Below are 72,089 nucleotides of genomic sequence, written 5' to 3' on the forward strand. Positions count from 1 at the left end.
TGGTGCTTTCTTCTTCCGGTATAATCAGGGAACTAATAAACACTTAGTGCAGGAGAAAACTTCCATTTTGTTTATGTCAACATAGTTACTTCCTAGGTTCTGGCATCATCAATGTAGAATAAGCACTTTTTCTTGAGGCAACATCAAATTAACAACACTGATATGAAATATGGCAAATTTGGTGGTTGTCAGCATTCATTGCCTTAGGAAATTTGAAATATTTAGGTGAATCAAGCTATAACCATAAATAAAAGAAAGAGGTGGGCGGTGCCTGTGGCTCAGTGAGTAGGGCGCTGGCCCCATATACTGAGGGTGGCAGGTTCGAACCAGGCCCCAGCCAAACTGCAACAACAACAACAACAAATAGCCAGGCATTGTGGCGGGTGCCCGTGGTCCCAGCTACTTGGGAGGCTGAGGTAAGAGAATCGCCTAAGCCCAAGAGCTGGAGGTTGCTGTGAGCCACGATGCTACAGCACTCTACAGAGGGCGACAAAGTGAGACTCTGTCTCTAAAAAAAAAAAGGATACTATTTAATGCCTTCTTTTCAAGAGACTGACACATTCTTAAGGTTTCTTATTATTTGATAGAACAGCGAAGACTTCAAACTGTCTTCAAATGGCTTGAGGCTGAAAATTAGTTATATATAATCTTCAGATTTTAGCCTTATTAATGAAATTCCAAAGTATTATAAAATGCTGTAAAATTTGCCTGGGAATTATACATTTTTAAGAGATAAAATATTTCAAAATACATAAATTCAAACAAGTTAAATGTAAAATTCATTTTTATTTATCTTTCTTGATAATAACTGGCAGGTCATGCCTTCCTTCCCCAAAGTACTCATACAAATACGTGAATTAAGAAATAGAAGTTTGTCTGTTCACAGCATGGGTCTTCTTCCCTTTTTAAAACTCATTAGGCTTTCATGTGCCGAAATGTTGAAATCTGCACAAATATGAACACAGTCATCTCCCAAAGGAATACAGACTCCTACATTTTCACACCTTTGAAGACACAGGAGACAGGCAATAAAAATGTTCCCTTCTCTCCATGTGATGTTGACAATTTGTCTATAAGTCAGATTCACTTTGTGAGATTATCAGGATAAAAATAAAAGGCTAGCTTTTCATTTTCATTAACTAGTAAAATCGGAGTGAAAGTAGGTGGAATACTACCAAAGAATTACACAGTGATTGGTAAATGGGCCTAAAATAATTAGGCTTTGATTTATAATTCCCTTTTTAAAGTTGTCATTTGACAATAGTTTCAATCATTAACAGCAGGTATAAGAAAATGAGGTGTTGTGCTGTTAATTAAAATGTTCCAAGATGAAAGAAAGTACAAAACCTGAAAGTAACTTCAGTGCTACTGACATTTAGAAAGTTACAGTTGTTAAAACACTGAAGAAAAAGTTCTTGAGAACAGGTACATTTCAAAACAATATTTTATACACTTTGGAAAAATAGGCATATTTCAAATAATTTGATATATGATTTACAGATTTTATATAGTCTCTTAAGTTTTTTCTTCTGCAAAAACACTGTTTTGCTTTAAAGTCTCTCATATTCAATTTACCAATGATTGTTACTTTATGATGAAATAAAACTTTGTTTGTTCATTAGTTTTCTGTACATCCCATCTGGTTTTGAAAGTAGTTCTTCATGTTTTCCATACTCAGTAATTTTTCCTTGGTCCAGAACAGCAACCATATTAGCATTCTTAATGGTGGACAGACGATGGGCGATAATGAGCACGGTTCTTCCTTCCATCAGGCGATCCAGAGCTTCCTGCACTAGGTGCTCATTTTCAGCATCCAGAGCGCTGACAGAGGGACACAGGAGCAAGAGCAAAAGATGTCAGGGCCATGTACATCCTACACCCACATGCTTCCCAAAGCATGCACAAGGCCCCTCATGAGTGGTGAATTTTTACTGTGACCAAAATTTTGACTGCTTGGGCTAAAGATACTATTAAGAATGAAGCTTGAAGAGGTCAAACTTTCACTCTTTGCAAATGATATGATCGCAAATCTGGAAAACACTTGGGATTCTACTACAAAACTTTTAGAAATGATCAAGGAATACAGCAATGTCTCAGGCTACAAAATCAATACCCATAAATCTGTAGCCTTTACATATACCAACAATAACTAAGCCCAAAAAACAGTCAAGGACTCTATTCCATTCACAGTAGTGCCAAAGAAGATGAAATATTTGGGAGTATACCTAACAAGGGATGTGAAAGATCTCTACAAAGAGAACTATGAAACTTTAAGAAAAGAAATAGCTGAAGATGTTAACAAATGGAAAAACATACCATGCTCATGGCTGGGAAGAATCAGCATTGTTAAAATGTCTATACTACTCAAAGCAATATATAATTTTAATGCAATTCCTATCAAAGCTCCATTGTCATATTTTAAAGATGTTGAAAAAATAATACTTTGTTTTATATGGAATCAGAAAAAAAACTCAAATAGCCAAAACATTACTCAGCAATAAAAACAAAGCAGGAGGAATCACGCTACCAGAGCTGAGACTGTACTATAAAACAATAGTGATCAAAACGGCATGGTATTGGCACAAAAACAGAGAAGTAGATGTCTGGAACAGAATAGAGAACCAAGAGATGAATCCAGCTACTTACCATTATTTGATCTTTGACAAGCCAATTAAAAACATCCAGTGGGAAAAGATTCCCTATTTAACAAATGGTGCTGGGTGAACTGGCTGGCGATCTGTAAAAGACTGAAACTGGACCCACACCTTTCACCATTAACTAAGATAGACTCTCACTGGATTAAAGATTTAAACTTAAGACATAAAACTATAAAAATACTTGAAGAAAGTGCAGGGAAACTCTTGAAGAAATCAGCCTGGGTGAATATTTTATGAGGAGGACTCCCCAGGCCATTGAAGCAGTATCAAAAATACACTACTGGGACCTGATCAAACTAAAAAGCTTCTGCACAGCCAAGAAAATAGTAAGTAAAGCAAGCAGACAGCCCTCAGAATGGGAGAAAATATTTGCAGGTTATACCTCCAATAAAGGTTTAATAACCAGAATCCACAGAGAACTCTAACATATTAGCAAGAAAAGAACACGTGATCCCATCTCAGGGTGGGAAAGGGACTTGAAGAGAAACTTCTCTAAAGAAGACAGACGCACGATCTACAAACACATGAAAACAGCTCATCATCCTTAATCATCAGAGAAATGCAAATCAAAACTAGTTTGAGATATCACCTAACCCCAGTAAGAGTAGCCCACATAACAAAATCCCAAAACCAGAGATGTTGGCATGGATGTGGAGAAAAGGGCACACTTCTACACTGGTGGGAATGCACACGAATACGTTCCTTCTGGAACGATGTTTAAAGAATACTTAGAGACCTAAAAATGACCTGCCATTCGATCCTGTAATTCCTTTACTAGGTTTATACCCAGAAGAACAAAAATCACAATATAACAAAGACATCTGTACCAGAATGTTTATTGCAGCCCAATTCACAATTGCTAAGTCATGGAAGAAGCCCAAGTGCCCATTGATCCTCTAATGGATTAATAAATTGTGGTATATGTACAGCATGGAATATTATGCAGCCTTAAAGAAAGATGGAGACTTTACCTCTTTCATGTTTACATGGATGGAGCTGGAACATATTCTTCTTAGCAAAGTATCTCAGGAATGGAAGAAAAAGTATCCAATGTACTCAGCCCTACTATGAAGCTAAATTATAGCTTTCACATGAAGGCTATAACCCAACTGTAGCACAAGACTATGAGGAAAGGTCTATGAGGTTAGAGTGGAGGAAGGGCAATGGGTGGGGCCACACCTATGGTGCATCTTAGAATGGGTACAGGCGAAACTTACTAAAGGCAGAATACAAATGTCTACATATAATAACTAAGAAAAAGCCATGAAGGCTGCGTTGAACAGTTTGATGAGAATATTTCAGATTGCATATGAAACCAGCACATTGTACCCCTTGATTGCACTAATGTACACAGCTATGATTTAACAATAAAAAAATTAATAGCCTGTAGCTCAGTCGGAAGGGCGCCGGCCCCATATACCAAAGGTGGCGGGTTCAAACCCAGCCCCGGCCAAACTGCAACCAAAAAAAAAAAAAATAGCCGGGCGTTGTGGCGGGCGCCTGTAGTCCCAGCTACTCGGGAGGCTGAGGCAAGAGAATCGCTTGGGCCCAGGAGTTGGAGGTTGCTGTGAGCTGGGTGAGGCCACGGCACTCTACGGAGGGCCATAAAGTGAGACTCTGTCTCTACAAAAAAAAAAAAAAAATTAATAAATAAATAGGGGAAGAAAAAAAGAGAATGAAGCTTAGGGCTCCTGGGTCGCCATAAAACTACAGGGCATTCCAAAAATCTTCATACATAGGAAAAGTATAACAACAGATGTCTTGGACCTTGTCTGCCACGAGTGGGAGAGAAGTCTTTGTGAGTGTGTGTGTGGAGAAAGAGGTGGCTGACACGTAGAGAATATTTTGTAAATGTTTTGTACAATTTTGTAATGAATATTTTCTAAAAAGGTACATGTTGCTATGATTTCCCATTTCCCGTACACATGGCAACTTCTGGGACACCCCATTGACTGTGACCTGAGTAGTAAAGCACCCTGTACAGTCAGTGGTCAGGAATGAGAAGCGATTCATCACACACGTCTGCATCAGAACCAGAACCTTGACTCCAGGTTCATTCTCCTCACTGCCTCTCGCCTGCCATTATTAATTCAGATGCCATCACTTTAAAGTAATGGGAGGAAAAAGTGTTTTCATTTGTACCACTTGGAAGTACAGAACTAAGGTTTTTGGTTAAGGAAGAATTTGGTTTAATACAATTATATATATTATTAAGATTATTAAGATATCCTCACCTGGTGGCTTCATCTAGGAGAAGAATTTTGGGATTCTAAAGAAGGAAAAAAAGAAAAGAAAAGAAAAGAAAAAAGGGTATTATTAGAAAAACACAAACTCTGAGCAATAAAAAGGAATGAAATTCTGACATGTGCCCCAATGTGGATGGACCTTGGAAACACTATGGTAAGTGAACAAGCCCAACACAAAGGATGGTACATTGTATGATTTAGCTTCTGTGAAGCGTCCAGAAACAGCGGGCAGGTCTGCGGTCACGTGGGGGCTAGGGCCAATGAAGGAAGTGAGATGGGGGGATGCTGCTAAAGGGGAGCAGGTCTCTGGCTGATGGTGATGAAAATGTTCCAAAAATGATCGTTAGGAGAGATGCACAACTCTGAATGTACGAAAAACTACTGAATTGAAAATAGGGCTTGATGCCAGTAGCTCAGTGAGTAGGGTGCCAGCCACATACACTGAAGCTGGTGGGTTTGAGCCCGGCCCAGGCCTGCTAAACAACGACAACTGCAACCAAAAAATAGCCGGGCGTTGTGGTGGGCACCTGTAGCCCTAGTTACTTGGGAGTCTGACGCAAGAGAATCACTTAAACCAAGAGTTTGAGGTTGCTGTGAGCTGTGACGCCATAGCACTCTACTGAGGTTGACATAGGTTGACATGTCTCAAAAAAAAAAAAAGAAGAAAAGAAAATGGTTAAATTATATAGTAAGTGAATTATATCTCAGTAAAGCTGTTATTAAAAAAAGAAAAACACAAACTTCTGTCTTGGTTAAGTACATAAATGGAAGTGCTAAAGCCAATTTTATTATTTATTTTTTGCAGTTTTGGCCAGGGCCTGGTTTGAACCTGCCACCCTCGGTATATGGGGCCAGTGCCCTACTCCTTGAGCCACAGGTGCTGCCCTAAAGCCAATTTTAAACTTTTATCATGGTGATCACCTGAGTGGATGTTGTTCACAGCACAGTGTTATCCTGCTGGTCAACCAGCTAACAGTGTGAGAAGGGAATCTGCAATGAGTAAGATGGGATCTCTAACTCTCAGGGCTTGCTTTTCATTCATGTAGAAAGATCAAACTAACATGTAAAATGGAAAAACGTAAGAGCAAGCTGACATACATAACACACTAAATTCTGGCTTTGCCTAGGATTTCGCTCTTACAGATACCATTCATTCATATATTATTCACAATCGCCCCAAACTAGAAATGGCCCAAATGTTCATCCACTGTTGAAGGGATCAAGCAACAGAGGCACATCCACTATTTGGTAGCAGGAAGGAAGCAGTGCTGATGGACATCACGGAGTGCAGAGGCCTCAGAAACCATATGCCTGTACTATGTAAAAGAGGCGAGAGGCCTAAGAGCATGTGCCAAAATGTTCAAAAGAGCAAATCCAGACAGACGGACAGTGGATGTGTGGTGGCCTGGGCCTGGGGGTGGGAAGGGGGAAGATTGCAAATGGGCATGAAGGATCTTGTGGGGTGATATGAATGTCTAACACTGGATTGTGTGTATAACCGACTCTGCAAATTTACTAAAAATCGCTGAAAAGTACATTCAAAATTCAATAAAGCTGCTTTTAAAAAAATCACTTATAAACCTGAGAACAGTTGCATGACAAAGGGGAAGGATAGCCTTTCCTCAAAAATAAATACCTGGCCTTCCGCTAAAATGGCTTTTCCCTCTTCTCCGAAGGAGGCTTGTCTAAGCCCCGCCAGTCTGCACTGCTCAGCGCAGCAGATGACTACAGAGCACACAGTGTGGATCCTGTTCTATTTCGATATTTGAGTCAATACTCACTGTTTCACTCGTTACATGTCATGGTTCTAGACATAAGGACCACATGTTAAAAGCTTCTTCCTCTGACAACCTTAGCTCAGTACTGGGCTCCCAGTACCCAAGAGGTACTTATTAAATTTGGACACTGGGCACTCAGTGAACTCCCAATTAATCTTTTACCACAAATGTCTCTCAGATACCTACTCTCCCCCTTCCAAAAAACAAAAAGGAAGAAGATAAATAGTAAATACAAATTACAAAGTCCCTAATAAAAACAATACAAAAAAACTCAGCCAAGCAGCTTCAGTCTTACCTTAAGCAGAGCGCGGGCAATTGCAATCCGTTGTTTCTGCCCACCTAACAAAGACAATATTAAGGGGGGGGGGAGGAAGCCTTAACAACAATTCTTGGTAAGAGGCTTTTTGGTAAGCCATATAGTAATTTGATAGTAATTTCTTCCACACAAGCTGAGGGACAAAGAATAGAAACTTACTTTAAATATATTGTTCTCAAATTTCATCCCTATTGATCTCAAAAAAATTTTTTTTTTTTTTTTTTGTAGAGACAGAGTCTCACTTTATTGCCTTCAGCAGGGTGCCATGATGTCACAGGACTCACAGCAACCTCTAGCTCTTGGGCTTCAGCGATTCTCCTGCCTCAGCCTCCCGAGCAGCTGGGACTATAGGCACCCGCCACAACGCCCGGCTATTTTTTGGTTGCAGTTCAGCTGGGGCTGGGTTTGAACCCACCACCCTCGGTATTTGGGGCCGGCGCCCTACTCACTGAGCCACAGGCGCCACCCTGATCTCAAAATTAATAACAAAAGTTATCATTGCTAACAATAATTGAGAATTTCCCATATGCCAGGCATTCTTTTTTTTTTTTTTTGGAGACAGAGCCTCAAGCCATCACCCTGGGTAGGGTGCTGTAGCGTCACAGCTCACAGCAACCTCAAACTCTTAGGCTTAAGCAATTCTCTTGCCTCAGCCTCCTGAGCAGTTGGGACTACAGGCACCCACCACAATTTCCAGCTATTTTTTGGTTGCAGTTGTCATGGTTGTTTGGCAGGCCTGGGCTGGATTTGAACCTGCCAGCTCTGGTGTATGTGGCTGGCGCTTCAGCCGCTTGAGCTACAGGCGCCACCCATTATACTCTATAACTGCCCATGTTACAGATAATAAGCTGAGAAACCAAGTAACGTGCCCAAGGTCCACAGCTGGTAAGCAGCAGAGCCACAATCTGAACCTACAAAGTGTGAAGGACTGTGCTTTTGTTTTTCCCCCCTAGGTAGATGCTGTGGTATCATAGTTCATAGCATCAAACACCTGGGCTCCAGTGAGCCCCCCTGCCTCAACCTCCTAAGTAGCTGGGATTATAGGGACCCAGCACAACCCTAGCTAGTATTTCTATTTTTAGTAGAGATGGGAGTCTCACTCTTGCTTATTCCTGAGCTCAAGGGATCCTCCTGCCTCGCTCTCCCTAAGTGTTGGGGTCCCAGCCATGAGCCACCACATAGAATATCCAGCATAGTAAGGAAACCAGAAACTCCAAGATATTTGGAGGATTCCAAAGAGTGCTTGAAATGTCTGGGAGCACAGAGCATCAGTGACGGTGGGTCTAGTGACTCACCTTACGGTCCCACTCCACACCTGCCATTCTCACAATGTTCTCTTCTTCTCCTGCCCCAGAGACCATGGCAGCATGTGCGTGTGGACCTGGAGGTTACAGGCAGAGGAAGCTGCTCTTTTCTTAAACTCAAGTTCTACTAGAAGCAAGCAAACCAACTGAGGATAGGTGTGGAGACAGGTGAGGACAGAGGTCAGCGGAAGTCGTGGTGATTCCCCTCACTCTGTCCTCACTCCCTCCCTTCCTCTAGGGACACTACTCCAAAGTCATATTTGGAAAGTCCCAGAGAGCACACTCTTTCCAGTTTACGTTGTTTGTGCCAATTCCATTTTTAAACTGCCTACATTTTATAAAAATCATAGACGATATGTATAAAACCTTTTTGTTTTAAATTTTCTGTGAACCAGGCACAGCGGCTCACACCCGAACTCTCAGCTTCCCAGGAGGCTGAGGCAAGAGGATGCTTGAGCCAGGAGACCGAGGCCACAGTGAGCTGTGATTACAGTACTGCACTCCAGCCTGGGCGACAGACTTTGTCTCTAAAAATAAAATAAAATAACAAAGAAAAACACTGCAATATGTAAATGTTTGCAGAGTTCTTTGGAGCACCTGACTAGAGGATTTTGCTATAAAGCAGTAACAAAAACGCACCTGAGAGAAGAATCCCCTTTTCTCCGACCACAGTGTTGAACCCTTGGGGGAAGTTCCGAATGAAAGCAGCCGCATTGGCCACCTCAGCCACTCTCCCCACCTGCTCAGCAGTCACTGAAGAAGGGTCGTCGGCACCATAAGCAATGTTCTCAGCGATAGAGCAAGAGAACAAAATGGGTTCCTGAAAATTGGAAATAAAACTTATTTATCACAAATTTCAAAACAGACTTCTACCATGTCTAGTAAATAGGACAGAGGTTAGTGCTGTCTTCCATCTAAGAAATGATCAATGTGCTATTTTCTTGGTTCTCCTTCTTGGTTCTCCTTCATCACTCTCAATAAATTTACCCAGCAGACTTTTTTTTTTTAATTGTTCTTTTTCTTTTTAATTTCAGTTTGCTTGTTCATTCTTCTTTGTTTGAAGTACTCCTTTTTTGTTCATTTTCTTTTTCCTCTGGTGGTGCTGGCTGTTTTTGATGTTGTTAGTAGAGACGGGGTCTTACTCTGGCTCACTGCTGCTTATACTGTTCTTGAACCTCTGAGCTCAGACAATCCACCCGCCTCAGCCTCCCACAGCGCTGGGACTATAGGCGTGAGCCACCACGCCCGGCCTACCCAGCAGACTTTTAAGAAATCCATGTTTTACCACAAATAGGACTGATCATCTATAATCCTCCCCATACTAAAGGCTGTGCGAGCCCACAACAGGTGCTCATAAGGTGCCTGACTTAGGGCAAGAACTTCATAAATGTGAGTCCTCTCCTTTAGGAATTATGAGGCCCTCGGTGACCCTGACTCCATCTGCCTACCTTCCACTAGGGACAAAGGGGGAATCCATCTCTATTCATTACTTTCTGAAATATACAGAAAGTAGGAAGATGAAATTTTGACAGAACCCCATGAAGTGGTTCTAAAAAACAAGCCAACTTCCAGCCTCTTTTCTCTATTCTTAATAGTACACACTGATAATACCCCTACACCACTGGGTTCCCCCATCACTGCCCACCTGCCCTTACCTAGTTAAGTGAGGCAAAGGTGAGCTCAATGTAGAGAGGCTCAGAAATGCCAGGAGGCTCAGGTTCGTCTACCTGGGCACAGATAGGCAATAAAAATAAAAAATAAAAGCTGTGGCAACACTTCCCTGCCCCAGATGGCCTTGTGAAATCAGTCTCATCAAAGAGACCACATTCTGTTAACATTCTGCTTTGAAATCTGTAATTTCTTTGCAAGGGGACTCTGGCTCTTGCCCTAGTTTTTGGTTGCTTCTTTCTGAAACTCATGCAGAACTGTAGACTGGCTGGGATGAAAATGGGAACTGGGTAAGAATCAGTAAAAGCTAAAAAAGTCAGTAAAAGTTTTTGTCATTTCCGCGGTCCCTCCCCCCATCCTCTATGGACAGGACCAAGTAATATCAGCCTCCAGCTTTTGATTAACAAGCCAATGCTTTGATGGGTTCAACTACTTAGGGTTCTCCAGGAAATAGCACTATTTGCAAACCTAAACAATCTGTCATATGGAATGAGTTTAATACATCTGGAAAACTTGCATGCCTTCTCTCTTGAGAAGTGCAAGACCAAGAAAAAAAGCCAATGCTAAAAGCAATTTTGACAGAAAGTGAAACAGAAATAGAAGTCTGTCTTTTTACCTGACTGACTGTCCCAATCTTGGATCTCAGCCAGACTGGATTTAGCTGACGAATGTCATGGCCATCAAGACTGATAGTTCCTTGTAGAGAAAAAGAAAATACCACCAACCATCATGGGGCCAATGGCTAACACAGAAAGGATCCAGTGGAAAAATTCCAGACTCAGTTTTTTAAAGATTAAAAATATACTGAACATTTCTAAATGAAATCTAAAACTATCATATATCATGGAATTTCAGACCTAAAGGGCTTTCTGGACTGTCCAAGTCTACTGCCCCCCTATGCTGGTTACATGACTATTTCACCTTGTTCATCCATCCAGGAATTTCCCCAGAGCCCCCTCAGGTGACTTAGGATCCCACCAATGAGATGCCCTGGTGCAAAGTCTTAATTCAGAAGAGAATTACATGTGATAAGCTATAAGGTTTCCACCTACTGGCAGAGATAATGGCAGAGGTGGCACAGTTCTGCATCTGCACCCAAGGCAGTGGCCTAATTAGGCAGTGTCCTGATCATGCCCATGTCAGCAGCTACCTTGAAGGCCTGGCTCTGGGTGAAGTTCTGGGAAGGTTCTCAGAAGTTCAACCTAGAATCTATTTTGTCAACCCAGCCAGTGATTTTTGAGAACTTTTATTACTCTTCAAAATATCTCTTTCTTTCTGTAAAACGTGCACACTATAATTAAGTAAATAAAGAAAAAAATAAAATATCCCTCTCTATATAAACTCAGTCAAAGTAGAATCTGTTATTTGTGACAAAGAATCTGATCGATATTGTGGGAGAGCTTTTAAATAATCAGACGCTAACTCCATGACCTTCACTAATTGAATTAGTTCTACACATTGAAGGTACCAGCGACACTTGGAGATGATGACTACACTCCTTCTCCGTTAGTGTTGTGGGATTCTGGAAGCCAGCTGGAACTTTCATCAACTGGCAAAAACTCAAGGTCTTAGACTAAAAAGTACAAAGCACTCTAGAGAGTACACAACAGGAATTTATGTATGATTTCCTTTCTCCTTGATTTATTCACCATGATAAAACTAGAAACTGGGTATTTTCACTAGATTTGTGCCCACGGAACTAATAGTATTTTGGGGGGCGGGAACAGGGTCTTGCTCTGTCACCCAGGCTGGGGGAGTGCTATGGTGCTATCATAGCTCACAGCAACCTCCTGGGCACACACAATCCTTCTACCTCTGCCTCCTGAGCAGCTGGGACTATAGGCTGTGCCACCACATCTAGCTGATTTTCTTATTTTTTTGGAGATAGGATCTCCCTATGTTGCCCAGGCTGGTCTCAAACTCTTGGCCTCACAAAGTGCTGGGATTACAGGTGTGAGCAACCACATCTGGCCTTAAGATTTTTTTAAACTCAGAATTTTATATAGAAAGTCAATAGTGAATCAAGACAGTGATTCTAAAGGCAAACAGCACAGTAAAACTTTTAACACAGGTGCTGATTCCTGGGTAAAGATTTATAAGTCAAATAATTATCTGACATATAACTGGTTCTCACATTGTATTTTAACCAAAAACCACAAGCACAAGGACAGAAACCATTTTTCTTTTAGATTCATGGTGTAGGCCAGGCATAGGTGGCTCACGTCTGCAATCCCAGAGGATCACTAAAGCTGAGGTGGGAGCATCACTTGAGCCCAGGAGTCTGAGGTTATAGTGCACTATGATCAGGCGACTGCACTCCTGCCTGGGTGACAGAGCAAATCCTTGTCTCTAAAAATAAATTAGGGTGGCACCTGTGGCTCAGTGAGTAGGGCACTGACTCCATATACCCAGAGTGGCCCCCAGCCAAACTGCAACAACAACAAAAAATAAATAAATAAAAATTAATCAATCAAATTAAATTAATACATGTTTTGATTTTTACTAACAAACACCTTGCTTTCTCCAAAATCAAATTAATACACACAAAACATCTACTCTAGGCAGGATATAAAAAAGTAAAGTATGTGCTCTTTGCCCTTGAAGATGCTACAATCTACTTTAAAAAATTGAGAAGAAGCTGGGTGTGGTGGATTGCTTGAGGTCGAGTTCAACACCAGCCTGCACAAAAGCTAGACCCCTGTCTCTACTAAAAATAGAAAAATGGAGGCAAGAGAATCACTTGAGCCCAAATAGGAGGTTGCTGTGAGCTACGATGCCAAGCACTCTACCCAGGACAACAGCTTGAGACTCTATCTCAAAAAAAAAAACTTAAAAAGAGAGAGGCCAGGCTTGATGGCTCATGCCTGTTATCCCAGCACTATGGGAAGCAAAAGTGGGTGGATTGCCTGAGCAATAGTGAAACCCCATCTCTAAAAAAAATATCCAGTCATTGTGGTGGGCAACTGTAGTCCCAGGTACTTAGGAGGCTGAGGCAAGAGAATTACTTGAGCTCAAGAGTTTGAGATTGCTGTGAGCTGTGATGACACCAGCACTCTACTGGGAGGAACAAAATGAGACTCTGTCTCAAAAAAAAAAAAACCAGAATAACAAAAATCTATTAAGAAAATCTCTACTAGTTCAAAGTACTTTCAATGGTGTACTTTCAGCCCCATAGAAGTGAGTCCCTGGTTGTCAGTTTGACTGTCTCCATGTTACCTACAGAATGGCCACCAGCAGAGGCTTCCCCGGAGCTCTCCAGGGCCCTGCACTCACATTCACTGCACAAAGCCGTGTTCCCCAATGGGCAAGGATGTCCTCCAGCACATGGAGCCCCTGCTCTTAGCTACCCGGCACAGCCTCACCCAGGAAAGGGCACATGAGGAGATGACAGCATGGGAGGTAAAGAGGTATAATCCAGGAGGCCAATCCAGATCAGAAGAGTTAGGACACAAAACACACAAAGTTCCTGGTTGGAGCTGTCATCCCCCTACAAGTGCTATCTTCTATTTGAGGGATTTCTTTCCCAGGAAGAAAGCTGGTGGCACTCAGGACTCTCGTGATGGGAGGTCTCTGCATAGTTACATCCTCTCCCAGGGCACAGGAGTAATAGAAGGGTTTGGGCATGTCCCCTGAACCACAGTGTGGTGAACCACTTACCAGAAACGGGGTCATACAACCTTAAGAGGAGTGAAACCACTGTGGACTTGCCAGAACCACTTGGGCCAACCAGTGCCGTGACAGATCCTGATGGGATGGAAAGGCTGAAATCCTGAAATATGGGTGCCCCCAGGCGAGCTGGATAGGCAAAATGCACATTCTTAAACTCCAGAGCTCCCTGGAAGCTCTTCTCATTTAAGATGACCCCTTCTGAAACACAAGATGAAATATTAATTACTTACAAGCAAAAATCGAACTCACAGCTAAACTCAGTCCTCCCACTTGTCTGACTGTGGATGGATACCCCGCCCACTTGTCTTAGAACACGAACTGTGGCACCTAAAAAGCAGGCCTCCCCACGCATACCGCGTGCTGTGCTGGCTCTGCACCTACCACCTAGAAAGCAGGCCTCCCGGGCGGCGCCTGTGGCTTAGTAGGTAAGGCGCCGGCCCCATATACCGAGGGTGGTGGGTTCAAACCCGGCTTCGGCAGAACTGTAACAACAACAACAACAAAAAAAAAGAAAGCAGGCCTCCCCACGCGTACTGCGTGCTGCGCTGGCTCTGCACCCACTACAAACACCTGCTGTCATACACATGCTCAGTCCTGTGTGATCCCACAACTCTGAGAAGCAGAAATTACAATTCCGGTTTTACTGATGAGGACAACAGATAACTTGCTCAAGCAAATGAGTGAGCTGTAGAGGTGGGATTCACCTTGGGAGCAGCCTTGTTTCAAATTCAGCGGCCTCCCCCCATGCCACTGCCTCTGTGTAGCTCCCTGGGCCGCAGTTTATCTTATCTTCCCTACAGAAACGTTCTGATAGAACAACAATGAACAGGGGAATGTTGCACAAGAGCCACAGAACTGCAGGGGGTCGGAGGTCTGCTGCGCCTGGCAATGACTTGCTGCTGACTTGGGAGACCTGCTCAACCTCACTCAGTGGGGATTATCTCTTAAGGCCATCATTTTGGAGAATATTGAGGTCTCACTTGTTGACCAGGGGCTACCTAATGACCTCCTAGTAGTCAGTAGGTAGTTGGGAGTGGTTACTACTTATAGCCACTTCCCTGGGTTTAGCTAGTTGGCCTACTGCTCTAGGAAGTCACTGATACAGGAGATGGCTCTCACCAACTAATACCAGCACCCCCCACCCTACCCTGAAATGCCAAGAAATTTACAGGCTTATATATTATGATCCCTCCTCCCTTCATCCTGCCCAAGTTCTCCACACAGATCAGACTCTCTAAGGAAATCTGTGCACGAGCTGGGTCCTTCCTATTCATACCCTGGCTGTGCTGCTTCTCTCTGGCCATTGGTGGTGACAGTCAGCTGTGATGAGATGAATGGTGGGCATACATTCTGTGGCCAGCCCCCTGTCTCCAGGGATAACCCAGCCCCACACTGTGCCCCAGTGGCTGTCCTTCTTCAACCCCCTCATAGAAAATATGACCCTTTCCCTGCCGTGTGGTATGGGACATGTCCTTGTGGCTCACACTTCACAGACAGGGCAGGGAGCTTGTCTAATTATCCGAAGTCACACTTGTTCAGTCCCACCAAAGAAGAACAATCCCACTTTAGACCCACCATTAAAAGGCATCTCGGGTGTTCTCTCCAGGAGCTCCCAAAGGCGCCCCCCAGCGCCCAGTCCTTTCATCAGCTCTGAGTAGAAAGAGCTCAGACCTGAGGACAAAAAGCAGAGTCCATACACACGTCCATCACCAGCACCAGGACATGGCCACGGCTCCGCCCGTCCCCCTGAGAACACTGACAATAATTTGCTTTTAATATAAAACTTGTTACTTTCAAAATCTGATGTGAGGCAGCTGCCTGGGAATCAATCTTCAAAATTCCCACTCTCTCATAAGCTGGCCTTCTTTCGGCTTCTGCTCCTCCAATTTCATTAATTTCTAATGAGGATTTAATGTCCGATCACGGGATTGAAAAATACATACACTCATACTAATCAACCACTGAAGTATCATAATGCTACAGAGGAAGTCTACCTAGTCAAAAACATAGCAAGAGAAACAAAATATTATCTAATCTCATCATTTAAGAAAACATAAAATATTTCAAAATTCATTTTAAAGACATCGACCAAATCAAACCTCCTTATCAGCCACTCAAGGGGGTGCTTCAAACTTCACATAGGCAAAAAACTGAAAAGGAAATTTGTTAATTTTAAATATTCCAGTACTTTTTGAAGTTACCTTTGAAATGTAATTTAATTAACACCTTAAACTCCAAGTACAATGGTCCACATCAAATGTGAGGACAAACATTTGAAGCGTTTTCCCTCAGTTAGGGTGCTGGAAAACAAGATCCAAATGTTCTTTCTATGGTGTGAATATTTATGCAAGACACAGTTAACTAAAATATTCAGGTTGAGGCTCGGTGCCTATGGCTCAGGCGGCTAAGGCGCCAGCCACATACACCAGAGCTGGCGGGTTTAAATCCAGCCTGGGCCTGTGAAACAACAATGTTGGCTGCAACCAAAAAATAGCCAGGTGTTGTGGTGGGTGCCTGTAATCCCAGCTACTTGGGAAGAGGAGGCAGGAATCGCTTGAGCCCAAGAGTTGGAGGTTGCTGTGAGCTGTGATGCCACAGCACTCTACCCCAGGGCAACAGCTTGAGGCTCTGTCTCAAAAAAAAAAAAAAAAAATCAGGTTGAAAATGCACTAGGTACAAGTGACACATACAATTATAGACAACTGGTCTTTGACAAAGAAGCAAAGGCAATAAAATGGAGAAGCAATGACAAGGCAGGTGCTGTCTTTTTAACAAATGGTTCTCCACTCCTGGATACCCACATGCCTAAAAGTAAACTAGACATAGACCTTATACTCTTCACAAAATTAACTTAAAATGAATTACAGACCTAAATACAAAACGCAAAACTATGAACTCCCAGAAGATAACATAGGAGAAAGTACAGATGATCTTAAGTTTGGCGATGACTTTACATTTAGATACAATGCCAAAGGCACAATGAATGAAAGAAAGAATTGGTAAGCTGGACTTCATTAGAATTAAAAATTTATGCTCTGTCAAAGACCATAACAAAAGAATGAGAAGACCAGCCATAGACTGGAGAAAATACTTGTAAAATACATAGCAAATAAAGAATTATTATCCAAAATATGTAAAGAACTCTTAAAACTCAATAGTAAAAAAATAAAAAGCCTGATTAAAAACTGGATCTGAACAGACGCCTCACCAGAGAAGATACACAAATGGTAGAAAACGTATCAAAAGATGCCCAAGATGGGAGGGATTAAAGATGGCAGCCAAGTAACAGCTTCCCTGCAACTGGGCACGGTCAGTCTAGGGAGATAAGACTCCAGACATCTCTGGCTGGTGAGATCTGCCTATAATGATCCCTTTAAGGATACAGGGAGTTAGCAAGGGACTTCTGGACCCCAAAAGGAGGACAAAAACAGTGGGAAACTGGCAAGTGGTTGCGTGTGTTCGATCAACCTAATCACGCCGGCAACCGTAAGTACAAGCAGCAGTGAGACTGCAAACCGGAAAGGCCTTACCTGTGAACTGTTTTGGTGTTTTTGGACATGGCACTCAGTTGAACTGCCTTGGGGAGAGCTTGAGCACGAGTGCAGAGAACTCTGGGCATTGTCTGGGGCCACAGACAGAGCCACTGAGCTGGGCTGTAGGGAGCCATTGTGTGAGAGAACTGCCCCGGCAAGCTGCGCCCTCAGGGTCCCAGAGCAAGGATCGGGTGGGACCTAGTAACCTAGTGCCTGAGCAGCCTAAAGGTGGGGACTGAGCTACCTTACAGCCTTAACGCTTAGGGGCAGACTGAGACGGTTTTGGCACACTGGAGGCTTGGGCTGTTACCCTGGGTAGAGTACTGTGGTGTCACAGCTCATAGCAACCTCAAATTCCTGGGCTTGGAGCTGCCCAGACCTCCATAAGATCTGTGCCGTGACCCCGCACCAACCGGGCCTCTGCATGCCCTGACCAGGAACTGCAGTAGCCGTGCAACCCTGCGTCCTCCCTCCTGTGTCCTCCCAGCCTCCACACTGGCCCGCTTGTCTGGCCAGGGATACTGGTAGCCGCGAGCCCTCTGGAGCCCTCCCTGCCTCTACGCAGAGCCCTTCTCCTGGCCAGAGACTGCTGGAGCCTTGGGCTCTCTGAGCCAAGGTCACTGGGTGCCAGGCACTCCCAGAACTGCGCACCACCTCCCGCCCTGTTGCTGGATCCGGGTGTGTCACACACCGAAGCTGCTTCCACAACCAGAACTCCCTAGCTGGAGCAGCCCCGGAGGAACTACACAGGGTCACTCCCTACAAAGATCAAGCAACAATAGAGTGATCCCGCTGGGATCTAATCTTGGAGAGATACCTCCCCAACTCTGAGGATAGCCAGAGGCAATGGTGAAAAACAATCATGAGGTGAAATCAATAGAAAAACTCTGGCAATATGAATAATCAGAGTAGATCAACTCCCCCAAGGATCAATGGGGAAGACACAGCATAAGATACCATCCACAAACAAATAGCTGAGATGTCAGAAATAGAATTCAGAATCTGGATAGCAAATAAGATTGAATTAGAACTCCAAGCAGTAACCCAAAAGATATCTCAAGAATTCAACAAATTCAAAGATCAAATGACCAAAGATGTTGACACATTGAGACAAGAAGTTGTATACCTCAAAGATCTGAGAAACACAGTAGAATCCCTAGTAACAGAATGGAGCAAGCAGAAGAAAGGATTTCTGACATTGAAGACAAAGGTTTTGAACACTCCCAAACTCTCAAAGAGGATGAGAAATGGAGGGCAAAAACAGATCACTCTCTCAGAGAGCTCTGTGATAATTCGAAGAAAACCAATATTCGTCTTATAGGGATCCCCGAAAGTTACGAAGTGGCTTCAAAAGGCTCAGAGTCTCTTCTCTATGAGATTATGAAGGAGAACTTTCCAGACATGCCAAGAGATTCTGAAATTCAGATAGCAGGGGACAGTTTCAGAACTAGCATGACTCAACCCAAACAAGACATCCCCCAGACACATTATAATCAATTTCACTAAAGTTAATACGAAGGAGAAAATTCTGAAAGCTGCCAGACGAAAGAAAACCATTACCTACAAGGGGAAGAATATTAGAATAACTGCAGATCTCTCTGCTAAAACCTTTCAAGCTAGAAGAGGATGGTCATCAACTTTTAATCTCCTAAAACAAAATAACTTTCAACCCAGGATCCTATACCCAGCTAAACTGAGTTTCATTTATGACGAAGAAATTAAATACATCAATGACATTCACATGTTGAAGAAATTTTGCATAACTAACCAGCTTTCCAGGATATTCTCAGACCAATCCTCCATAAAGACCAGCGTAATCCTCCACCACAAAAGTAAACTCACCCAGAAAATTTTGATCAAATTCAACTTCCGCAGTCGCAAAAGGATTAAAAATGTCCACTGGACTCTCGAAAGGCTTATCAATATTCTCAATTAATGTCAATGGTTTAAACTGTCCTCTAAAGAGGCACAGGTTGTCTGACTGCATACAAAAACTCAAGCCAGATATCTGCTGCATACAGGAATTGCATCTTACATTAAAAGACAAATACAGACTCAAGGTGAAGGGATGGTCATCTATATTCTAGGCAAATGGAAAGCAGAAAAACGCAGGTGTTGCAATCCTGTTCGCAGACGCAATAGGCTTTAAACCAACCAAAATAATTAAGGATAAGGATGGACACTTCATATTTGTTAAAGGGAATACTCAATATGATGAGATCTCTATTATTAATATTTATGCACCCAACCCAATGCACCTCAATTTATAAGACAAACTCTAACAGACGTGAGCAACTCAATTTCCTCCACTTCCATAGTATTTGGAGATTTTAACATCCCTTTAGCAGTTCTGGATACATCCTCCAAAAAGAAGCTAAGCAAAGAAATTTTACATTTAAACTCAACCATTCAACATCTGGACTTAACAATCTACAGAATATTTCATCCCGGGGTGGCGCCTGTGGCTCAGTCGGTAAGGCGCCGGCCCCATATACTGAGGGTGGTGGGTTCAAACCCGGCCCTGGCTGAACTGCAACCAAAAAATAGCTGGGCGTTGTGGCGGACGCCTGTAGTCCCAGCTACTCGGGAGGCTGAGGCAAGAGAATCGCTTAAGCACAGGAGTTGGAGGTTGCTGTGAGCTGTGTGATGCCATGGCACTCTATCGAGGGCCATAAAGTGAGACTCTGTCTCTACAAAAAAAAAAAAAAAGAGTAGAGACTCTCTACAAAGACTCTCTCTTTGTAGAGACTCTGTCTCTACAAAAAAAAAAAAAAAGAATATTTCATCCCAACAAAACTGAATACACATTCTTCTCATCAGCCCACGGAACACACTCCAAAATCGACCATCTCCTAGGCCACAAATCTAACCTCAGCAAATTTAAAAAAAATAGAAATTATTCCTTGCATCTTCTCAGACCATCATGGAATAAAAGTTGAACTCAATAACAACAGGAACCTGCATACCCATACAAAAACATGGAAGCTAAACAACCTTATGCTGAAGGATAGATGGGTTATAGACGAGATTAAGAAGGAAATCGCCAAATTTTTGCAACAGAACAACAATCAAGACATGAATTACCAGAACCTCTGAAATACTACAAAGGCAGTCCTAAGAGGGGAATTTATAGCACTGCAAGCCTTCCTCAAGAAAACGGAAAGAGACGAAGTTAATAACTTAATAGGACATCTCAAACAACTGGAGAAGGAAGAACACACCAACCCCAATCCCAGCAGAAGAAAAGAAATAACCAAAATCAGAGCAGAATTAAATGAAATTGAAAACAAAAGAATTATACAACAGATCAATAAATCCAAAAGTTGGTTTTTTGAAAAGATCAATAAAATAGATAAACCTTTGGCCAACCTAACCAGAAAAAAAGAGTAAAATCTCTAATTTCATCAATCAGAAATGGTAACAATGAAATAACAACAGACCCCTCAGAAATTCAAAAAATCTTTAACGAATACAAGAAACTCTACTCTCAGAAATATGAAAATCTGAAAGAAATCGACCAATACCTGGAAGTACGCCACCTACCAAGACTTAGCCAGAACGAAGTGGAAATTTTGAACAGGCCTATATCAAGTTCTGAAATAACATCAACTATACAAAATCTCCCTAGAAAGAAAAGCCCAGGATCAGATGGCTTTACGTCAAAATTCTACCAAACCTTTAAAGAGGAATTAGTACCTATATTACTCAACCTGTTCCAAAATGTAGAAAAAGAAGGAATATTACCCAACACATTCTATGAACAAACATCACCTTAATCCCCAAACCAGGGAAAGACCCAACAAGAAAAGAAAATTACAGACCAATATCACTAATGAATATTGATGCTAAAATACTCAATAAGATCCTAACAAACAGAATCCAACAACACATCAAAAAAATTATACACCATGACCAAGTGGGATTTATCCCAGGGTCTCAAGGCTGGTTCAATATATGTAAATCTATAAATGCAATTCAACACATAAACAAACTAAAAAATAAGGACCATATGATTCTTTGAATTGATGCAGAAAAATCTTTTGATAATATCCAGCATCCCTTCATGATCAGAACACTTAAGAAAATTGGTAGAAGGGACATTTCTTAAACTAATAGAGGCCATCTACAGCAACCCCACAGCCAATATCGTATTGAATGGAGTTAAATTGAAATAATTTCCACTTAGATCAGGAACCAGGCAAAGTTGCCCATTGTCTCCATTGCTCTTTAACATTGTAATAGAAGTTTTAGCCATTGCAATTAGGGAAGAAAAGGTGATCAAGGGTATCCACACAGGGTCAGAAGAGATCAAACTTTCACTCTTCACAGATGATATGATCATATATCTGGAAAACAGTAGGGATTCTACTACAAAACTTTTATAAGTGATCAAGGAATACAGCAATGTCTCAGGCTACAAAATCAACACCCATAAATCTGTAGCCTTTATATATACCAACAACAACCAAGCTGAAAAAACAGTCAAAGACTCTATTCCTTTCACAGTAGTGCCAAAGAAGATGAAATACTTGGGACTATACCTAACAAAGGATGTGAAAGATCTCTACAAAGAGAACTATGAAACCCTAAGAAAAGAAATAGCTGAAGATGTTAACAGATGGAAAAACATACCATGCTCATGGCTGGGAAGAATCAGCATTGTTAAAATGTCCATACTACCCAAAGTAATATATAATTTTAATGCAATTCCTATTAAAGCTCCATTGTCATATTTTAAAGATGTTGAAAAAATAATACTTCGTTTTATATGGAATCAGAAAAAACCTCGAATAGCCAAAACATTACTCAACAATAAAAACAAAGCAGGAGGAATCACACTACCAGACCTGAGACTGTACTATAAATCGATAGTGATCAAAACAGCATGGTACTGGCACAAAAGCAGAGAAGTAGATGTCTGGAACAGAATAGAGAACCAAGAGAATCCAGCTACTTACCGTTATTTGATCTTTGACAAGCCATTTAAAAACATTCAGTGGGGAAAAGATTCCCTATTTAACAAACGGTGCTGGGTAAACTGGCTGGCAACCTGTATTAGATTGAAACTGGACCCACACCTTTCACCATTAACTAAGATAGACTCTCACTGGATAAAAGATTTAAACTTAAGACATGAAACTATAAAAATACTTGAAGAAAGTGCAGGGAAAACTCTTGAAGGAATCAGCCTAGGTGAATATTTTATGAGGAGGACTCCCCAGGCCATTGAAGCAGTATCAAAAATACACTACTGGGACCTGATCAAACTAAAAAGCTTCTGCACAGCCAAGAACATAGTAAGTAAAGCAAGCAGACAGCCCTCAGAATGGGAGAAAATATTTGCAGGTTATACCTCTGATAAAGGTCTAATAACCAGAATCCACAGAGAACTCAAGCGTATTAGCAAGAAAAGAACATGTGATCCCATCTCAGGGTGGGAATGGGACTTGAAGAGAAACTTCCTTAAAGAAGACAGACACACAATCTACAAACACATGAGAAAAAAGCTCATCATCCTTAATCATCAGAGAAATGCAAATGAAAACTACTTTGCGATATCACCTAACCCCAGTTAAGAGTAGCTCACATAACAAAATCCCAAAACCAGAGATGTTGGCGTGGATGTGGAGAAAAGGGCATTCTTCTACACTGCTGGTGGGAATGCACACTAATACATTCCTTATGGAAGGATGTTTGGAGAATACTTAAGAGACCTAAAAATAGACCTGCCATTCGATCCTATAATCCTTTACCAGGTTTATACCCAGAAGACCAAAAGTCACAATATAACGAAGACATCTGTACCCGAATGTTTATTGCAGTCCAATTCATAATCGCTAAGTCATAGAAAAAGCCCAAGTGTCCATCGACCCATGAATGGACTAGCAAATTGTGGTACATGTATACCATGGAATATTATGCAGCCTTAAAGAAAGATGGAGACTTTACCTCTTTCATGTTTACATGGATGGAGATGGAACATATTCTTCTTAGCAAAGTATCTCAGGAGTGGAAGAAAAAGTATCCAATGTACTCAGCTCTACTATGAAGCTAAATTATAGCTTTCACATGAAGGCTATAGCCCACCTATAGCACAAGACTATGGGGAAAGGGCCAAGGAAGTGGAAGGGAGGGGGGAGTATTTGATGGAGGGAGGGTAATGGATGGGGCCACATCTAAGGTGCATCTTAGAATGGGTACAGGCGAAACTTACTAAAGGCAGAATACAAATGCCTACATACAGTAACTAAGAAAATGCCATGAAGGCTACGTTGAACAGTTTGATGAGAATATTTCAGATTGTATATGTAACCCGCACATTGTATCCCTTGATTGCACTAATGTACACAGCTATGACTTAACAATAAAAATAAATAAATTAAAAAAAAAAGAAAGATGCCCAACATGTGTTATCAGAAAAATGAAAATGATAGTGAGATACTGCACACACCTATTAAAATGGCTAAAATCCAAAACACTGACAACACCAAATGCTGACAAGAATGCAGAACAACAGAAGCCCTCATTCACTGCTAGTGAGAATGCAATAGGGGACAGCCACTTTAGAGGGCAGTTTGGCAGTTTCTTATAAAACTAAATATACTTTTACTATCTGACCCACTGATTGCACTCTGATTTACCCAAATTACTCAAAAATTTATGTCCACACAAAACCCCCCACGTGCAGATGTTTATTTGTAACTGTCAAAACTCGCAGGCCAGATACAACGGCGCAGGCCTGCAATCCCAGCACTCTGGGAGCCAAAGTAGGAGGATCCTTTGAACTCAGGAGTTCAAGATCAGCCTGAGCAAAGCGAGACCCTCATCTCTACTAAAAACAAAAAAATTAACTGAGCATCATGGTGGATGCCCGTGGTCCCAGCTACTTTGGAGTCTGAGGCAGGAGGATGGCTTAAGACTAGGAGTTTGAGGTTGCTGTGAACTAGACTGATGCCACAGCACTCTAGTCTCACTCTGTCACATAAACAAAAAAATAAAAAACACGTAAACAAAAAAACCTGGAAGCAACCAAGATATCTTTCAGTTGGTAAATAAATAAATAAACTAGTTCATCCAGACAACAGAATATTATTTAGTGCCAAGAAGAAATGAGCTATCAAGCCATGAAGACATGGAGAATCTTAAATGCCTGTTTCTCTGAAAAGACACAATCCAAAGGCTACCTATTGTATGGTTCCAATGGTATGACACTGCAAAAGAGGCAAAACCATGGAGACAGTGAAGAGATCAGTGGTCATGGATTGAGGAGGAAAGGACAAATAAGCAGAGCTCTGGCTTGGCGCCTACAGCTCAGTGAGTAGGGTGCTGGCCACATACACGGAGGCTGGCGGGTTTGAGTCTGTCCTGGACCTGCTAAAGAACGATAACAGCTGCAACCAAAAGTAGCCGGGCATGGTGGCAGGTGCCTGTAGTCCCAGCTACTCATGAGGCTGAAGCAAGAGAATCACTTAAGCCCAAGAGTTTGAGGTTGCTGTGAGCTGTGACGCCACAGCACTCTACCCAGGGTGACATAGTGACACACTGTCTCACAAACAAAAAACAAAAAACAAACAAAAATAAGCAGAGCTTAGAGGATTTTTAGGGCAATGAAATGATTGTGTGAAGCAATGGTGGGCACATGCCTTTGAAAATCTGTCCAGACCCACAGAATGCACAACACCAGGAGTGAACCCTGATGTACTGTGGACTTCAGTGACAATGCAGTGTCAACATGGTGCAAACTCTAGTGTGGGGTGTCGACAGTGAGGGAGGTCATCGGTGTGGGGTGATAACAGAAAAATCTCCACTCAATTTTGCCATCAATCCAAAACTGTTTTTTAAAAAAAAGTATTAATTCTGGCTCGGTGCCTGTGGCTCAAGTGGCTAAGGTGCCAGCCACATACACCTGAGCTGGTGGGTTTGAATCCAGCCCGGGCCCGCCAAACAACAATGACGGCTGCAACCAAAAACTAGCTGGAGGCAGAGTCAGGAGAATCACTTGAACCGAGGAGTTGGAGGTTGCTGTGAGCTGTGATGCCACAGCACTCTACCCAGGGGGACAGCTTGAGGCTCTGTCTCAAATAAAAAAAGTACTAATTTTTAAAAAGAAAGAAAGAGGATGGGTGTGATGGCTCACGCCTGTAATCCTAACACTCTGGGAGGCCAAGGAGGGTGGACTGCCTGAGTTTAGGAGTTCGAGACTAGCATAAACAAGAGTGAGATCCCATCTCTAAAAAATAGCCGGGCGTTGTGGTGGGTGACTGTAGTCCCAACTATTCAGGAGGCTGAGGCAAGAGGATCACTTGAGCCTAAGAGTTTGAGCTTGCTGTGAGCTATGATACCACAGCACTCTACGGAGGGCAACTAAATAATACTCTGTCTCAAAAAAAAAAAAAAAAATAGGGGGGACCCGTAGTTCAGTGGTTATGGCTGGTGGGTTTGAACCCAGTCCGGGGCCTGATAAACAAATAAAAAAAAGCCAGGCATTGTAGTGGGCGCCTGTAGTCCCAGCTGCTACTCAGGAGGCTAAGAAAAAAGGATCACTTGAGCCCAAGAGTTTGAGGCCACTGTGAGCTCTGACAGCACTCTACCCAGGGTGACAGAGTAAGACACTGTATCAAGAAATAAACGAATAAATAAATAATAAGGGCGGCGCCTGTAGTTCAAAGGAGTAGGGCACCAGCCCCATATACAGGAGGTAGCAGGTTCAAATCCCACCCCAGCCAAAAACTGCAAAAAAAAAAAAATAATAATAAGTAATAAAAAGAAAGAAAGGGAGGGAAGGAGAAGGAAGGAAAAGAAAGAAAGAAGTGAAGGGAGAGAGTCAGGGGTGGTTTAACATTAGTAAGAGTTTAGACTCTGGAAAACAAAACTAAAATGGGCTTGAATAAACAAAATGAGGTCTCTCCATATAATGGAGTATGGCCCAGCCATAGACAGGAACAGAGTGCTGAGACAGGCTACAGTACAGGTGAGCTCTGAGCATGTCCTGCTAAGGGGAAGGAGCCAGCTGCCAAGGGCACACATACGTGGGTTCTGAAGCATCTAGAAAGCAGATAACTCTGCCAGGGAATGAAAGGGAGAGGGTGACAGAGACGGCCCCTTAATGAGCAAGGGTTTTCTGTAGGGAAATGAAACTGTTTTGGAACTAGATAGAGGTGACGTTTGTGAATGTACTAAGTACCACTCAATTGTAAACTTGAAAATAGTTAAGTGTTGCTTTTCTTCAGACATAACTGACTTCCTCTCAGCAGAGAATATACTTGGAATTCTTTTATTTTTCAGTATGTTGTCCCAAGAAGAGACCAACAAAAAAATTCTTAAGTCTTTAATAAACAAAATAGGATTTATGATTTTGCAGGTTCATTATAGAATCATTTAAAAGAGTATAAAAGGGGCTGGGCGCGGTGGCTCACACCTGTAATCCTAGGACTCTAGGAGATGGAGATGGGTGGATTGCCTGAGCGCAGGAGTTCAAGACCAGCCTGAACAAGAGCCAGACCCTGTCTCTAAAAATGAGTGGGTGTTGTAGCGGGCACCTATAGTCCCAGCTACTTGGGAGGCTGATGCAAGAGAATAGCCTGAGCCCAAGAGTTTGAGGTTGCTGTGAGCTGTGACACCATGGCACTCTACCAAGGGTGACAAAGTGAGACCCTGTCTCAAAATCAAAGAAAAAAAGAGTATAAGAGACAAAAGCACTTAAAAACCAATTCACCTTGTTAGAGGAAACGGCCATCACCTTGAGGAGCTTACTGTGTCGGAAGTGTGCAGGAGGCAAACAGGGCACACGGACCTCCACCCTCCTTACCCTAGATGGCGGGTCCTCAAGAAGACATTTGCCCACTGGATAGGCTAACCTCTGGTTAAGAGAGCCCAGTCACCAGTCTCTGCACTCAAACATAGTCTCAGGTCTCCAGTCTCCACACTCAGACACAGCCTCAGGTCCCCAGTCTCCACACTCAGACACAGCCTCAGGTCCCCAGTCTCTACACTCAAACACAGGCTCAGGTCCCCAGTCTCTACACTCAGACACAGCCTCAAGTCCCCAGTCTCCACACTCAGACACAGCCTCAGGTCCCCAGTCTCCACACTCAGACACAGCCTCAGGTTACCAGTGTGTGCCCCAGACACAGACTCCGCAGTGCCTTCTATGACCAACGGTGGTGACCGACTGCCAATGGACTGGACTGTTTTCCAACCCATTCTGTTAAGGCAGAGTTGTGAGCTTGTCCCTTGTGAAAAGGGGGGAATAGAAAAACCCAAACCTGAGATAGCCTCTGTCATGTCAAGAGTACAGAGGAGGGACTAAGAAAAAGCATGTCAAATATGGCAGAGAATAGAACATTAGGGGAAGCCAGGGAAGAAACCTGACTGTGGTCAGGGCTAAGAGGTGAACAGAAAGGCCACTGAGAGGCAAGACAAAAGACTGGAAGGAACAGGACCACAACAGGGTGTGCTGTCCTCCAGCCCAGCAGGCTTACCCCAGGGGATAGAGAGGAAAGAGCCATACTTTGTCCCTGGGTCCTCCTGAGAAGTTGGGCCCTCTGGCTTCTCTAATCACTCAGCGCCCTGTAACCTCTTAATCAGGCCTTTCTTGAAGACCATCCAACAACTAAAATGCTCTTTTCAAGAGTCTCTGCAAGTCTCATGATAGAAAACATCTAAGGAAAAGCCTCTACTTGCAACAATTAGACACCAAACCCTGGAAATGAAACTCTGGCTGAAGTGACACCATTGGACACTTAATGACGGTTAACCAGACCTCAAGGTTATTTAGCTAACCTAACCATTTCATCTCAGTTTTCAAAGACAGGAAGGAAGGTGGCTGGTGCCTCTAACCCTAGCACTCTGGGAGGCCCAGACAGGAGGATCCCTTGAGCTCAGGAGTTCCAGACCAGCCTGAGCAAAAGCAGGACCCTGTCTCTACCAAAAATAGAAAAATTAGCTGGGCAATATGGTGGGTGCCTATAGTCCAGCTACTCACGAGGCTGAGGGCAAGAGGATCGCTTGACCCCAGGAGATTGAAGTTGCTGTGAGCTAGGCTGGCACCACAGCTTGAGCAACAGCTCTATCTCCAAAAAAAAGGCAGGAAGAAGGAAAACAAAAACCAGGAAGTCATTTGTCTCTTGTTGGGGGAACAGGAAAGGTACAGAAAAAAGCACAGAAAACTTCTCAGACTGCACACAGCTTTGGCTCCACGGTTTTTGCTTCCCTTCACCCAGGAATGGACAATAAAAGCTAAACTCTAGACATTCTTCACAAAAACAAGCAACTCTGTTTCATGCACTTTATAATTCATAAATATTTTTTGATTGTCCATTGGTTTTAAATATGGTTAGCTTTGTACAAAAAGTGTTACTTTCCAGTGATTTTCTAACCATGAGCTGTGGGTTTCTGTGTCACACCTGCTTAGCACCACCCTCTTCCTTCCTGCACCTGAGAGCAAGTGTCTTAGCGTTCCAGCTGGGAAACTCTGCTCCAGAGCCACAGCAAACTTCCTGACCACAGAGCTGCTCACTTGTCTGCACAGGAGGGTCATGTTCATTTTATTATATTTTGTTTTTGAAAGCCTAAGGGAATAATGACATTCTAGGAAATACCTTTTTCATTCCAAATTGGTTGATGAGAGGTAATATGAAAACTTCAGTTTCTAATTCAGAAATGATACCCAATTTTTAATGTAATTCCCCAAGCCTACTTAAATTATGTACCTCCAATGCTTACTCCAACCCAGAAAGCATACATTAGGAAGGAAGAGAGTTCACCCACTGTCATGTGGGCGCTGCCCATCAGCAGCCCTCCTTTGTACAGGACAGAAAGCACAATCAGGTTTCCGGACAGCCCGGTCTGTAGAAGGGAGAAAACACAGAAGTCAGATGGGAGCCAAAAACCAGAATGCAAAGAGTTGGAACATGACCTATTATGTCCTTTTTGCATTTAACTGCCATAGAAAGATTTTCCAAAATACTAAATGTCACCTGAATTTTAAATAAAAAATACTTTTGAAATATTGCAGTATTAAAATAGTCTCATCCCCGTGAACATAACCCATCCAATTCCCATTTACTCAACCTACTCATTTGCAAAGGGAAAAAGTAGCATTAAAGATTCCCTACCTAGTGAGAAGAAACAAATAAAAATCTGTTATTATGTGTTGACATATTACATGAAATGTTCTGAAGTCTTGTGTTTGTGACCTGTTTTTACCTTTGTCAGGTGTGTGGTCTCTGGTAAAGGCTGCTGTTTCCTTACTTGTTAGGGCAATGAGAGAATCACCTCAAAAATTACTTTCAGTTTAAACATACCATGAATTTGTCCTCATGGTGATTTTTTATTTCAGTGTTCTATTTGAGCTTGTTGTCACTTTTTTTTTTTTAGAGAAAGAGTCTCATTTTATCACCCTTGGTAGAGAGTTGTGGCATCACAGCTCACAGCAACCTCCAACCCCTAAACTTAGGCGATTCTCTTGCCTCAGCCTCCCGAGTAACTGAGACTATAGGCACCCGCCACAACACCTGGGTATTTTTTTGTTGCAGTTTGGCCGAGGCCGGGTTTGAACCCACCACCCTCTGTGTATGGGGGGCCGTCACCCTATCCACTGAGCCACAGGAGCTGCCCTCACGTTTTTTGTTTTTTTTTTAATACTTCTTTCTTGAAACACACTAAGGTTATTTCAGTTAATCCTCAGTAGGTATCAGACCTGCATTAGAATGACCCAGAGGACGTGCTGGGCATGGTGGTGCCCACTTGTAGTCCCAGCTACATGGGAGACTAAGGCAGGAGGATCCCCTGAGTCCAGGAGTTTAAGGCTGTAGTGAGCTATGATGATACCTGTGACTACCCACTGCACTCCAGCCTGCGCAACATAGTGAGACCCTGTCTCAAAACAATTTTTAAAAGAAGAATGATAGGAAGGCCTATTAAAATAGATTAGGGGTTCCAGCCTGGAGTTTCTAATTCCATAGATCGGGGGGAGTGGGGGGGAGTTCTGGGTACTGGCAAGGTTAACCCCCAGTAAAGCTGATCAGCTGGTAAGGATGCCTGATCTATCTCACCATGCACTGACTTTTCTCAATGATATTTGTTTTCCTGCTCTTTCACAAAAATACTTTAGAGAAAGTCGGTCTTGAAGGGAAATAAAATTGTTTTCTGCTCATGTCAAGAACCACAGAATAAAACTCTCTCATAGTCATAACATCTGCCCCTTTTACTCTTTCCAAAATGATCTACTTACTGCTCCAAAGAAGCCTGCCCGAGCAAACGCCTCCTTCCTTGCTAACTGCATCACATGGTCCACTCTGCCAGCATATTTCTCTATTTCAGTCATTTCTTTCCCAAAAGCTCGAACAGTTCTCACATTTCCAATACGTTCCTCAGCTAGCTGGGTGAATAATAAATACATTTCAGGAGGAAGAGGGTCATGATTTGAGAGTTTCTAGAAGCAGAACTTACATGTGGTTCTCATTTTAAAGATACTATCATCGGAAAGCTGCTTTTTTTTTCTGAGCTCAAAGCAACCCACCCACCTTGACCTCCCAGAGTGCTAGGATTATAGGTGTGAGCCACCATGCCCAGCCAGAAAGCCACTCTTGATACCTGACTTAAAAAAAGGAAAAAAGGCAAGACCATGTGTCACTGCCTGTAATCCCAGCACTTTGGAAGGAGTGGGGATCACTTTCGGCCGGGAGTGCAAGACCAGCCTGGGCAACATAGTGAGATATCATCTCTACAGAAAATAGGAAAATTAGCTGAATGTGGTGGTGTGTGACCTACTTGGGAGGCCACGGCAGAGAACACTTAAGCCCAGGAGTTTGAGGCTGCAGTGAGCTATGATCATGCCATTGCACTCCAGCCTAGGTGATAAAGGGCGGGGGAGCGTAACAAAGCAGAATATAGAGAACAATCTTATTTGGGGGGGAATACCTATTCCTATATATATCACATATATAGGTAGACAGAAAAACAAGAGAGTAGGTAGATGTACAAATATATTTTTATGCAGAGAAAATGACAGAATGGTTAGACTCCAAAATGCTAATGTTAATTTGGTAAGAGAAGATTATATGTGCTTTTGTTTTTTCTCTTTACGTTTTCATATTTTTCAATGACAAACATGCATGGCTTTTGTAATATAACATGAAAACATAAGTTATTTTTAATTTTTATAAAGATAATATTGTACAGCTCTGCAAAGCTAGCTTTATTAATGAAAAGTCATAGTGTCATGAGTAACTATTTTCAAAACAAGATTAACTTTTTTGTCCTGTAAGTGATGGTAAGAATTGAGAACTTCATACAATGTTCAGTCAATTGGGGTCTACTTCAAGATATGGGTAGAAACCTAACTGAGATGGCAGAGTGCAGGTTTCTGGGATCTTGAGGTCTAATGTGAGGAAAGGAAGAAACTGAAGGAGGAAAAGCTGAAGCATACCCTTTAGGGTGTGCCCTCCAGTGCCAGGGAACACGAGGATGAGAAGGGACCTTTACCTGAGTGGCTTCAGCCAGGGAATCCTGAGTGACTTTGGTCAGTTTCCTTAGATATCGTCCATAAATCACAGCAATGATGGACATTGGAGGCACCACGCTCAAAACAAATGTGGCCAGGTTAGGTGAGACAAAAAACTGTTAAAACAAAAAGTTTTAAGAGTTGTGTGTTACCTAGAGTGGCAAGACTGTTATCTACTGCAGAGGTGGAGGAGGGACATGTTTAAATTAACAGCAGGGGCCAGTCTCTGGGGGCTGAGACGGGCAGATTGTTTGAGTTCAGAAGTTGGAGCAAGAGCAAGATCCAGTCTCTACTAGAAATAGGAAAGCTAGTCAGGCATGGTAGCAGGAGCTTATAGTCCCAGCTACTTGTGAGGCTGAGGCAAGAGAATCAATGAAGGCCACGAGTTTGAGGTTGCTGTGAGCTGTGACACCATGGCACTCTACCCAGGGTGACTGAGTTGAGAGTCTGTCTTAAAAAAATAAAATAAAATAACAACAGGCTCGAAGGTGTAGGCTCCTGTTGTACATCCTGTGCTGGTGGAACTTTTCAGACACCTTTAATTTTCACAGAATCTCCTGAGTATTCAGCATGCCGAGCAGAAGTAATGTGACAGCTGCTGGAAACAGGACAGGAACATTTTCTCCTGACCGACACCATGTCCATTGGACGGTACAGTTTAACAACAAAGAGAGAGGACAGGATGGGGGGAGGGGCAGACCACACCAGGGGTTCTATATCCAAGAACCACTTCAAGGCACTAAACAGCCAGAGTAGCAGGTGCCACTGACACGACTAAGATAGCAAAGTCACCAAAAAAAAAACTCCCTCATCACATGATGAACCATTCAAGGAGGACTTAGTAACAAACAGACAGTAACAAACAGGACAAGTAACAAACAGAAGAAGAGTTAGAGTTGTTTTCCTGGCTCCGGGAACTGAAGTCAGCAGGATGGATCTGGGCTCGGCATAAACAGAAGCTTCTAATGATTGGAGTTGCTAAAAGCAAAACCCAATGCCTGGAAATAACAATGGATTTTCATGTCAACCCTGCAGTTTGGCAATTATATTTTAAATGGTCTTAGCATCTCCTTGATAAATTATTAAAGTCTGCCAAACATCATTCGCACAGAAATTAGTATAATCAGTACAGAACTATCTTAAATAAGGCTAAGGAAAAGTTACAGAGTGAAATGTAAGGCACTGGATGGATAAACCAACCATTCATTTGTTTATTCATTCAACAAGTTGTTACTGAATGCCTACACATGGCAAACACTATTCCAGGCACCCAGAAGACAACCAACCCTTACAGTTTTCATGCAAGAAGAGAGAAGAGATGGGACAAACAAGTAAAGGACAGAGTATAATTTCAGGTATCCAACAACAGGAAAGAGCAGGTGCACAAAGGCCCTGAGGCAGAAAGGAGTGTGACAGTAAATGGAATAATAGTTTTTTTTATTTTTTTGAGACAGAGTCTTACTATGTCACTGTGGTAGAGTGCCGTGGCATCACAGCTCATGGCAACCTCAAACTCTTTGGCTTAAGTGATTCTCATCTTAGCTTCCAATGTAGCTGGGACCACAGGAGCCTGCCACAATGCCTGGCTATTTTTTGTTGCTGTTGTTGTTGTTGTTTAGCAGGCCTGGGCCGGGTTCGAACCTGCCAGCCCCAGTGTATGTGGCTGGCACCCTAACCGCTGAGCTATAAGCGCCAAGCCTACCTTTGCTCTTCCTTATGATTTTCTTTCTTTCTTTTTTTTTTTTTTTTTATAAGAGGAAGAGCTGTATTTCAGTCAATGGAGTAAATGGCATAGAAGAATTCAAGTGGCCCCTTATGATTTCTTTAGTAACACTTTTTTTTCTCTAGCTTACTTTATTGTAAGAACACACATAACATACAAACTATATGTCACTCAACTGTTTATGTTATCAGTGAGGCTTCTAGTCAATAGTAAGCTATTAGTCAAGCTTTTGAGGAATCAAATGTCATACACAGATTTTTGACTGTGCAGGGGTTAGGGCCCCATCTCTCATGTAGTTAGATGATCAACTGTAATATTAAAAAGATATATAAAATATCTCATTAATAATTTTTATATTGGCTGGGCATAATGATTCATGTCTGTAATCCTAGCATTTTCAGAGGCTGAGGCAGGAGGATCAGATGAGCTCAGGAGTTCGAGACAAGTCTGAGCAAGAGTGAGATTCCATCTCTATTAAAAATAGAAAAACTAAAAACAATAAATAAAAAAAATAGAAAACTAGCTGGGTGTGGCGGCAGGTACTTGTATTTCCAGCTGTTCGGGAGGCTAAGGCAAGAGGATCACTTGAACCCAGTAGTAATAGGTTGGGTACTGTTATTAGGTACCATTAAGGGGTAGCCATCTGCTATGTGGCAGCTTGTCCTGGTCCTGTCACCCTGCTAGACCATGTCCTAGGCAACAGAGTGAGACCCTGTCTCAAAACAACCTCAATGTTGATATTAATTACATATGGGGATAACATTTTATTTATACTAGGTTAAACAAAACATTATTAAAATTAATTTCATATGCTTTTTTGATGAGATTTTTTTTTTTTTTTACAGGTGGCTGCTAGAACATTAAAATTATATAGGTGGCTTGCTGTATGTCTCTGTTGGCCAGCAGCACCGGTCTGAACAGAAACACAGGTTGAAGAAGTGAAGCAGACTGGAGAGATTTGACCCCTCCAGTTAGGGAAGGAAAGAAGGCTGCAGGGAAAAGCACACCAGCCACAGGAACACAGGGCTGCTAACAGACACCAAGAAGGAGTTAACTCAGTGCCTGGCACCACTACGGGGCTCCTTCTCCTGACGCTCCCTGCCCTCACACCCTGGGCTCACTCTCGGAAAACCTGGCAGTAACACAAGACTCCATTGTCTGGATAATCATTTAGTCTGAAGAGCTGAAGGTGCAGGAGACTGCAGGAAAAGACAATCCAGCTCCTGCAGCATCTGGCAGAGGCTCCGGTGCTCTGTGCTCATGGAATGCGGGAATGCTGAGGACAGCTCAGCCTGACTGGAGGTGCCAGGGAACCTGGCTGACGTACCATCATACTGATCCCTACGGAAGCTTGGGCCCCAGCCCTGAGCCCGTCTGAGAGGTTTTCCGTCAATGACCGCCCCAGCAGTGCAGTGTCTGAGGAGAGGCGGTTAATCAATTCTCCTGTGCGGGTCTTGTCAAAGAAACCAACCTCCTGCCTCAGGATGGAGGAGAATAATGATGTTCTCAGCCTGTTCACGATGCGCTGACCTGCAAAAGCAAACAGAAATCGGCTGCCATTGGGTACTGTCATTGGTATCACCTGCCATGTGGCAGCTTGGCCTGGTGCTGTCAACCTGCTAGACCATGTCCTTGTAAAGTGTGCCCTTGGTGGGGAGAGAGTAACTCAAGCCCCAGCATGGTTAACAGTATTGCTTTTGTAAGGAACACTACTTTTCTCCTAGTAACCAGAGGCTGTGACTGCTAAGGGAACGATACAGGAATAAAATAGAACTTTGGTGATTTTGTCTTTGAATTCATTGAATTCTTGAGATATCTTTTGAATTGTTCCTAGAATTTCTAACTCCGACTTTATTTCCATTCTGTTGATCTTATTTGCCATCCAAATTCTAAATTTGATTTCTGACATCTCAGCCATCTGTTTGTGAACAGGATCCTCTGGTTTGTCTGGTTTGTCATTCCTTGGGGGAGTTGAACTGTTCTGATTATTAATTTTGCCAGTTTTTCCACTGATTCCGCCCCATGATTGTTTTTTACTGTTTAGCTAGATGAGCAGGTAAGGGGCAAGGGAGGGGAGGGGAAAGGGGGGAGGAAGATGAGTCGAGGGAGGGTAACTGGTGGGACCACACCTATGGTGCATCTTAGAAGGGTACACGTGAAACTTACTAAATGCAGAATATAAATGTCTGAACACAATAACTAAGAAAATGCCATGAAGGCTATGTTAACGAGTTCGATGAAAATATTTCAAATTGTATATAAAACCAGCACATTGTACCCCATAATTGCATTAATGTACACAGCTCTGATTTAATAAAAAAAGGGAAAAACAAAGAATAAATACAACATGACCAAGACATTTTTAAAAAGTATCATTTGCAAATAAGTTTTATTATATTAACTTCCAAAAGCTCATTTTGTTCCTCCTTGGAAACCTTGTTCTGTATTAAAACTTTATTTAAATGTTAAGAACTGGTTAATTATCTACAGAGTATTTTATTAGCTAACTGGGGAGCAACAGACTCCCAGGTGGTGTTCCAGAAGTGGCCATCCCAGCTACTGCTCAAGGGGAGACACAACATGGAGCAGGTTAATGAGTTTCAGAAGCTCCCTGAAGAAGGCTTGGAAGTCCAGCCTCATGGCCAAGGGCCTCGCTCTCAGATTCCCATAAGACATATACAGCAACCTGCCCAACTGCTCAGCTCCAGCTATGGAAACAGAGTTGAGAAGACTGCTTGGTGTCAAACCTGTAACTCCGGCACCTGGCAGACACCGGGAGCTGTCCCTACTGGATGGGATGCTGGGAAGAGAGGAGAGAATGTGGCCTAGAGCACAAAGACTCCGATATCTGAACAAATCCACAGGCTTCCCCTGTCTTCTCCAGGATGGCTCACTCCCCCAGAGACCTTTACCTGAAGTCTGCATGAGGTAGACACGGATGGCATTGGCAGCAGCACCACAGAGAAACACACCGCTGAGCCCGAGGCAGAGATGGGTCAGATTGCCACTGTAGTCCACAGTGGGGTTGGTATAGATGACATCAATGATCTTCCCCAAGAAGAAAGGGGCGGACATGGTGATGACACTGGATAGGGCCAGAAATCCAACTGCAGCTGGAAAACATCAGCACATGCTTATGCTCATGGTGCTAACCCAGGAGGCTTCCCTCCCACAGGACTATTTTCAGAGTGTGTACATCCATCTCGGCAGCTCGCACTTCCCTCCCTCTCCCTGCCAGACCCCATGCTCCAAGGACCAAGTGGTGCCAGGGTGAGAGCAAGCAGGGGATGTAGAGATGGGATGAAGCGAGTGATCACCAGTTCTGGCCGCCCTCCTGCCTCTGGATCTTGGTGCTCATTGTAGGTCATGTTTCTCCTCCACTCACACTGCAGTGTTACCTTGGCATCTACCTGTGCACAGCTTGCAAGTAAAGCCCTGATGACATCGAGCATTCAGAACACTCTGAATAACCTTCAGAAAGCAGTTTCAGGGATCTGTTACACATGTAATATGTTCCTTAATGTTACTGCTTTGGGGAATACCAGCATGATATGAAAATAAATATGAATATAACTGATCATGTAGTTAAAGAAGAAAGGGAGTTTTATCAGAAAGAAAAATATTAAGAAAACCCAATTAGAAATAACTCATGTCACAGATAATTGCATTCATAAAAGGCATGCACAAATTTTTTTTTTTAATTGAGACAGAGCCTTACTCGTCATTCTGGCTAGAGTGCAATGGTGTCATCATAACTCACTGCAACCTCAAGCTCCTAGGCTCAAGTAATCCATCTGCCTCAGCCTCCCAAGTAGCTGGGACTACACGTGTGTGCCACTATGCTCAGTTTTTCTACTTTTTGTAGAGATGGGGCTTAGGCTAGTCTCAAACTCCTGGCCTCAAAATATCTTCCTGCCTTGGCCTCCATAGGCATCAGCCGCTGTGCCCAGCCCACTTGCTGGTTTTTCAAGTTTATATAAGCACAGAACATCTCTGGAAGATTCATAACAAACAGGTGTCACAAGTTCCTTCTAAGATGGCATTCAGTGATTGGGAGGCAGGGTGAGAAGGAGGCTTCATTGCCTCTGGGTGCCCTCTGAGGTTGGAACTATGAGTGTGTAAAAATGCAGGGGTACCAGCCAGGTTCCTGATAGGTCTCCTAGAACAGAGTCTATGGCAAGGCTCCCAGGTGGGCACACCACGGAGTGAGCCCAAGGAGACAGAAGTTCCTCACACTCTACAAACAGCAAATGCTTCTCTCTTTGTGGTGTGACTAGTTCTGACACTTCAGCACAGGAACTGCTTTTATAAAATTACCAAAGGGTGCAGAACAAACTCAGTGCCACTGGACACTGAGCTGATGGGTGATAGGGCAGAGTTCTAGGAGAAAAGGGAGTTTTTTAGGGGGGGACATTTTGAACAATCACTCTTGCCCCTTTTTTGTTCTAATACTCCCTCCCCAAAAGGCCTGCTCTAACAACCTCCCTTAAAGTACAGATACCCTATGCTGCTTGTCCCTCCCACTCCCCAGCATTCTCAGTATTTCACCTGTTTATTGTTATTATCTATCTCATCTCTCCATTAAGACATAACAGATTGGGGTCTGATGCATCATCGCTTGCCTACAGTGCCAGGCACGTAGGAAGAGCTCAATCAGGATTTGCTCAACGGGTAAATGAATTTCAACTTTGCAAAGGAGGCTGGAAAGTCTATCCAACCAAAGTTCTCCAACAGCCTAAGTAGGCTCTGGCAGCTCGGAAAGTGCATGTACCTGCTTAAAAACCCATAGCCACAATTCAACCAAGTAATATAAACCTGGCCAACGGCTGTTTCACTTTGATAGAAGGGCTGGGGTCTTGTTGCAAAGCACCATGCTCCAAGCAGGACTGAAAGCCCGTAGGGCTTAGCTTGGCCACGATGAACTGGCAGCTCCAGAAGGCGCTACCCTGGAAAACTTGGGATTCAGCAGAAAATCCTGGTTTTGTCCTTCATCAGCAGTTCACTTCTCCAGCCTTGTGAGATGTGATATGCTCGCTTCCTCCTCTAGTTTCCTGAATCGGAGTTAGGATTTCACAGTAAGAATCTGCTTGTCTGAAATGAAATGCCCCATGATTCTAATTCAGAGTCGAGTTCTTACACAGTAAGGATGCTGACTACGAAGAAGAAGGAATTCAGCTGAATCCAAACACATTCCAGGATACCCTCCTCACAGTTTTAGTGTTAAAAAAAAAAAAAATTATCAGTTGTTTTATTGCCATTTGCCTCTCTGTCTAATTTCAATGTTAAAAAAGTGAAACATTTCTTCAGTTTTTGGTTAGCTGGAATCTTGTTAATCAAGAGTTTATTGCAAATCATTGTCTTCTGACAGTAAGGAATAACTTAGACGGCACCATAAAATTATTTCAGATTCTACACCAAACTCAAGACACAGCTGAAGTGTGGCTCTTCTGAAACCCTCTTCCCCTTTTCTCCATGATTAAGCCTCTCAGTGTGTCCCCACCCTCGCCTATAACTTCTACTGTTATCTCTCTTAGCAGATGTCTTTAACTATGTTACCCTTATTGCACTGAATCAAGGCATTCAAAAGATAAGAAGAAATATCCTTCAGAAGAAACACTAACAAAAAAACCTAAAATGCAGATTGCTGGTATAAGGACTTTGGGAGATATTTAGCTCATGGGAAGAGGACAGAGGTTTGGGGGTGGACGGAAGAAGCTGTACAGTGTGCCTTCCACCTGCCAACTGCTGAACACAGGACAGTAATAGGGATAGCTTTCCTCACTATCACTCAAGGACTAAAAAGGCAGCACTTACGGTAAGTCCCCACTACCATCTGAAGCATTTGATATCCTCCCAGCAATCCTCACATTTTCCTTGTTTTTTCAGACAGGAAACTGAAGCACAGAGAAATGAAGGAACCTGCCCAAGGTCTCTCAGTTTACAAAATGCAGAACCACATTCTGTGACAAAACCTGTCCTCATCTTGCCACACTTCAAGCAGAGAAGCAGCATAGGCCTCACGTGGGGGTCAGGGTAGGCCAGGGAGCAGAAAGGCTGGCAAGACATAGTGGGAGTAGAGACATTGTGGGCACACAAGAAGCAGTGCTGAGAAATAAAGTTTCCAGATTATAAAACAGAATAAGGACTTTGTGGGAAGGCAGGCTTAAAAGTGTTTTCTGTTGGGGACTGATAGATTTGTGTTTTTAAATGACCGACACTGGCTGCAGAGCAAGAAGAGAGGCCAGCACAACTGCAGGTGGGGACACAGAAAGCTGTGCTGGTACCCTAGCGTGAACCAGGATGGGAGCAGAAGGATAAAGGACAGTGAGAAGGACTGGAGATGTTTTTTTCTTTTTCTTTTGAGATAGGACCTCACTCTGTCACTCAGGCTTGGAGTGGAGTAGGACAATCATTGTTCACTGCAGCCTTGAACTCCTGGGCTCCAGCAATCCTCTGGCTTCAGCCTCCTGAGTAGCTGGGGCTACAGGGACATGCCACCACCCTATATTCAGCTTTCTCTATTTTTTGGTAGAGATACGCTACATTACCCAGGATGGTCTCAAACTCCTAGCACCTCAACCAATTCTTCTGCCCTGGTCTCCCAAAGTGCTGGGATTACAGGTGTGAGCTACCATGTCTGGCCTGGATTAGAGGGTTTTTTTTTTTTTTTTGAGACAGAGTTTTACTTTGTCACCCTCAGTAGAGTGCTGCAGCATCATAGCTCACAGCAACCTACAATTCTTGGGCTCAAGTGATTTTCTTGCCTCAGCCTCCCGAGTAGCTGGGACTACACATGCCCACCACAACCCCTGGCTAGTTTTAGAGTCAGGGTCTCGCTCTTGCTGAGCTGGCCTCAAACCTGTAAACTCAGGGCAATCCACCCACCTGGGCCTCCCAGAGTGCTGGGATTACAGGAAGATATTTTTAAGATCCAACTCTCACTCTTAGACGCTGGACATGATGACTGGTTGGATTTAGGCAGCAGGTTAGGAGGGCTAGCTCTGAACTTTAGTCTGATAGAATCAGAACCCTAGCTATACCATCTAGCTGTTTGACCTTGCATGCGTTTTTAATATGTAAAATGGCCATAAGAACAATACCTCCTTCAAGGAACTGTCATAAGGAGTAAACTAGACACATATGTAAAGCACGTGGTATAGCACCCTGTACCAAGTAAATAAGAAATATAAGAAATACAAGCATTATCTTTATTACTGCTGCTACCATGAGAGTGACCTGTGTCTCTTACCTGGCCCAAGGGGTTCACACAGCAGTCCCCCTTGGCTGAATCAAAGGACAGAGGAGGAGAGGTAGCTTCAGGGAAGAAGGTAACTGGTTTTTTAGGCATGTTGGGTTAGGGGGAATCTGAGAGACACTTCCATGGATGCAGGTGGGTATGGCAGGAAGCACAAGAATGGAGCGTGTGGAAGACGGCAGCTGAGTGAAGGGACCCAGGATCTGAGCCAGACAGAAGGAAGTGAGGATATGAGTGGCTGACAGATGAGGAGAGAAGAATAGACTCAGAGGCTCCAGACACTCCTCAGGCTCATGGAGACCCAGGTTGCCACGTGTCTGGTAGAAGGCCAGACTTCCTCCCGCACAATGGCAACAAGTCCTACAGAGTTAGTGGTATCTGCCCCATGCACCAGGGGCTCACCTGCTCAGCACACATGTGATGGGATCCACCTGTGTAATTTACAACTAGCTTATGCCATGTATATGAGAAAAAAAATTTTCTAGTTGCCATATTAGGAAAAAATAGGTAAAATTATTATTATTTTTTTTAGAGACAGAGTCTCACTTTGTAGCCCTTAATAGAGTACTGTGGCAGCACAGCTCACAGCAACCTCAAACTCTTGAGCTCAAGTGATTCTCTTGTCTCAGTCTCCAGAGTAGCTAGGATTACAGGCGCCCACCACAATGCCTGGCTAATTTTAGAAATGAGGTCTTGCTCTGGCTTAGGCTGTCTCGAACCTGTGAGCTCAGGCAATCCACCTGCCTCGGCCTCCCACAGTGGTCAAATTAGTTTTAATAACATTTTATTTGACCCAATACATCTAAAATATTATCCACATGTAATCAACATTCAATAAAATAATCAATAAAACATTAATAAGATACTTTAGAATTTTTTCCCTACTGGCATTTTAGAATCTGATGTGTACTTTATACCACGGTTAATTCCAACCAGCCACACCTCACAGCACAGTTGCATAATGCTAATGTTTTCTCTGAAACAAGCACTTTTTGCTTGTAGACCTCTGTCTTGAGTGGGCTCCAGGACACAGCCACTCTCAGTACTCCTGGTTCCCGCCTTGCCCACTGCACCAACTGCTGTTACCCACTATTCCCCACAGTCATCTCATGGTCTACTTCCATAAAGAAGAACTACAGACTCAGAAAAGGCTGCTGGCTTTGGGTCTAAGAGTGGTCCTTACCAGCATTTGAAGGGAGAGGAGCCCTCCGAGTTCTTAGGGGAACACCAGGGGATGTGGGGAAGGTGTGCACTGCCAGGAAGAGTGGGAAGGCCTGCTGCCCTGGTCTGAGGCCCACCACACAAAGAACCTCCTCTAATCTCACCCAGGCCCACTCCCAAGACCCTGCCCTTAATTCGCCAAGAGTGTTACCACCTCTATCTGCCAGGCACAGCCAGAAGGTTCATGAAGTGCTGCTTATCCCACCAGCCCACCTTCCATCCCTTCTGCATCTTTTCAAAAGATTCCTTCTGTTTAAAGTGATAAGACGAGGAGTTATCAGTGCAAAAGGGCTCTAGGGAAACTTTGTAGGCCACAGCTATAGGAAGATAGCTGCGAATTCCTATCTAAAGTGAGAACCTGGCAGGTGAATGACAGCAGTTCCTTCAGAAAAAATGGAAATAATGTGAAGGCTGCTCTTGGCTTAGATCTGTAAGCTTTCCAAGTGGTAGACTCTGCACATAAAGCTTCTGATACCAGTAACTTATCAAAGTTTTCAGGTCACACTTTAAACAGGGGCATACTTAAGAAACAACTGAAGACAGATGGAAGGATTATTATTCAAATGAAAAGCTGTGTTTTTGAAAAAGGATTCTTGTACTTGTTTTTCTAAAAATTAAAAGTTAACATTGGAATTCCTTCTCTTCAACTCTTTTTTTGGTCTCTTGATTTAAATGCTCTCACACACAAACAACACTATTCTTTACCTCTGGAGTTTCAAAGCGATGTGCCAACACCTGAGGCTGCTCTTAAGATGATAGATTACAAATTAAAAATAAATTACCTCGGCTTTGTGCCTGTAGCACAGTGGTTACAGCGCCAGACACATACACTGAGTGTGGCGGGTTCAAACCCAGCCCAGGCCATCTAAACAACAATCACTAACAAAAAAACAGCAGGGAGTTATGGCAGGTGCCTGTAGTCCCAGCTACTTGGGAGGCTGAGGCAAGAGAATCACTTGAACCCAAGAGTTTGAGGTTGCTGTGAGCTGTGACACCATAGCACTCTACCCAGGGCAACATAGTGAGACTCTGTCTCAAAAAAAATATAAGTAAATAAATTACCTCCCACTCTCTCTTAATCCCACAAATGCCAACCTCTACATAGACTTTAATACATATAATCATATTTCATCAGATTTCCTCATAACATACAATATGTATTTATTATCTGTTTAAAAAGAAAAAGAAAAAGAAAAAAAAATAGTGTGCCAACCCCAGGCTTATTCCCCCAAATTATATACCCATAATTTTTCAATGTAGCAGAACAAAATAGCTCCTCTTCTTAAAAGTGGGTAGAAACCGGGGGCAGTGGCACACACCTGTCATCTCAGCTCCTGGGAAAGTGGGGACTGCCTGAATCCAGGAGGTCAAGATGAGCTGGACAACACAGTGAGACAGACTTGATCCCACACCACAGCAGCATGGCAGAGCCTATGCTGACAGGGTAAGAAGTCACAAGGACGATGGTCAGAGGATAGGCAGGAATGGGCACAATGCAGATACCAACAAACCTGACACCCAAACAACTTTCTCGACATATAACATTTCAGAAACAAAAGTAGATTTCCTCAAGCTTCCTGAGTCACACACAGGAGTGGTGGACGTACCACACAGAGGTGAGGGTCTCTAATGGGGGTCTCTAGAAGCTGCTAGGCTGAGGGGGGGGGGTGTTCATTGTTTCCTTCACTTAAGGAATCTGAATCCTTGCTCCGTGCCACAAACATGCTAAGAACTGGAAGCAGAAAGATCAATCAGACACAGCTCACAGTCCAGAGAGAGCTCATAGTCTCCACTTTTAAAAGAGAAAAAGCGAAGAAAAGATCTTTTATATCAAAATCTACACTCATCTGGGCATGGTGGCTCACACCTGTAATACCAGCAACTTTGGGAGGCTGAGATAGGAGAATTGCTTGAGGCCGGGAGTTCAAGAACAGCCTGGGTCACAAAGCAAAACCCTGTCTCTTTAAAAAACAAAAACAGAAAGATATTTCACGGAACAATGAAATAATACTTTTTATACCTTAATGGTACCAAGAATTCCCCCAAGCTTACGTAGTCAGTGGCAGAAGACATACTGCCATTCTGACTGCTCTCCACCTGGCAGCCCTACTCTGAATCCCAAATCAGTAGGAAGATCCTTTCTAAAGCCACAGATTTGTAACTAAGAATTCTTGTTTCTGATGTTGTACCTGACAGCCTCACAGACCCTCTCCCGAAACCCTCTCTGAAGCTGCAAGTTTATCTGTAGTTGTGTGATTTCTCCCCACTAAGCCAGAAGCCCTGGCAGGAGCGGGGAACGTGTATGTTTCTGTCAGGGTAACCGGAGGCCCTGCACAGAATGAGGACTGCACACATTTTTATAGAAGAAAAGGAAATTTAGAGAAATCTCAAAATTTTACAAGGCCCTCACACTGAAACATTTCTCCAATTACAGCTAAAAATGAGGAACTATAGAAAGTTGTTTTATTTGGATTTTGTTTCTAAAAATACGCGTTTGGGTTTCTTTTTAAAAAGGACTCCATGATGATTTAGTTGGGTGATGAGCGGCTACAGCTCACAGATCGCTGGCTGTTTCAAGCAGAGTGCGCAGTGCGTTCTGCTTCCACAGCCCACAGCACCTCGGCCTGTTTGCCTAGTCCTACACATGCTGCTCACTGCTTGATAAACTTGCCTAAAGCAAATGTGGCCTTAAAACAGTGTAAATGCATACTAACAATAGGCATTTGGGGGGCTAATTTTTTTTTAAAGAAAAAATACCCTCCATCTCATCCTGAGAATGCTACCAACGCCGAAACACTGCACCAACTGAGTTGCCGGCAGAACAGACTCAAAGATTCCAACAAGGTGCTCCTGCGCCAGGAGTACGAATTGTCAGCAACAGAAAAAACATCCACCCAACCTTCCAACCACTCCCCAGCAAAACTAAAATCCTGACATCTCCACTCTGGGGTGAGCTCCCTGACCAGCGCTCTGGGGCAGAAGTTCCCGGGAAACCATCCCAGCTCTCCTCCGGGGATTTGCGTGGCCGGAGGGAGGCGGCACAGTCAGGCTCTCCGCCGCCCGACAATGTCCCTCTCCGCAGGCCCAGCAGCCCGGCAGACAGAGCCGGGCGCGCGGGGCGAGGAGGCCCTACCTGCCAGCCTGCGGCGCTCGGGGTAGGCCAGCTGCAGGAGCTTCCGGGTCTCCGAGAACCGGATCGCCGCGGGGCGCAGCCGCCTGTCATCCCCGGGGGCCACCGCCGGCCCGCGCCGCCAGGCCTCGCCTCCCGCCCGGGCGGTGGCTGCGGAACATCCAGGGAGCGCGGCGCGCGGGAGCTGGAGAGCGCCTGGCCGGCCGAGCGCTCCGCACTTGCAGGTGTTGGGACCGCGAGCCCACAGCCCCAGGAGCCGCGTAAGGCCCGCGCCCCCGCCCCGACAGCCGCTCTTCCAACGGCGCGCAGCCCCAGCGCCCCCGAGGAACCTCGGCCCCAGACCGACTAGCAGCGGCAGGGATCCGGGGGCGCCGACGACCGGGGCCCACACGCAGGCGGCCCGGGCCCGCGGCACGAGTAGCCGTAGTGGCCATGCAGGGGGACCGCGCATGGCGCCGCGTCCGACCTGCGCGCCTCAGCCCTCCTGCCCCGCGAGCACAGAGCCGAGGACCCTCCCGGGCCGGCCCCGAGCGGAAGGCGTGGACGCGGTGGCGCCCGCCCCTCCCACGCTGTCACTCGCCTTATCGGTCCAGCGCCCCCAGCCCGTGCCCCGGGCTGCGCCCACCCTATCCGGGTCCGCGACGCCAGCATGGGCCCCACCCTAGGACAGCCACCGGGCCTGCAGGTAACCCTCCCGAGCGACCCCCCACCCGGCTCCAGCGCCCCCAACTGTCTGCCCACAGCAGAACACCCAGCGCACCACCGGGAACGCGGCCGGGGAAAAGCCAAAAGAGCCGATGCGCCTGCGCACTGCTGCTCAGGAAGCTTTTTCGCGCTTCCTCTTCCACTCTGGTATGAACTCGGGAGCGGCGTGAGCCCTTTCTCGCGCCGGCGGACTCGGCGGAGCGCGCAGACAGGACCACACGATGCCCGGCACAAGGATGGGGCGAAAGGACAGCGCGCTGGACCGGGCGTGGGGCGGGGCTGCGGCCCTGGCGACCCTGGCGACCCTGGCGGGCGGGTCTGTTATCCGTCCTGGCGCAGAGAACAGGGCGGAGGTGCGGAAGACTGCTAAAAGGACTTCCCGCGCAGTTCTGGAAGGCGTGTGGTCTGTGAAAAGTGAAATGTGGATAACTTTGAGGAGAAGTGCGGGGGCAGACGAGGTCCAGGCACTTCAGCTGCACTTGGTGCAGAAGCCCAACCAGGATGCAGTGCAGGGTTTGAAAACTCACTGACACTTTACGGAGACTTGGCGGTGGAGGGTGTGTACCTGCAGCACGGTGAGGAACAGCCTAGTTCCTATGCGAGTTGTGGTTGAGGAAGGTGGATATTTGTTGTGTCCTAGGTATTTTCACTGGACCAGAATAAGGGTACCCGCCTCAATTGCAGAAATCATGGGTTCACAAAACAAAAACAAAACCCTCAATAATCAACAAAAATATTTTAGTGAAATTTTAAACTCAAATTTAATGCAAAATATCACATTTTAAAATGCAGGATTCCGGGCGGCACCTGTGGCTCAGCGGGTAGGGCGCCAGCCCCGAGGGTGGCGGGTTCAAACCCAGCCCTGGCCAAACTGCAACAACAACAACAACAAAATAGCCGGGCGTTGTAGTGGGCGCCTGTAGTCCCAGCTACTTGGGAGGCTGAGGCAAGAGAATCGCCTAAGCCCAAGGATTTGGAGGTTGCTGTGAGCTGTGTGACGCCACGGCACTCTACCGAGGGCGATAAAGTGAGACTCTGTCGGTACAAAAAAAAAAAAAAAAAAAAAATGCAGGATTCCCTCCTGAACTTCATTGACCCTGTGTCTCTCCTCTCACCCGAATTCTCCGTGGGTGGAAACTTCATTTACAAAAGCTGGCAGTTAGCACCTGCTCTTAGTTTGTTAATCTGACTTTTTAAAAAGTTTGCATTAAGATAAATTTTGCATTGTTTCTCTAGATTACTGTGCTTTTTAAGCACACCCTTAAATTTTGTCCCTAGAATGCCTCAAGTATGTGGTAAGGAGTGAAAAGAGGAAGGATCAAGGATAAAAAGAAACTTAAATGCACCTGTGAACTAAGAAATAAGCCTGTCGTTCTCTAAAATCCAACCTCTTAATCGAGGGGGTTGCAGAGTCCCTCCCACCCCAAGAGTAACTTCAATTTAAGTTAGCCTCTCATCCATGCAGAAATTCTAGAACTGAAGCTGTGATGTGAAGCGGACTCCAGTGACTTATGAGTGGGCATATTCCTTTTGGGAAAGATTTTACAAGGTGACTTCTGCAAAGCAGCAGATAGTTCCTCCTCCTGCAGCCTGCTACCTCCTTTTGGAGCCAGGTTGAAGAAACATTAGGCAATGACATCCTCCTGGCTGGAGAGAAAGTCACAGTTTTAACTGAAATATAATGTTCCTCTTACTTTCTCTTTTCCACTTTTCTGAAACCACTGGCTGTTTCAAGGGTCAGGGAACGTGGGACCGGCCTTCACTCCCTGCCTTCCCTGGTGTGGCATCTTCTCCCTCCTTTTCAGCCAGCCCTCTCTGGGGCCTAAAGTCAACAGAAAAATAACTTAAGTGTAGCTGAGTAAAACAATAAAAATTCTCGTTATTTACATACCTAAAACTCAGAGAAATCATCTGAAAATAATTTTTCCCAATCCCAACAGAAATGTCAGGGCTAGGGCGGCGCCTGTGGCTCAGTGGGTAGGGTGCAGGCCCCATATACCGAGGGTGGCAGGTTCAAACCCAGCCCCGGCCAAACTGCAACAAAAAATAGCTGGGCGTTGTGGCAGATGCCTGTAGTCCCAGCTACTTGGGAGGCTGAGGCAAGAGAATCACCTAAGCCCAGGAGTTGGAGGTTGATGTGAGCTGTGTGATGCTACAACACTCTACTGAGGGCGAAAAAGTGAGACTGTCTCTACAAAAAAAAAGAAATGTCAGGGCTAAAAAGAAAAATCCGATTACTATTAACCATATTAATAGAAAGGCAAGACTTTTTTTGGGGGGGTGGGTAGGGAGATAGAGTCTTACTCTGTTGCCCAGGCTAGTGTGCCATGGCATCACGCTAGCTCATAGCAACCTCAAACTCCTGGGTTCAAGCCATCCTCCTGCCTCAGCCTCTAGCCACAGTGCCTGGCTAGATTTTCTATTTTTAGTAGAGAGAGGGTGGATGGGGGGAGACAGGGTCTCACTCTTGCTTGGGTTAGTCTCAGACTCCTAAGCTCCAGTGATCCTCCTACGTTGGCCTCCCAGAGTGCTGGGAATACAGACATAAGCCATTATGCCTGGCCCAAGGCAAGAATTCTTTACTAGCATAAAATCTACAGAAAATGTCCTTGGCTGTTAAACATACAACAAGGAGTGAAGTGGGGAATGAATATTAGCAGAATATATATGGGCTTATATAGTCATCATACAAAAAAAAGTAAAAAGGAAGAAAGAAAGATGACCTGCTCTAAAAACAATACATATATGTGTGAGTTACTGCTTTGCATTACTATTACCTTTTCAGCCATTTAAAAATGAAACTTTTCGAGAGGGGAGACAAGATGGCGGACTGAAGCCAGCTTTCAACAGAGGCTCCTATCCAGAAGGAGAGTTAAGGGACAGGAATTTAGTAAGTATCCTGGTGGACTTGAGCCTCACCAAGAGAGAAGGTTGAAGAATGCACATCAACACCGCTGAGGCAAGTTGTGATCACAAGGACGCAAACAAAAGGTACAAAATCCACCACCCAGAGGACGGGAGTCCCCCTCCCCCATGAGACCGGCTCAAGAGCCCCACAATTAAACAAGCGGGCAGAAATTAAAGGCCCTCCCACTACACTCCACGGGAGAGACTTTCTAAAAACTGGACCTACCTCCCCTACTGGGGTGTCGTGGCGTTCTCCTGCCAGGCATAAAACTGAATAAAACTTGGGAATCCTCCCGGCGCTCCCCTCCTGCCCACTGAGGTCTGGAGGCCTATCCCCCAGGAGTTCGGATCCTTGGGTGATTTCTCAAGGGGAGTGGACAGTCCCCGAGTTGCGACTGGTCAGCATTGATTCTGAGGCGCGCAAGTGAGGAGAGGGCACCGGGCTGAGGGGGAGTCACGCCTCGCGGCACTTCCCTGCGGTGCAGTGCAGCAACCCTCCCCGGGCAACATTAAGTGGCAGGCACAAGACTGAATAAGACTCTAGCTTCCCCGCTGAGAGCTGAGAGCCCCTACTCTCACTCGGAGTCTGAGGGCCTATCCCCGAGGAGTTCGGATCCTTGGGTGATTTCTCGAGGGGAGTGCACAGTGCCTGAGCTGCGTCAGGTCAGCTGACTCTGAGACACGTGAGCGAGGAGAGGGCACTCTGCTGAGGGGAAATCAAGCCTTGGCGGCACTTCCCTGCGGTGCAGTGCAGGAGCCCTCCCCGGGCCGTAGTGTTGCGTAAAACTGAATGAAACTCTAGCTTCCCCCCCCCACTCCCAATCGGGGTCTGGGGGCCCATCCCCCAAGAGTTCTGATTCTTGGGGGATCTCTTGAGGGGTGTGGACCCAGCACAAACTGTGGCCCAGTGCTGACTCTGGGGCGCGGGACAGAGGAGAAAAGAGTCGCCTCAGTGCCCACACCAGAGCAGCAGTTCCCTGGAGGTAGATCAACAGCAGTTTTTTCTTTAATGGCAGAACGCTCACTTCTGGATATTCTGAGGCCACACCCCCTATCTCCCTGGGCAACCAGAGGAGGCCACCCGTGAGCGGGGGATTTCCTGACACGGCTCACAAACCCGGGAAGCTTCCAGGGCGGGGCCGACCCAGAGAGGTGTTCGGAAGCAAATCTCCAGCAGCAAAGACGTTTGAACTCAAAACAGCCCGTCTTCTGTAGGCGATTTCGACAGGAACAGAGACAGAACCCCGCAAACTTGTCTGTTCTGTTCTGTTCTGTTAGCAGCATCCATCAGGGATGGGGCTAAGCCTGAGTGAACACCTCCTTCCCATCACCTGCATCAAACACTCAAAGATCTCAGGCCCCATCTCCTCCTGCTAAATAGCGGCAGTCTGCGGGGGCCTGGCAGACTTCCTTGTGATTCAGGTAGGTGCAAACCCCTGGAGTGTCTGTTCACTGCAGGCAACTGGGTTAGCCATCTGCAGAGATACCAGTGACTGGGTCCGACGGAGGGGCAAAGTGGGGAAGGAGACGTCAAACTTCCTAGACTGCTCTGTTTGCTGGGTGGCTCCTCCTGACTCCACGCTGCACTGGGGTGAGCCGTGTCAGAGGAGTCACCAGACCCCTGTGATCCAGTTCCCAGAGACCTCTTGAACTCTCCCACCCGAGACAAGTGCCGATTGAGACAGTTGATTTGGACCTTTTGAACTGGGCTAATAGACTGAGGACTTTTCAGGCAGTGCCCTGGGTGTGCGATTGTACGAAGGTTTGATTCTCCTTTTCCAACTGGGGCCAGAGGTGGGCAGGCGGAGTGACTTAATTGCTGATTTTTCCACACAGCTGAGACATCAAGCCAGAGTAGAAATTGCAATAGGATCGAACAGAAACCAGCTGAAAACAAGACAGAACCACTTTGCTCCACCACACCAGACAGGGCCCCAGTTTCTCAGGCCACAACACTGTACGGGCCCTCGATAAAACCCCAGGGGAAAAACCAAAGGGAGTAAAATAACCATGGGGCGGAATCAGCGGAAAAACTCTGGTAACATGAATAACCAGAATAGATCAACCCCCCCAAGAAAAGATACGGCAGATGTGATTGAAGATCCCATTCATAAACAACTGGCTGAGATGTCAGAAATCGAATTCAGAATTTGGATTGCAGACAAGATTAATAAAATAGAATTAGGAATTCGAGGAGAAATTCAAAAATTGTCTCAAGAATTTAACGAATTTAAAGACAAAACCACCAAAGACTTAGACACACTGAAGCAAGAACTTACAGCCCTCAAAGATATGAAAAATACAGTAGAATCCCTCAGTAACAGAATGGAGCAAGCAGAAGAAAGGATTTCTGACATTGAAGATAAAGTCTTCGAATGCTCCCAATCTCTCAAAGAGGAAGAGAAATGGAGAGCAAAAACGGATCACTCACTCAGAGAACTCTCAGATAATTCGAAAAAAAGGAACATAAGGATTATAGGGATTTCTGAGAATGATGAAGTGGCCTCCGAGGGCACAGAGGCCCTTCTGCATGAAATTATGAAAGAAAATTTTCCAGACATGCCTAGAGAATCTGAAATTCAGATAGCAGACAGCTTCAGAACCCCAGCACGATTCAACCCCAATAAGTCATCCCCCAGACATATCATAATTAGCTTCACTAAACTTAACATGAAAGAGAAGATTCTCATAGCATCTCGGCGAAAGAAAACTATAACGTACAAAGGTAAGAATATTAGAATAACTGCAGATCTCTCTGCTGAAGCTTTTCAAGCCAGAAGAGGCTGGTCATCAACTTTTAATCTCCTAAAGCAAAATAACTTTCAACCCAGGATCTTCTATCCAGCTAAACTGAGTTTCATCTATGATGGAGAAATTAAATACTTCAATGACATTCATATGTTGAAAAAATTTGCCATAAGTAAACCAGCTCTTCAGGATGTTCTCAGACCTATCCTCCACAATGACCAACCCAATCCTATACCACAAAAGTAAACTCACTCAGAAACTTCGGATCAAACTCCAACTTCCACACTGGCAAAAGGATTAAAAATGTCCACTGGACCTTTGAAAAACTCGATACCCAAAATTCCACCAGACTTATCAATACTCTCCATCAATGTGAATGGCTTAAACTGTCCTCTAAAGAGGCATAGGTTAGCTGACTGGATACAAAAACTCAAGCCAGATATTTGTTGCATACAAGAGTCACATCTCAACTTAAAAGACAAATACAGACTCAGGGTGAAAGGATGGTCATCCATATTTCAGGCAAATGGTAATCTGAAAAAAGCAGGTGTTGCAATTTTATTTGCAGATACAGTAGGCTTTAAACCATCAAAAGTAAGGAAGGACAAGAATGGTCACTTCGTATTTGTTAAGGGTAATACTCAATATGATAACATCTCATTTATTAATATCTATGTACCCAACCAGAATGTACCTCAATTTATAAGAGAAACTCTAACAGACATGAGTAACTTGATTTCCTCCAGCTCCATAATCGTCGGAGATTTCAACACTCCCTTGGCAGTGTTGGATCAATCCTCCAGAAAGAAGCAGAGCAAAGAAATCTTAGATTTAAACCTAACCATCCAATATTTAGATTTAGCAGACATCTACAGAACATTTCATCCCAACAAAACTGAATACACATACTTCTCATCAGCCCACAGAACTTACTCCAAAATTGACCACATTTTAGGTCACAAGTCTAACGTCAGTAAATTTAAAGGAATAGAAATTATTCTATGCATCTTCTCCGACCATCATGGAATAAAACTTGAATTGAGTAACAACAGGAATCTGCATACCCATACAAAAACATGGAAGTTAAATAACCTTATGATGAATGATAGCTGGGTCAGAGATGAGATTAAGAAAGAAATCGCCAATTTTTTGCAACAAAACGACAATGAAGACACAAACTATCAGAACCTCTGGGACACTGCAAAGGCAGGTCTAAGAGGGAAATTTATACCACTGCAAACCTTCCTCAAGAGAACGGAAAAAGAGGAAGTTAACAACTTAAGGGACATCTCACGCAACTGTAAAAGGAAGAACATTCCAACCCCAAACCCAGTAGAAGAAAAGAAATAACCAAAATTAGAGCAGAATTAAATGAAATTGAAAACAAAAGAATAATACAACAGATCAATAAATCAAAAAGCTGGTTTTTTGAAAAGGTCAATAAAATAGATAAACCTCTGGCCAACCTAATCAGGAAAAAAAGAGTAAAATCTCTAATATCATCAATCAGAAACTACAAAGACGAAATAACCACAGACTCATCAGAAATCCAAAAAATCCTTAATATTACAAGAAACTTTATTCTCAGAAATATGAAAATCTGAAGGAAATAGACCGATACTTGGAAGCACGCCACCTTCCAAGACTTAACCAGAATCAACTGGAAATGTTGAACAGACCCATATCAAGTTCAGAAATAGCATCAACTATACAAAACCTCCCTAAAAAGAAAAGCCCGGGACCAGATGGTTTCACATCAGAATTCTACCAAACCTTTAAAGAGGAATTAGTACCTATATTACTCAACCTGTTCCAAAATGTAGAAAAAGAAGGAAGACTACCCAACACGTTCTATGAAGCAAACATCACCCTGATCCTCAAACCAGGAAAAGACCCAACAAGAAAAGAAAATTATAGACCAATATCACTAATGAATATAGATGCAAAAATATTCAACAAGATCCTAACAAACAGAATCCAGCAACACATCAAACAAATTATACATCATGACCAAGTTGGTTTTATCCCAGGGTGTCAAGGCTGGTTCAATATACGTAAATCTATAAATGTAATTCAGCACATAAACAAATTAAAAAACAAAGACTATATGATTCTCTCAATTGATGCAGAAAAAGCTTTTGATAATATCCAGCATCCCTTCATGATCAGAACACTCAAGAAAATTGGTGTAGAAGGGACTTTTCTTAAACTGATAGAGGCTATCTACAGCAAACCCACAGCCAATATCATATTGAATGGAGTTAAATTGGAATCATTTCCACTCAGATCAGGAACCAGACAAGGCTGCCCATTGTCTCCATTGCTTTTCAACATTGTAATGGAAGTTTTAGCCACTGCAATTAGGGAAGAAAAGGCGATCAAGGTTATCCATATAGGGTCAGAAGAGATGAAACTCTCGCTCTTCGCAGATGATATGATTGTGTATCTGGAAAACACTAGGGACTCTACTACAAAACTGCTAGAAGTGATCAAGGAATACAGCAGCGTCTCAGGTTACAAAATCAACATTCATAAATCGGTAGCCTTTATATACAACAACAACAGTCAAATTGAAAAATCAGTTAAGGACTCTATCCCATTCACAGTAGTGCCAAAGAAGATGAAATATTTGGGAATTTACCTAACAAAAGACGTGAAAGATCTCTATAAAGAGAACTATGAAACTCTAAGAAAAGAAATAGCTGAAAATGTTAACAAATGGAAAAACATACCATGCTCATGGCTGGGAAGAATCAACATTATCAAAATGTCCATACTACCTAAAGCAATATATAATTTCAACGCACTCCCTATTAAAGCTCCACTGTCATATTTTAAAGATCTTGAAAAAACATTACTTCGTTTTATATGGAATCAGAAAAAACCTCGAATAGCCAAGACATTACTCAGAAATAAAAGCAAAACAGGAGGAATCACACTACCAGACCTCAGACTTTACTACAAATCGATAGTGATCAAAACAGCATGGTATTGGCACAAAAACAGAGAAGTAGATATCTGGAACAGAATAGAGAACCAAGAGATGAATCCAGCTACTTACCGCTACTTGATTTTTGACAAGCCAATTAAAAACATTCAGTGGGGAAAAGATTCCCTATTTAACAAATGGTGCTGGGTGAACTGCCTGGCAATCTGCAGAAGACTGAAATTGGACCCACACCTTTCACCATTAACTTAGATAGACTCTCACTGGATTAAAGATTTAAACTTAAGACATGAAACTATAAAAATACTAGAGGAGAATGCAGGGAAAACCCTTGAAGAAATTGGTCTGGGTGAGTATTTCATGAGGAGAACCCCCCGGGCAATTGAAGCAGCTTCAAAAATACACTACTGGGACTTGATCAAACTAAAAAGCTTCTGCACAGCTAAGAACACAGTAAGCAAAGCAAGCAGACAGCCCTCAGAATGGGAGAAGATATTTGCAGGGTATATCTCTGACAAAGGTTTAATAACCAGAATCCACAGAGAACTCAAACGCATCAGCAAGAAAAAAACAAGGGATCCCATCGCAGGCTGGGCAAGGGATTTGAAGAGAAACTTCTCTGAAGAAGACAGGCGCACGGCCTTCAGACATATGAAAAAATGCTCATCGTCTTTAATCATCAGAGAAATGCAAATCAAAACTACTTTGAGATATCATCTAACTCCAATGAGACTAGCCTATATCACAAAATCTCAAGACCAGAGATGTTGGCGTGGATGCGGAGAAAAGGGAACACTTCTGCACTGCTGGTGGGAATGCAAATTAATACATTCCTTTTGGAAAGATATATGGAGAACACTCAGAGATCTAAAAATAGATCTGCCATTCAATCCTGTAATTCCTCTGCTGGGCATATACCCAGAAGACCAAAAATCACAACATAACAAAGATATTTGTACCAGAATGTTTATTGCAGCCCAATTCATAATAGCTAAGTCATGGAAAAAGCCCAAGTGCCCATCGATCCACGAATGGATTAATAAATTGTGGTATATGTATACCATGGAATACTATGCAGCCTTAAAGAAAGATGGAGACTTTACCTCTTTCATGTTTACATGGATGGAGCTGGAACATATTCTTCTTAGTAAAGTATCCCAAGAATGGAAGAAAAAGTACCCAATGTACATAGCCCTACTATGAAACTAATTTGGGACTCTCACATGAAAGCTATAACCCAGTTACAACTTAACAATAGGGGGAAGTGGGAAAGGGGGGGGTGGGTAGAGGGAGGGGGATCGGTGGGATCACACCTGTGGTGCATATTACAGGGGTGTTTGCGAAACTTGGTAAATGTAGAATGTAAATGTTTTGGCACAGTAACTGAGATAACGCCGGAAAGGCTATGTTAACCACTGTGATAAAAATGTGTCAAATGGTTTATGAAGCGAGTGTATGATGCCCCATGATCATATCAATGTATACAGTTATGATTTAATAATAAAAAAAATATATAAATAAATAAATAAATAAAAATGAAACTTTTCACTGCCTCTTTAGAAATTAGGATAAAGTTCCTTGGCCTCTGAAAAGGGGGCATTTGGGAAAGAACCAAAGCAGGCTGCTTATATATGAGTGGAAATAGCATAAAATGCCAGAGCAAAGTTTGGGAGGACTGTATTAATGCAGAGATAACAACAAGCAAAAGTTCAAATCCTGCCCACAAGAAAGACAGAAGGCTCTTGGTAGAGGGATGACTGAACCAAGAAGTAAAATCAGGCCCTCAGTGAATAGACTCTCAATAGATTTATTGGCCAAGAGGTGTCAAATTCAAAAGGAACTTCTGATGCAACGTAAGAGCAGTTGAGATTACTTCAAGAGCAATTCCACTTGCAGGCACTTGTCCCTCTGAAAGGACAGCAGATGAGGGAGCCAATGGGACTACAGCAAGGGGCAAAGGAAGCGCAATAGCACAAGCCAAACGAAGGCTGCCTGTCTTGTAGTTCGTGATCTGATGGGAGAAGGTCATTTGATCGTTAATACATTTCTCTTTCCTTTAACTCAAGCTTGCAGTTCATTCTGTCAAGTACAGGGCGTCAGGACAGTGGCTGAAGGTGAAGCAAATAGCTCAGTGAAGTGCCAGCAAAGGTGTGGGGTCCACTTGGAGCAGAAGTGCTTTGTAAGGTCCTCTGAGAGGGCAGGAATTGAAGCTTCTGGTCACTTGTTTGCACTGTGTGCATCAGAGTGAGTGCTGAGACTAACCACCTCCCTTAGCAGTAGGACTCAGGCTTCAGCATCCTCAGCTTTCACAGTCTTTCTCTCACCTTCCTCTAGAAGTACCCAAAGAAAGGCTGTTCCTGGTTGAATTGTGTCCGTCCATAATATGATATGTTGAAGTCCTAATCGTCCAGCACAATGTGGTCTTATTTGGAAATAGTGTCATTGCAGGTATAATTAATTTACTTAAGATGAGGTCATATTGGAATAGGGTGTCCTTACAATTAGATGGCTGTGTGAAGACAGAGAAGGCATAAGGGAAAACGCCGCACCACAAGGAGGCAGTGGTGGGTGGGAGCTGTGCGGCCCAGAGCCCCCGGGAAGGCCAAAGGTGGCTGGCAGATCATGGGAAGTTGCAGAGAGACATGAAAGGACTCCTGTGACAGGTTTCAGAGCCCTGCCAATACCTTGATTTTGGATTTCAAGCCTCTAGAATGATGAGACAAGAAATTTCTGTTGCTATAAGCCCCCAGTCATGGTGCTTTGTTATGGCTTATGGCAGCCCTGGCAAACTAATACAAAGCCTTGGCATCAATGTCTTGTATAATACTGCAGTAGATACTCGATATTTATCTGTTTACTCTTATTTGGTCTAAAAAGCAAACATTATTGCAGCTATTTTAAATAGTCAGTGTGCAGCTCATATCTGCTATAATATGTAACATTATTCTACTGTAATTATGTTCAACAGTCATCCAGAGTTTAAGCTACACAAAGACCCTCGCATGATGGAATGAAGTGTAGCTCAAGACCATTCCACTTAAAACAGGGAGCCTGATTCTACATGTTTTATAGTATTTACATGCAGTATTTTTTCATATCCATTTTCTCATTTATCCATTCATTCATGTTGAGTCTAAGATTACACTCAGACAAATAGAAAAGATATCCATGTCCTGTCACTTTTTACAATATTTATTTATTTACTTTTGAGACAGAGTTTCACTGTGTCACTCTTGGTAGTGTGCTATGTCATCATAGTTCACAGCAACCTCAAACTCTTGGATTTAAGCGATTCCTTTGCCTAAGCCTCCCAACTAGCTGGGAATATAGGTGCCCGCCACAAGGCCCGGCTGTATTTTTTGGTTGTAGTTGTCATTGTTGTTTGACAGGCCCAGGCTGGGTTTGAACCCACCAGCTCTGGTGTATGTGGCTGGTGCCCTAGCCACTGAGATACAGGTGCCAAGCCACTTTTTTTATTTTTTAATACTATTTTTAATGGATAATTTGTAATTGTATACATTTATGGGGTACAGTGTGATTTTCTGATACATGCCTACTATGTGAAATGATAAAAGCAAACTAACATATCCACCACACCACTTATGCTTTTGTGATGCACTTGAAACTTACTCTGGTAGCTATTTTGAAATATACATAATTATTGGGGCAGAGACAAGATGGCTGACTGAAGCCAGCTTTCCACAGAGGCTCCCATCCAGAAGAAAAGTTAAAGGACAAAAATTTAGCAAGTAACCTGGTGGATTAGAGCTGCATCAAGAGAGAAGGTTGGGTGGAAATTGCAGATGCAGGGTGGGCTGGGCAGGATTAATCCATTTAAGGCTGATAAATGATTTTACAGGCTAATGCGGGTACCAGCCAGTCTAAGGTGTGATTCAAGGAGGTCATAGAGGGTGGAGCAAGATGGCAGCTGAGTAACAGCTTTCCTGCAACTGGGCACAGTGAGTCTGGGGAGATAAGACTCCAGGCATCTATGGATGGTGGGATCTGCCTATAATCATCCCTTTGAGTATACAGGCAGTCAGCAAGGGGCTTCTGGACCCCAAGTGGAGGACAAAAACAGTGGAAAACTTGCAAGTGGTTGCATGTGTTCGATTGACCTAATCCCGCTGGTAGCCATAAGTACAAGGAACAGTGAGACTGCAAACCGGAAAGGCCTTACCTATGAACTGTTTCAGTGTTTTTGGACTTGGCACTCAGTTGAACTGCCCTGGGTAGAGATTGAGCAGGAGTGTGGAGAACGTTGGGCAATGTTTAGGGTCCCAGACTGAGCTGCTGAGCCAGAAGGAGCTAATAGTGTTCAGCTGTGGGCTGCAGGGAGCCATTGTGAGAGAACTGCCCCTGCAAGCTCCGCCCTCAGGGTCACAGAGCAAGGATCGGGTGGGAGCTAGTACCCTATTGACTGAGCAGCCTAAAGGCAGGGGGAGTGAGCTGCCATACAGCATTAACCCTCAGGGGCAGAGTGAGACTGGTTTTAGTACACTGGAGCCTTGGCCTGTTGCCCTGGGTAGAGTGCCATGGCATCATAGCTCATAGCAACCTCAAACTCCTGGGCTTGGTGCTGCTCGAACCTCCATAAGAGCTGAGCCACGACCCCCAACCCACAACCCACACCCGCCGGGCCTCTGCATACCCTGACCAGGAACTACAGGAGCTGCGCAACTTTGCGTCCTCCCTCCTGTACCCTCCATGACTCCACACCGGCCAGCTGGTCTGGCCAGGGACTCTGGTAGCTGTGTACCCTCCAAAGCCCTCTCTGCCTCTGTGCATAGCCCTTCTCCTGGCCAGAGACTGTAGAGCCTTGGGCTTTCTGTGTCACTGGGTGCCAGGCACTCCCAGAACCGTGCGCACCACCTCCCACCCTGTTTCTAGATCTGGGTGTGTCACACTTTGGAGCTGCTTCCACAACCAGAACTACACGGCTGGGGCAGCTCCAGAGGAACCACACAGGGTCACTCCCTACAAAGATCCAGCAACAATAGAGTGATCCCGCTGGGGTCTAATGTGGAGAGACACCTCCCCAACTCTGAGGATGGCCATAGGCAACGGTGAAAAATAATCATGAGGCAAAATCAACAGAAAAACTCTGGTAATATAAATAATTAGAGTAGATCAACTCTTCCAAATCAATGGGGCAGACACAGCACAAGATCCCATGCACAAACAAATAGCTGAGATGTCAGAAATCGAATTCAGAATCTACATAACAAATAAGATCGAATTAGAATTCCAAGCAGTAACCCAAAAGATATCTCAAGAATTCAACAAATTCAAAGACCAAATGACCAAAGATTTTGACACATTGAGACAAGAAGTTGCAGCCCTCAAAGATCTGAGAAACACAGTAGAATCCCTAGTAACAGAATGGAACAAGCAGAAGAAAGGATTTCTGACATTGAAGACAAAGCTTTTGAACGCTCCCGAACTCTCAAAGAGGAAGAGAAATGGAGGGCAAAAACAGATCACTCTCTCAGAGAGCTCTGGGATAATTTGAAGAAAACCAATGCTCATCTTACAGGGATCCCCGAAAGTGACGAAGTGGCTTCAAAAGGCACAGAGTCTTTTCTCCATGAGATTATGAAGGAGAACTTTCCAGACATACCAAGAGATTCTGAAAGTCAAATAGCACACAGTTTCAGAACTCCAGCATGACTCAACCCAAATAAGACATCCCTCAGACACATCATAATCAATTTAACTAAAGTTAACATGAAGGAGAATATTCTGAACGCAGCCAGACGTAAGAAAACCATAACCTACAAGGGGAAGAAAATTAGAATAACTGCAGATCTCTCTGCTGAAACCTTTCAAGCTAGAAGAGGATGGTCATCGACGTTTAATCTCCTAAAACAAAATAACTTTAGACCGAGGATCCTGTACCCAGCTAAACTGAGTTTCATTTATGACGGAGAAATTAAATACCTCAATGACATTCACACGTTGAAGAAATTTTCCATAACTAAACTGGCTCTCCAGGATATTCTCAGACCTATGCTCCATAGAGACCAGTGTAATCCTCCACCAAAAAAGTAAATTGACCAAGAAAATTTTGATCAAATTCCAACTTCCACAGTCTCAAAAGGATTTAAAATGTCCACCAGACTCTTGAAAGGCTTATCAATATTCTCAATTAATGTGAATGGTTTAAATTGTCCTCTAAAGAGGCGCAGGTTGGCTGAGTGGATACAAAAACTCAAGCCAGATATCTGCTCCATACAAGAATCACATCTTACATTAAAAGACAAATAATGACTCAAGGTGAATGGATGGTCATCTATACTCCAGGCAAATGGAAAGCAGAAAAAAGTAGGTGTTGCGATAGTATTCACAGACACGATAGGCTTTAAACTAACTGAAATAAAGAAGGATAAGGATGGACACTTTATATTTGTTAAAGGTAATACTCAATATGGTGAGAATTCAATTATTAATATTTATGCACCTAACCAGAATGCAACTCAATTTATAAGAGAAATTCTAACAGACATGAGCAACTTGATTTCCTCCAGTTCCACAGTAGTTGGAGATTTTAACACACCTTTAGCAGTGCTGGATAGATCCTGCAAAAAGAAGCTAAGCAATGAAATTTTAGATTTAAACTTAACCATTCAACATCTGGATTTAACACACATCTACAGAACATTTCATCCCAACAAAACTGACTACACATTCTTTTCATCAGCCCATGGAACATACTCCAAAATCGACCACATCCTAGGCCACAAATCTAACCTCAGCAAATTTAAAAAAATAGAAATTATTCCTTTCATCTTCTCATAACATCATGGAATAAAAGTTGAACTCAATAACAACAGGAACCTGCATAACCATACAAAAACATGGAAGCTAAACAACCTTATGCTGAAGGATAGATGGGTTATAGATGAGATTAAGAAGGGAATCACCAAATTTTTGGAAGAAAATAACAATCAAAACATGAATTATCAGAACCTTTGGGATACTGCAAAGGCAGTCCTAAGAGGGAAATTTATAGCACTGCAAGACTTCCTCAAGAAACGGAAAGAGAGGATGTTAACCACTTAATGGGACATCTCAAGTTACTGGAGAAGGAAGAACACTCCAACCCCAAACTCAGCAGAAGAAAAGAAATAACCAAAATCAGACCAGAATTAAATGAAATTGAAAACAAAAGAATTATACAACAGATCAATAAATCCAAAAGTTGGCTTTCTGAAAAGATCAATAATATAGATAAACCTTTGGTCAACCTAACCAGGAAAAGAAGAGTAAAATCTCTAATTTCATCAATCAGAAATAGTAATGGGGCGGCGCATGTGGCTCAGTGAGTAGGGCGCCGGCCCCATATACCGAGGGTAGCGGGTTCAAACCCAGCCCCGGCCAAACTGCAACAACAACAACAAAAAAACCCAGCATTTTAGGGTAGCGCCTGTGGCTCAAGGAGTAGGGCGCCGGTCCCATATGCCAGAGGTGGCGGGTTCAAACCCAGCCCTGGCCAAAAAAAAAAAAAAAAAGAAATAGTAATGATGAAATAACAACAGACACCTCAGAAATTCAAAAAATACTTAATGAATACTACAAGAAACTCTACTCTCAGAAATATGAAATCTGAAAGAAATCAACCAATACGTGGAAATACGCCACCTACAAAGACGTAGCCAGAATCAAGTGGAAATGTTGGACAGGCCTATATCAAGTTCTGAAATAGCATCAACTATACAAAATCTCACTAAAAAGAAAAGCCCAGGATCAGATGGCCTTACGTCAGAATTCTACCAAACCTTTAAAGAAGAACTAGTACCTATATTACTAAACCTCTTCCAAAATATAGAAAAAGAAGGAATATTACCCAACACACTCTATGAATCAAACATCACCTTAATCCCCAAATCAGGGAAAGACCCAAAAGGAAAAGAAAATTATAGACCAATATCACTAATGAATATTGATGCTAAAATAATCAATAAGATCCTAACAAACAGAATCCAACAACACATCAAAACATTATACCCCATGACCAAGTGGGATTTATCCCAGGGTCTCAAGGCTGGTTCAATATACATAAATCTATAAATGTAATTAGCACATAAACTGAAAAATAAGGACCATATGATTATTTCAATTGATGCAGAAAAAGCTTTTGATAATATCCAGCATCCCTTCATGCTGATCATAACACTTCAGAAAATTGGTATAGAAGGGACATTTCTTAAACTATAGAGGCCATCTACAGCGAACCCACAGCCAATATTGTACTAAATGGAGTTAAATTGAAATCATTTCCACTTAGATCAGGAACCAGGCAAGGTTGCCCATTGTCTCCATTGCTCTTTAGCATTGTAATGGAAGTTTTAGCTGGTGCAATTAGGGAAGAAAAGGCAATCAAGAGTATCCATATAGGGTCAGAAGAGATCAAACTTTCACTCTTTGCAGATGATATGATCGTTATCTGGGAAACACTAGGGATTCTACTACAAAATTTTTAGAAGTGATCAAGGCATACCACAATGTCTCAGGCTACAAAATCAACACCCATAAATATGTAGCCTTTATATATACCAACAATAACCAAGCTGAAAAAACAGTCAAGGACTCTATTCCTTTCACAGTAGTGAAAATGAAGTTGAAATATTTGGGAGTATACCTAACAAAGGATATGAAAGATCTCTACAAAGAGAACTATGAAACTTTAAGAAAAGAAATAGCTGAAGATGTTAACAAATGGAAAAACATACCATGCTTATGGCTGGGAAGAAATAACATTGTTGATATGTCTATACTACCCAAAGCAATATATAATTTTAATGGAATCATTGTCATACTTTAAACACGTTGAAAAAATAATACTTCTTTTTATATGGAATCATGAAAAACCTTGAATGGCCAAAACATTACTCAGCAATAAAAACAAACCAGGAGGAATCATGCTACCAGACCTGAGACTGTACTATAAATCGATAGTGATCAAAATAGCATGGTATTGGCACAAAAACAGAGAAGTAGATGTCTGGAATAGAATGGAGAACCAAGAGATGAATCCAGCTGCTTACCATTATTTGATCTTTGACAAGCCAATTAAAAACATTCACTGGGGAAAAGCCTCCCTATTTAACAAATGGTGCTGGGTAAACTGGCTGGCAGCCTGTAGAAGATTAAAACTGGACTCACACCTTTCACCATTAACTAAGATAGACTCTCACTGGATAAAAGATTTAAATGTAAGACATGAAACTATAAAAATACTTGAAGAAAGTGCATGGAAAACTCTTAAAGGAATCGGCCTGGGTGAATATTTTATGAGGAGGACTCCCCAGGCAATTGAAGCAGTATCAAAAATACACTACTGGGACCTGACCAAACTAAAAAGCTTCTATACAGCCAAGAACATAGTAAGTAAAGCAAGCAGTCAGCCCTCAGAATGGGAGAAAATATTCGCAGGTTATACCTTCGATAAAGGTCTAATAACCAGAATCCACAAAGAACTCACACATATTAGCAAGAAAAGAACATGTGATCCCATTTCAGGGTGGGCAAAGGACTTGAAGAGAAACTTCTCTAAAGAAGACACACACACAATCTACAAACACATGAGAAAAAAGCTCATCATCCTTAATCATCAGAAAAATGCAAATCAAAACTACTTTGAGATATCACCTAACCCCAGTAAGAATAGCCCACATGACAAAATCCCAATACCAGAGATGTTGGCATGGATGTGGAGAAAAGAGAACACTTGTACACAACTGGTGGGAATGCACACTAATACATTCTTTCTGGAAGGATGTTTGGAGAATACTTAGAGACCTAAAAATAGACCTGCCATTCGATCCTATAATTCCTTTAATAGGTATATACCCAGAAGACCAAAAATCACAATATAACAAAGACATCTGTACCAGAATGTTTATTGCAGCCCAATACATAATTGCTAAGTCATGGAAGAAGCCCAAGTGCTCATCGACCCATGAATTGACTAGCAAATAGTGGTATATGTCTACCATGGAATATTATGCAGCCTTAAAGAAAGATGGAGACTTTACCTCTTTCATGTTTACATGGATGGAGCTGGAACATATTCTTCTTAGCAAAGTATCTCAGGAATGGAAGAAAAAGTATTCAATGTACTTAGCCCTACTATGAAGCTAAATTATAACTTTCACATGAAGGCTATAACCCAACTATAGCACGAGACTATGAGGAAAGGGCCAAGGAAGGGGAAGGGAAGAGGGAGGTTAGGTGAAGGGAGGCTAATGGGCGGGACCACACCTACAGTGCATTTTAGTATAGACACGCAAAACTTACTAAAGGCAGAATAGAAATGTCTACATACAATAACTAAGTAATGTTATGAAGGCTCCATGAACAGTTTGATGAGAATACTTCAGATTGTATATGAAATCAGCACATTGTTCTCCTTCATTGCACTAATGTCCACAGCTATGATTTAACAATAAAAAAAAAGAGAGAACGTTGAAGAATGCACATGAACCCCGCTGAGGCGAGCTGGGTCTCCAAGGATACAAACAAAAGGTACAAAATCCATCACCAAGCGGACAGGAGTGCCTTCCCCATGAGAACTAATCTGAGTGCCCCACAAACAAATGAGAAATGTGCAAAGGTACTCCCACTACCCTCCATGGGAGAGACCCACTAAAAACTAGACCTACCTCCCCTACTAGGGTGCCACGATGTTCTCCTGCCAGGCATAAAACTATAAAACTGTGTATATTCTCTCCCTGCAATTCTGAGCTCCTAGCACTCCCCTCCACTCTCACTCTGAGGTCTGGAGGCCTGTGCCCCATGAATCCAGATTCTTGGGTGATTTCTCGAGGGGTGTGGACAGGGCCTAGACTGCAGCTGGTCAGTGCTGATTCTGTGGCACAGGAATGAGGAGAGGACGGTTGGCTGAGAGGGAACCACACCAGAGTGGATGTGCCCAAGGCGCAGAGCAGCAGCCGTTTTTGGCAACAATAGGGCTCATTCCTGGATATTCCGAAGCCACAACCCCTGTCTCCCTGGGCAACCAGAGGAGGCAGGGCATCTTCTCAGGTGGCAACTAATGCAGAACAGATCTATGACGGACACGTAGGCCCCATAAGTAAAGGGTTTGCCTGAAGTGGTACCGGCCTTGGTGGAGTGTGGGACTAGAAAACACATGTGCAGGGCCAGGAAATTCCCAGGGCAGGGCTGACCCAGAGGACCGCTTTACTGAGTCTAAGACACACCCAGCCCTCACGGGATCATCAGCCTATAGACAAAGGAAGGCAGGAGGCTAGAACTGACAGCTAACCAAATACAAACCTGCAGGACCAAAGACAGGGCCTGAAGCAGAGGCTCTGGGAACTCAAAACACCTTCTCTTCTGCAGGGAAATTTAGCAGGGATTGAAACAAATTCCTGCAAAGTTGTTCTGTTCTGTTCTGTCAGTAACATCAACCAGGGGCGATGCTGGAACTGAGTGAACAGCCCCCAGCTTACATCAAGTGCCCCAGGTTGTCAGGCCTCACCTCCCCCTGCTGGATAAAGGCAGAGTGCGGTGGGCCCGGCTGAGCAGATATAGATTTCCTTATGATTCAGGCAGGTGCAAACACCTGGAGTATCTGTTCACTAGAGGCAATTGGGTCACAGCCCTGTGGGGCTATCAGTGACTGGGTGTGACAGAGGTGAAAGGTGGGGAAGGAGGCGTCAATCTTCCCAGACTAATTTACTTGCTGGGTGGGTCCTCTTGACTTCACGGAGCACCAGAGCAAGTCATATCTGAGTTGTCACCAAACACCTGTGATCCAGTTGCCAAAGACCTTTGAAACCTGGTTGCCAAAGACCCTGAGACAGATGGTGACTGAGACATTTGATTTGGACCTTTTGAACTGAGCCAATCACCCGAGGACTAGTCAAGTGGTGCCCTGGGTGTGTGGTTGTAGGAAGGTTTGATTTTCCTTTTCCAATTGTTGCCTCTGGGGGCGGGGTGACATAATTGCTGGTATTTCTCCACAGCTGAGACTTCAACCCACAGTAACTGTTTCACTGGGGATGACCAGAGACCAGCTGAAAACAAGACAGAACCACTTAGCCCCAGCACACCAAACAAGTCCCCAGTTTCTCAGGCCATAGCACTGTACAGGACCTCAACAAAGCTCCAAGGGAAAAATCAAATGGTGTAAAACAATCATGGGGTGGAATCAGCAGAAAAACTCTGATAAAATAACCCCCCACAAGGAAAGATATGGCAGATGTAACTGAATATCCCATTCATAAACAGCTTGCCGAGATGTCAGAAATCGAATTCAGAATTTGGATAGCAAACAAGATTAATAGAATGTAGGAAAATTTGGAATTAGAAATTTGCGGAGCAATTCAAAAGTCGGAATTAGAAATACGAGGAGAAATTCAAAAGTTGTCTCAAGAATTTAACAAATTTAAAGACAAAAAAACCAAAGATTTTGATGCACTGAATTTGCAGCCCTCAAAGATCTGAAAAATACAGTAGAATCCCTCAGTAAAAGAGTGGATCAAGCAGAAGAAAGAATTTGTGACATTGAAGACAAAGCCTTTGAACACTCCCAAACTCTCAAAGAGGAAGAGAAATGGAGAGCAAAAACGGATCATTCTCTCAGAGAGCTCTGGGATAATTCGAAGAAGGCTAATATCTGCCTCATCAGAATCCCTGAAAGTGATGAAGAAGTCTTGAAATGCACAGAGGCTCTTTTCCATGAAATTATGAAAGAGAATTTTCCAGACATGCCAAGAGATTCTGAAATTCAGACAGCAGACCGTTTCAGAACCCCAGCCACGACTCAATCCGAATAAGACAACCCCCAGGGATATCATAATTAACTTCACTAAACTTAATATAAAGGAGAATATTCTCAAAGCAGCCAGACGCAAAAAATCCATTACCTACAAAGGGAAGAATATTAGAAAGACTGTAGATCTCTATGCTGAAACTTTTTAAGCAAGAAGAGGGTGGTCATCTACTTTTAATCTCCTAAAGCAAAATAACTTTCAACTCCGGATCCTGTATCCAGCTATACTGAGTTTCATTTATGATGGAGACATTAAATACTTTAATGACATTCATAGTTTGAAGAAATTTGTGATAACCAAACCAGCTCTTCAGAATATTCTCAGACCTATCCTCCATAATGACCAGCCCAATCCTCTTCCACAAAAGTAAACTCACTCAGAAACTTTTGATCAAACTCCAACTTCCACAGTGGCAAAAGGATTAAAAATGTCTACTGGACTTTCGAAAAACTTGATAGCCAAAATTTTACCAGACTTATCAATATTCTCCATTAATGTGAATGGCTTAAACTGTCCTCTAAAGAGGCACAGGTTAGCTGACTGGATACAAAAACTCAGGCCAGATATTTGCTGCATACAAGAGTCATGTCTTACCTGAAAAGACAAATATAGACTCAGGGTGAAAGGATGGTCATCCATATTTCAGGCAAATGGTAATCAGAAAATAGCAGGTGTTGCAATTCTATTTGCAGACACAATAGGCTTTAAACCAACAAAAGGAAGGAAGGATAAGAATGGTCACTTCATATTTGCTAAGGGTAATATTCAATATGATGAGATTTCAATTATTAATATTTATGCACCCAACCAAAATGCACCTTAATTTATAAGAGAAACTCTAACAGACATGAGCAACTTGATTTCCCCAACTCCATAATAGTGGGAGATTTCAACACTCCTTTGGCAGTGTTGGATAGATCCTCCAATAAGAAGCTGAGCAAAGAAATTTTAGATTTAAACCTAACCATCCAACATTTGGATTTAGCAGGCATCTACAGAACATTTCATCCCAACCAAACTGAATACACATACTTCTCATCAGCCTATGGAACATACTCCAAAATCGATCACATCTTAGGTCACAAGTCTAACCTCAGTAAACTTAAAGGAATAGAAATTATTCCTTGCATCTTTTCAGAGCACCATAGAATAAAAGTTGAACTCACTAACAACAGGAATCTGCATACTCACACAAAAACATAGAATTTAAATAACTTTATGCTGAATGATAGCTAGGTCAGAGATGAGATTAAGAAGTAAATTTTCAAATTTTTGGAACAAAACAACAATGAAGACACAAATTATCAGAACCACTGGGATACCACAAAGGCAGTCCTAAGAGGGAAATTTATAGCACTGCAAGTCTTCCTCAAGACCAGGGAAAGAGAAGAAGTTAACAACTTAAGGCAACATCTCAAGCAACTGGAAAAAGAAGAACCTTCCAACCCCAAACCCAGCAGAAGAAAAGAAATAACCATAATTAGAGCAGGATTAAATGAAATTGAAAGCAAAAGAATTATACAACAGATCAATAAATGAAAAAGTTGGTTTTTTGAAAAGGTCAATAAAATAGATAAACCTTTGGCTAACCTAACCAGGAAAAAGAGTAAAATCTCTCATTTCATCAATCAGAAAAAACACAGACAAAATAAGAACAGACTCCTCAGAAATTTAAAAAATCCTTAATGAATATTATAAGAAACTTTATTCTCAGATATATGAAAGTCTGAAGGAAATTGACCAATACTTGGAAGCATGTCACCTTCCAAGATTTAGCCAGAATCAAGTGGAAATGTTGAACAGGCCAATATCAAGTTCTGAAATAGCATCAACTACACAAAATCTCCCTAAAAAGAAAAGCCCGTGGCTGGGCGTGGTGGCTCACGCCTGTAGTCCCAGAGCTGTGGGAGGCCGAGGCAGGTGGATTGCCTGAGCTCAGAGGTTCAAAACTCATATGAGCAGCAGTCAGCCAGAGTAAGATCCCGTCTCTACTAACAACATTATAAACAGCCTGCAGTGCAGGAGAAAGAAGAAAATCAACAAAAAAGGAGTACTTCAAACAAAGATGAACAAGCACACTGAAATTAAAAAAAAAAAAAAAAAAAGCCCGGGACCAGATGGCTTCATGTCAGAATTCTACCAAACCTTTAAAGAGGAACTCATACCTAAATTTCTCAACCTGTTCCAGAATGTAGAAAAAGAAGGAAGACTACCCAACACGTTCTGTGAAGCAAACATCACTCTGATCCCGAAACCAGAAAAAGACCCAACAAGAAAAGAAAATTATAGACCAATATCACTAAGGAATATAGATGCAAAAATATTCAACAAGATCCTAACAAACAGAATCCAGCAACACATCAAATTATACATCATGACCAAGTCGGTTTTATCCCAGGGTCTCAAGGCTGGTTCAATATACATAAATCTGTAAGTATAATTCAGCACATAAACAAATTAAAAAACAAAGACCACATGGTTCTCCAATTGATGCAGAAAAAGGTTTTGATAAAATCCAGCATCCCTTCATGATCAGAACACTTAAGAAAATTGGTATAGAAGGGACATTTCTTAAACTGATAGAGGTCATCTACAGCAAACCCACAGCCAATATTATATTGAATGGAGTTAAACTGAAATCATTTCCACTCAAATCAGGAACCGAGACAAGGTTGCCCATTGTCTCCACTGCTCTTTAACATTGTAATGGAAGTTTAGCCACCGCAATTAGGGAAGAAAAGGCGATCAAGGGTATCCATATAGGGTCAGAGGAGATTAAACTTTCGCTCTTTGCAGATGATATGTTGTGTATTTGGAAAATAGCAGGGATTCTACTAGAAAACTCTTAGACGTGATGAGGGAATACAGCAGCATCTCAGGTTACAAATCAACATTCATAAATCAGTAGCCTTTATATATACCAACAATGGTCAAGCTGAAAAAACAGTTAAGGACTCTATTCTATTCACAGTAGTGCCAAAGAAGATGAAATATTTGGGAGTTTATCTAACATAGGATGTGAAAGATTTCTATAAAGTGAACTATGAAACTTTAAGAAAAGAAATAGCTGAAAATGTTAACAAATGGAAAAACATACCATGCTCATGGCTCAGAAGAATCAACATTGTTAAAATGTCCATACTACCCAAAGCAATATACAATTTTAATGCAATCCCTATTAAAGCTCCACTGTCATACTTTAAAAATCTTGAAAAAATAATACTTCATTTTATATGGAATCAGAAAAAACCTCAAATAGCTAAGACATTACTCAGAAATAAAAACAAAGCACGCTACCGGTCCTCAAACTGTACTATAAATCGATAGTGATCCAAACAGCATGGTACTCGCACAAAAACAGAGAAGCAGATGTCTGGAACAGAATAGAGAACCAGGAGATGACTCCAGCTATTTACCGTTATTTGATCTTTGACCAGCCAATTAAAAACATTCAGTGGGGAAAAGATTCCCTATTTAACAAATGGTGCTGGGTGAACTGGCTGGAGAACTGTAGAAGACTGAAACTCGACCCACACCTTTCACCATTAACTAAGATAGACTCTCACTGGATCAAAGATTTATACTTAAGACATGAAACTATAAAAATACTAGAAGAAAGTGCAGGGAAAACCCTTGAAGAAATTGGTCTGGGCGACTATTTTATGAGGAGGACCCTCCTGGACAATTGAAGCAGCTTAAAAATACACTACTGGGACCTGATCAAACTAAAAATCTTCTGCACAGCCAAGAACACAGTAAGTAAGGCAAGCAAACAGCCCTCAGAATGGGAGAAGATATTTGCAGGTTATGTCTCTGACAAAGGTTCAATATCCAGAATCCACAGAGAACTCAAACCTATTAGCAAGAAAAGAACAAGTGATCCCATCTCAGGCTGGGCAAAGGACTTGAAGAGAAACTTCTCTGAAGAAGATAGGTGCACGGCCTACAGACATATGAAAAAATGCTCATCATCCTTAATCATCAGAGAAATGCAAATCAAAACTACTTTGAGATATCATCTAACTCCATTAAGATTAGCCCATATCACAAAATCCCAAGACCAGATATGTTGGTGTGGATGTGGAGAAAAGGGAACACTTCTACACTGCTGGTGGGAATGCAAATTAATACATTCCTTTTGGAAAGATGTTTGGAGAACACTTAGAGATCTAAAAATAGATCTGCCTGTCAATCCTATAATTCCTCTACTAGGTATATACCCAGAACACCAAAAATCACATTATAACAAAGATATTTGTATCAGAATGTTTATTGCAGCCCAGTCCATAATTGCTAAGTCATGGAAAAAGCCCAAGTGCTAATCCATCCACGAATGGATTAATATATTGTGGTATATGTACACCATGGAATATTATGCAGCCTTAAAAAAGATGGAGACTTTACCTCTTTCATGTTTACATGGATGGAGCTGGAACATATTCTTCTTAGTAAATATCTCAAGAATGGAAGAAAAAGGATCCAATGTACTCAACCCTACTATGAAACTAATTTATGGCTTTCACATGAATATGGGGAAGGGGAAGAGGGAGGAGAAGGAGGGGGGAGGATGGGCAGTGGGAGAGTGATTGTTGTATCATATCTGTGGTGCATCTTTCAAGGGTATATGTGAAACATAGTAAATGTAAAATATAGATGTCTTAACAGAATAACTAAGAAAATGCCAGGAAGGCTATGTTAACCAGTGTGATGAAAATGTGTCAAACGGTCTATGAAACCAGTGTATGGTGCTCCTGATCGCATTAATGTACACAGCTATCATTTAATAATAAAAATAAATAAATAAATAATAATAAAATAAATAAAGAATATACATGGGACTGAAAAAAAAAGAAATATACATAGTTATTAACTACAGTTACACTTTGTACCTACAGCTCAAAAACTTACTCTTCCCTTGTAACCCGAATTTTGTACCCTTTGACCAATATCCCTCTGATCCCTCCCTCCTTCTGTTC

General features: G+C 43.1%; 1 protein-coding gene across 6 annotated transcripts; it reads right to left on the reverse strand.

The window, feature by feature from the left end:
• Positions 1 to 1,207: 1,207 nt before the first annotated feature.
• On the reverse strand, positions 1,208 to 46,211 carry ABCB10 (ATP binding cassette subfamily B member 10). Of its 6 annotated transcripts, none has more exons than XM_053606333.1 (13): positions 45,767 to 46,211; positions 36,313 to 36,513; positions 34,728 to 34,930; positions 31,659 to 31,793; positions 30,406 to 30,552; positions 28,883 to 29,018; positions 15,214 to 15,309; positions 13,627 to 13,836; positions 10,586 to 10,665; positions 8,941 to 9,121; positions 6,977 to 7,020; positions 4,892 to 4,926; positions 1,208 to 1,821 (listed from the first exon to the last, which is right to left on the reverse strand). In XM_053606333.1, the coding sequence occupies exons 2-13, from the start codon at positions 36,473 to 36,475 to the stop codon at positions 1,590 to 1,592; spliced, it is 1,662 nt and encodes a 553-aa protein (XP_053462308.1). In that variant the 5' UTR covers positions 36,476 to 36,513; positions 45,767 to 46,211; the 3' UTR covers positions 1,208 to 1,589. The 6 variants fall into 6 exon arrangements, with proteins under 6 accessions (XP_053462308.1, XP_053462304.1, XP_053462303.1 ...); XM_053606329.1 differs by lacking the exon at positions 45,767 to 46,211 and adding an exon at positions 45,010 to 45,760 and having other exon boundaries at positions 34,872 to 34,930; XM_053606328.1 differs by lacking the exon at positions 45,767 to 46,211 and adding an exon at positions 45,010 to 45,760.
• Positions 46,212 to 72,089: the final 25,878 nt, after the last annotated feature.

This window comes from Nycticebus coucang, chromosome 10, assembly GCF_027406575.1.
Source record: "Nycticebus coucang isolate mNycCou1 chromosome 10, mNycCou1.pri, whole genome shotgun sequence".
Taxonomy (NCBI): domain Eukaryota; kingdom Metazoa; phylum Chordata; class Mammalia; order Primates; family Lorisidae; genus Nycticebus; species Nycticebus coucang.

What these genes read in the sequence shown, in the direction of transcription:
- ABCB10 (XM_053606328.1), bottom strand. Translation starts at nt 45,457, where the DNA reads ATGCGCGGTCCCCCTGCATGGCCACTACGGCTACTCGTGCCGCGGGCC. An exon ending in ACCCGAGATGCCTTTTAATG is followed by an intron (nt 13,837 to 15,213) that starts GTGGGTCTAAAG and finishes CTTGTGTTTCAG; the next exon opens with AAGGGGTCATCTTAAATGAG. An exon ending in CTCCTAGATGAAGCCACCAG is followed by an intron (nt 1,822 to 4,891) that starts GTGAGGATATCT and finishes TCCCTCTGTCAG; the next exon opens with CGCTCTGGATGCTGAAAATG.